Source organism: Plecotus auritus, assembly GCF_963455305.1.
Source record: "Plecotus auritus genome assembly, chromosome: 12".
NCBI lineage: Eukaryota > Metazoa > Chordata > Mammalia > Chiroptera > Vespertilionidae > Plecotus > Plecotus auritus.
This window is the reverse complement of record NC_137778.1, coordinates 39371797-39436520: the sequence shown is the minus strand read 5'-3', so window position 1 is coordinate 39436520 and position 64724 is coordinate 39371797. Positions and strand designations below refer to the sequence as shown.

The 64724-nt window shown below is 58.6% G+C and overlaps 6 protein-coding genes across 11 annotated transcripts; 3 read left to right on the top strand and 3 right to left on the bottom strand.

The window, feature by feature from the left end:
* Positions 1-4576: 4576 nt before the first annotated feature.
* On the top strand, positions 4577-18116 carry AMPD2 (adenosine monophosphate deaminase 2). 3 transcript variants are annotated; one of them, XM_080648156.1, is made up of 18 exons: positions 4577-5015; positions 9844-9974; positions 10152-10282; positions 11094-11162; positions 11255-11366; positions 11584-11770; positions 12002-12143; positions 12250-12339; positions 12544-12673; positions 12819-13013; positions 13094-13225; positions 13414-13577; positions 13844-13970; positions 14057-14220; positions 14454-14574; positions 14806-14979; positions 15142-15252; positions 15356-18116. In XM_080648156.1, exons 1-18 carry the CDS (start codon positions 5006-5008, stop codon positions 15563-15565), a joined length of 2400 nt encoding a protein of 799 aa, XP_080504282.1. In that variant the 5' UTR covers positions 4577-5005; the 3' UTR covers positions 15566-18116. The 3 variants fall into 3 exon arrangements, with proteins under 3 accessions (XP_080504282.1, XP_080504284.1, XP_080504283.1); XM_080648158.1 differs by lacking the exon at positions 4577-5015 and adding an exon at positions 5884-5989; XM_080648157.1 differs by lacking the exon at positions 4577-5015 and adding an exon at positions 8579-8663.
* Positions 18117-21739: 3623 nt separating this feature from the next.
* On the top strand, positions 21740-28709 carry LOC308237893 (glutathione S-transferase Mu 1). Of its 2 annotated transcripts, none has more exons than XM_080649215.1 (8): positions 21740-21854; positions 22170-22245; positions 22674-22738; positions 23472-23553; positions 23648-23748; positions 24531-24626; positions 24711-24821; positions 27806-28709. In XM_080649215.1, the coding sequence occupies exons 1-8, from the start codon at positions 21819-21821 to the stop codon at positions 27833-27835; spliced, it is 597 nt and encodes a 198-aa protein (XP_080505341.1). In that variant the 5' UTR covers positions 21740-21818; the 3' UTR covers positions 27836-28709. The 2 variants fall into 2 exon arrangements, with proteins under 2 accessions (XP_080505341.1, XP_080505340.1); XM_080649214.1 differs by having other exon boundaries at positions 27609-28705.
* LOC308237892 (glutathione S-transferase Mu 1-like) lies at positions 28700-42652 on the top strand. 3 transcript variants are annotated; one of them, XR_013959490.1, is made up of 9 exons: positions 28700-29580; positions 29847-29922; positions 30350-30414; positions 31142-31223; positions 31321-31421; positions 32707-32802; positions 32887-32997; positions 35236-36202; positions 42157-42652. XR_013959490.1 is itself a non-coding variant. In XM_080649213.1 (8 exons), the coding sequence occupies exons 1-8, from the start codon at positions 29545-29547 to the stop codon at positions 35323-35325; spliced, it is 657 nt and encodes a 218-aa protein (XP_080505339.1). In that variant the 5' UTR covers positions 28700-29544; the 3' UTR covers positions 35326-37059. The 3 variants fall into 3 exon arrangements, 1 of the variants encoding a protein (XP_080505339.1); XR_013959491.1 differs by lacking the exon at positions 42157-42652 and adding an exon at positions 38909-39627; XM_080649213.1 differs by lacking the exon at positions 42157-42652 and having other exon boundaries at positions 35236-37059.
* A 249-nt stretch (positions 42653-42901) lies between these two features.
* On the bottom strand, positions 42902-44200 carry LOC308237304 (cyclin-dependent kinase 11B-like; the record flags this gene model as incomplete). The annotated part of the gene is made up of 2 exons (XM_080647870.1): positions 42902-43806; positions 44176-44200. 2 exons carry the CDS (start codon positions 44198-44200, stop codon positions 42902-42904), a joined length of 930 nt encoding a protein of 309 aa, XP_080503996.1.
* Positions 44201-46181: 1981 nt separating this feature from the next.
* GSTM3 (glutathione S-transferase mu 3) lies at positions 46182-49625 on the bottom strand. The gene is made up of 8 exons (XM_080648326.1): positions 49507-49625; positions 49040-49115; positions 48698-48762; positions 47917-47998; positions 47725-47825; positions 47304-47399; positions 47105-47215; positions 46182-46832 (listed from the first exon to the last, which is right to left on the bottom strand). The coding sequence occupies exons 1-8, from the start codon at positions 49552-49554 to the stop codon at positions 46734-46736; spliced, it is 678 nt and encodes a 225-aa protein (XP_080504452.1). The 5' UTR covers positions 49555-49625; the 3' UTR covers positions 46182-46733.
* Positions 49626-52322: 2697 nt separating this feature from the next.
* On the bottom strand, positions 52323-62032 carry EPS8L3 (EPS8 signaling adaptor L3; the record flags this gene model as incomplete). Its single annotated transcript, XM_080648292.1, has 17 exons — positions 61971-62032; positions 61785-61849; positions 60149-60307; positions 59725-59874; positions 59543-59598; positions 59085-59224; positions 58879-58994; positions 58534-58657; positions 58387-58448; positions 58107-58181; positions 57631-57779; positions 54545-54626; positions 54277-54311; positions 53636-53729; positions 53348-53473; positions 52995-53068; positions 52323-52506 (listed from the first exon to the last, which is right to left on the bottom strand). The coding sequence occupies exons 1-17, from the start codon at positions 61999-62001 to the stop codon at positions 52323-52325; spliced, it is 1722 nt and encodes a 573-aa protein (XP_080504418.1). The 5' UTR covers positions 62002-62032.
* Between the last annotated feature and the right edge of the window lie 2692 nt (positions 62033-64724).

Genomic DNA, 64724 nt, shown 5'->3' with positions numbered 1-64724 from the left:
GAGAAATGTTCAGACAGATTTTATTAAGATCCTGCTCGAGCACAAGGGAGGCAGCACAGAGGGAAGGGAGCCCTCCCACCTGGCTCCGGGGCTGGGTCTTCGTGGCCAAACCTGACCACCTGTGCAGGTGGAACAGAGGTTTTCACATCGTCCGACCACGGTCTTCACTTGGCCTCCGGGCCGCTCGGTATTTCTCCATTCCCAGGCCAGTCCCTGTACCCCTCAATGTTAAGAAACCACTTAGCATCCGAATCAGCTGGCGCTCAGGTGTCCTAGTTCACAGCCCTTACAGCCAAATCCTTTTCCGTGAAAAAAAGCATCACCATTTCCGAGTGAATTTTTTTAAAATATATATATATTTTTAAATATATATATATTTATTTCAGAGAGGAAGAGAAAGGGAAAGAGGGATAGAAACATCAACGATGAGAGAGAATCACTGACTGGCTGCCTCCTGCACACCCCCCACTGGGGATCAAGCCCACAACCCAGGCATGTGCCATTGGCCGGAATCAAACCTGGGATCCCCTCAGTCCGCAGACCAACACTCTATCCACTGAGCCAAAGCAGCCAGGGCTTTCCGAATGAATTTGACCCTGTTTCCTGAGCCGAGGGGCGATCTCAGGATCTGTTTTACACCCCATGGTGTGGTGGGGACTTGAGCACCGCCTTGTCCCAGTTGGAGTGGGAAAGGGGGAGAGATGAAGAATGGGGAACTGCCTTCAGGACCTTCGGGTCCACAGGCAGAGGTGGGGTAAACTCACAGAGAAACAACTTGATTGCAGGAACACCGTGCAAGCGCTGGAGAATTCAGAGCTGTTGTAAGCTAGCCTCCACCCTGGGAGGGGGAAAGACAGCAATTCACACCGCTGACTGTCACACTGGTCCATGCTGCAGGAGAAAGGAGGGAGTGATTGTAAAGCGAACAGGCGTTCACCGGAGAAGCAGAACACAGTGGCAATGGGGGACAGGCATTTCCGGGAGAGGAGAGCGCGCGAGAAAAGGAAGGCATGAGGCACAGGGTGCACAGTGTGCTCAGAGGAGCCTGGGGAAGCCCTCGCCCGTCTGGCTCAGTGGGTAGTGTCGGCCTGCAGACTGAAGGGTCCCGGGTTCGGCTGATCCCTAGTCAGGGGCGTGCAGGAGGCAGCTGATCATCATTGATGTTTCTATCTCCCTCTCCCTTCCTCTCTGAAATCAATAAAAATAATTTATTTATTTTTTTAAAGAGCGCAGCCTAGGAGGTCTGATGTGACTGGGTGGAGGAAAAGAGTGAGGTACCCAGCGGGGAGGCTGGGAGCTTTGAACAGGAAAGGGAAATTGGGGCTAGCCAGTGAGGGCCTTGAAGGACAAAGTTTTTGGCTAAAACTCGTGGGAGGCTTATAAACAGGTACAAAAGGACACAGCTGTGTGGTGCCATAAACAAGGCTGGGTGCCTGGGATGGGGGTGGGTGGCTGCGGGGACAAGCCGGGAAATTGGAGCTGAATAGCTTGGTTCCAGAAGGATCTAGGCATAGAGTGTGGTCTGAGAGGTGGTCCTGGCCAAGGATCTTCTTGAGGCCGAAGGCGTTCTCTTCCGAGTCTCACATCTGCAGAGCGTGGTCTCCCCCAGATGGAAGGCTGACATCACACATGAGCTCAGGCCAGACGGAGCTCAGAGAAGCAGATCTTGGGAGAATGAAGGAGCACACCGTCAGGGGGGCCTGGGGTTCAGGAGGGCCATGTCGGGACCCATCTGGTAAACGGGCTAGGAGGGGAGGAAGCTGTGTTTAGAGCTGGGAGGAGATCCCAGAGGCGCCAAGACAACATTGATGCCCCAACATGAAAAAAAGCCCAGGCCATAGGGGATGGCTCACTCCTTCATTTCCCAAACTCTGTTCCACGCAGACACGGGAACCCCACGCAGATTCTTGCTGGTGTGTGTAGGTGGGGAGATTGATGCTGAGCTGTAATCAGGGCAGACTTCCTAGCAGAGACAGTGCGCCAGATGGCCTGAAAACGGGGAGGGTGACGGGGTGAAAGGTGTGTTGCTCGTGGGACTAGGGAGGAGCGTGAAGGGACTAGTGAACCGGTTTGCCGGGTAGGGTGGAGGCAGGGATTGCAAACTATGGGCTGGTTAGGGAGGTAAATAGGTCGGTAGGTCTGGATTAAGGGGGAATCCTAAAGAGACCTGGCCCAATGCAAGGTACCACCCCTTAAAACTATGTCAAAATTTACATTTTTATCAGAATATAGTGGGCATTCTACGGGGTTACCTGGTGCTTGGTTTTTACTTTTAAAATGTATTTTACTATCTATTGTTGGGAGCCCAACAGCCTTGAAATGCCCAAGGGCTCCAAGGCCAATTCAGTCTGGGGTGGAGACTCAGGAGCAGGGGTCCTCCAACTTTTTAAACAGGGGCCAGTGCACTGTCCCTCAGACCGTTGGAGGGCCGGACTATAGTTTAAAAGAAAACTATGAACAAATTCCTATGCGCACTGCGGGCCCGGGACGCGTCGGCTGCTAAGCAGGACAGGCAGCGGCACCCGGCGGGCCGGATACATGTCCTCGGCGGGCCGCATACATGTCCTCGGCGGGCCGCATATGGCCCGCGGGCTGTAGTTTGAAAACGCCTGCTCAGGAGCGTCAGCTGGGGGTGGGTGATGGAGGCTCTTAAAGATTGTTACAGACTTGGGTTTTTCCCCTTTCCCCTGATTATAAAAGTAATGAATATGCCTTGTCGATCATTTTTTAAATGCAGATAAGTACAAAGAAGAAAATAAATATAAGCCATAATTCTGCCACTCACAGGTAATCATTTGTGAACGCTTTGGTGTGTTCATTTCCTGTGTCACCCAATTAGGGCCATACCGTGTGCACCGATTTTAACATCCATTTTTCACCTCACTTTACATTGTAAACATTTCCACCTGGGTAAGAAATTCTCCGAGAATAATTTGTAATGGCTGCGTTTCACTGTATGTATGTGACCTATTTGAACATTTCCTTACTGCCCGCCTTTAAGTGGCCAGCCCTTCGTCTGATAGCCAGTGGAGTGGCTACCAACTTCATGCAGGCTTTTCCGGCAGCTCTTTCTATTTTTATTATTTTTAAAAAATATACTTTTATTAATTTCAGAGAGGGAGAGAGAGAGAAACATCAATGATGCCTTCTACTGGGGCATGTGCCCTGACTGGAAACCCCGACCTGCGGGTTCATAGGTCAACCCTCAACCACTGAGCCACACTGGCCAGCCACTGGCAGCTCTTGTTAGAAGCACCATTCCCTGGAAAAGGAGATTACTGGGTCAAACATGAATTTTTAAAAGGTTCTTGATCTTACATTACGAAATGGCTTTCAGAAGATTACGTCAATGTTTATGCCCCCAGCAGTGCACGTGTGTCTCCCAGCTCCCTAACTCCTCTTGCCTGCGTTAGGGCTTTCCCCTTAATCTCTGCTGATTCCATGGGTGAACGTGCTCTCTCCTGGTTCTCTTTTAGTTGTGTTGGTTCTTGGTGAGGTGAGCTTTCTCCCCCATGTTTCCGGAGGCCTTTTTTGTTTGTTTGTCCAGCGTGGGGAGCAGTAGGCAGGGGTCAGCGGAAGTGGCAGCAGATGCAGGTAGACTAGGGTTCAGGGTCCAGCCTGCAGCCTGCAGAGAGATGGGGGAGGCAGAGTTTGGGAAGGAATTTGGCTGTGGGGGTGGTGAGAACTGGGAGGAGCTGGACAAACAGCATTAGTACAACTGGGTGTGGGGGGCAAAGGGCTCCCACAAGGTGGAGAAATGAGGAAAAGACTAATGGCCTCTAATACACCTAATTATGCTCAGTGGCGTCCCGGGGACATTCCCCAGCAAGTCCCCTTTAGGTAGGACTCTGGCTACTTGGAAGTGAGGGTGCTGGTGGGGGGGGGAGGGGGGAGGCGGTGTCTGTAGTCCCCCAAACAGCCCAAGTCTCTACTTCTTTGTGGGCTGCAAGGTCAATCAACCCGTGGGAGTGTTAATAGGGAACCAACGCCGCGGCCAAAGCCATAAAACACAAATATTAACGGGGTAGGAACTCCAGGCCAGGCCCTGTGCTAAGCGCTTATACGAGCTCCTTTATCCTAACCACCAGCACGGAAAGCGGGGTCTCGTACACGCATTTTGCAGACGAAAATAGTTCAGCTAAGTTAAGTAACTTTCCCAAAGGCGGTCAGGAAGTAGGCGGAGGAGTCCGGAATTGAACCCCGGCATTCTGGCCACGGAGCCTAAGCTCGTAACCAACAAATATAGAACTAAACGTGGGAAGGGGAGCCAGAATGCAGGGCACACCCTGCCTGCCTCCGCCTGCCAGGAGAAAACAGACACCCCGGGTGAGAATGCCGGGGGCAGGGCTTCTGCTAAAAGTGAATCCCGGGACGGTGAGAACAGCCCTCTTTCCCTGGGTGTTGACTTGGTGCAATAGCGCCTTTGATGAGCTAGTGCGATTGCTCCATCCCGGTTCCCGGCGAGGAGGCTGACGCACAGAACTCGCACCGAGCCCCGCGGGGCAGACGGCGGAGCCGCAGCCCACGTGGTGCCAGGAAGAGAGACGATGGCGGGGGCGGGGCCGGCCGCGCGGGGGCGGGGCCTGGGCTGCGGGAACGCGGGGCCGCGCGGGCCAGGTTTCGGTGGGGTCGCACCTGTTGCGTAACTCCCCCACAGTCCCGCTGCGGGGGGCCGATCCCCGGACACCCAGAGGGAGTGCACAGAAGCCCAGGCGAGTCCCGCCCGGCTCAGCCGGGAGCACGTGGCCTGCCCGCCTCTGGTGCGGGGCCGGGGGTCTCCCAGGCCAGTGCAGCGGCCCAGGTCCGCAGGGGCCCGCCCCCTGCCAGCTGGCAATTTTTGAAAGACCAGCCTTACTTGCCCCATCTCAGTGCCAGGGCAGGGGCTCCTGGAGCGACTTGGCCGGGGTCTGGACTCCAGCTGCCGTCCCCCTCCCTCGCGACCCGGGCTTGCCGGCTGTGCAGACCCCGGCTGGCGGCCTCCCGGGTCTGCTCCGGGCTCGGCAGCATGGCCTCAGGTGAGTGTGTGTGTCTGTTTGGGGGAGGGTCTCTGGGATGGAGACGTGCAGTGTGGCCCGGGCGACGCGAGGATGGGGGTCTCAGCACAGCCTGCGGACCCGGGGAAGGCGGCCAGCGCCTCGGAGCGGGGACGGCCCGGGAGAGCTGAGCCTGGGTGTGCAAAGACGGAGGGAAAACGAGGGAAGATACCGCGTCCCTTCTTCCCAGACCGCAGGGAAGCCAGCCCCCGCCCCAGGCCGCCCCTCCTTCCGAGAAGGTAGCGTGGCTGGGCAGTGGAATTTCCCCAGGACGGGCCCCTCCCCACCGGACGGGGGTTCTGGGTTCTACCCCTTCCTCCCAGAGCTGGGCGGCCCTGGGGCTGGGGTTCAGAGAGAGAAGGAAAACCCGGGGACTCTGCCCCAGAGGGCTGGGGGTTCCCGGACTGCGCCTGCCCCGAGCCAAATGTGCGCTGAGCTCGGACTGGGTTCTTGTTTATTTTTATGTTTTTCTCTCCCAGGCGGGCTGCACCAGCTCGCCTGGACTTTGAGTCCTTGCCCCGGAGCCCTGGCAGGGGACGAGGGCTCCAGAGAGGGTTGGTGGCGTGCTGGGGGCCGGCCCTTCCCGATCGTGTTCTCACCTCCACACCCCAGGCCCCCGTCACTCCAGGGATGAGGAAGGGAGGGGAGGGGAGGGGAGGGATCGCGGGCAGGATGGCTGCCCCCCTCCGGGAGGTTGCCTAGACAACATCAGAAATCGTGGCCAGGGCCTCTTCCGCCGGCGGGGCCTCGGCTTCCTGCATCAGTCACTCCCGCTGGGGGCGGGGCGGAGGAAGGGGTTGGATGTGGCAGAGGCTGGCCCAGCTGGTGCGGCTCTGACTCCCCCGCCATCACCGCGGCCAGAGCCATGGCATCCTATCCATCCGGCCCAGGCAAACCCAAGGCCAGATATCCCTTTAAGAAGCGTGCCAACCCGCAGGCCGCCTCTGCGGTACCAGGTGAGTGTGTGCATCCTGGCCCAGGCGCTGGCTCCGCTCCACCACCTCTCGCCTGGCCACTGGCCCCCTCAGAGGGAGGAGGCCCCTTCTGCACCCTCTCTGCGGGGATGCTCCTTGTCCCCAGTCCCAGACAGCTGGCGTGGGAGGTGGTGTGGGGAGAGAGGTGGGGTGGAGGGCCACGGGTTTCTGTGCCAGGGACGCCATCCTCTGTAACAGAGTGGGCGTGGGTGTGGGTGCAGCAAGAGGTGTATTTGCACACGTGTCAGCATGCGGATGTGCTAGGACTGTTTGCATGTGGAGTGTGTGAGCCGAGTGGGGGGGGGGTGGGTGTGGACTGGCCACACTGCTGGTGGCTGGGCCTTTGCCAGGCAGGCTCAGGCTGTCTTCCTGAGGCTCGGCCCTCTTTCCAGGACCCCAGATCTCAGCCCCTCTCCCCGGGGGGTTAGGGGGTTGGCATTAGGACACACACATTGCTGCCGGAAGCCCCAGGGCTGGGGCTCAACTGTATGGATCGTTTGTCGTATGCTCATTCTTGGTCCGTCTTGTGAGCTTCCTCGGAAGTGTGGGGTGTCCTTGGGCTGGGCCGTGGGGGGCTCAGGCTGTGCGGTTGCCCAACCGCTGCACTCCTGCACCCTTTGGTTCGGCTCCCACTCTGGAAGGCATCTCTGCACCATTTGGAGCAGGCAGTGGTGCGGCTGTGCCAGCTCCCTGGGGCTCGGCTGCCTGGATTGTGCTTGCTGAGGGATATCTGCCTGCTCTTGGCTGTCCCCAGGCCCTGTGGCTAAGGAAAGACCACCCCCACTTTGTGACCAGGTCAAGCCAGCCCCCCTCCCACTCCACCTCCCCCCAACATCTGTCTGTACCTGTAGCCTGACCATCCACCTTCCGTGTTTTCTTAGACACGGAGGATGCTGGCCCAGTCTAAGCTGCCCTGAGGGTCTGTGTTCTGTGTGCTCAGGTCTCTGCAATCCGGAGGGTGACCCTGGGGCTAGGTCTCTATGCCTTGGGGTGGTCACACGCACGGTGGGGGGGGGGGGACCATCTGCTACTTGTGGGTCAAAGCCTGGGCACCTTTCTGCCTATGGAGGCAGTCCTAGCAGTGAGTGAGGGCCTATGTTAAGGATCTTGCAGTTGGTGGAGTGGCTGGCTTTTGGTTGACCCCCGGCCCCATGAGAGGGTATGTGACGTGTGGTGCTGTGGCTCAGATGCGGGGAGAAGGGACCAGCACGCGGCTGGGTCTTCCAGGCCTGGCCTCAGGGAGTGCGGAGGTCACTGTCTGTCACCTCCAGTGGACCCCGGCCGCCCTGTGCGGTGGCCTGGCAGGAACCGGTCCTGGTTACCCGCAGCATTTCTGTGGAGGCCTGGGCCACCCCGCTAGGAGAGGAGGGTGAGATTGGGGCCTGTGACTCAGCTCCTGCTGACCCCTCACAGACCACCCACGGGCCTGTGGTTGGCCTCCTGGAGGGGTTAGAAGTGGGGAGCTGTGTGGGGTCAGAGTTCGTGGGCAAGCAAGGACCTTAGGCTCTGTCTTACATCTTGGGGGCGGGACAGGTGCTGTCTTCCCTCCTCTTCCAAGTTAGAGATAGTGCCTCTCCCCCTCACCGCCCCCCGCCCCCCATCTCCACCCCTGGCAAGTGTGTCCCCTTGCTGTCATTCACTGCTCAGTTGCCTTGGCCTGTGCTAGGCCCAAGAACCCCCACCCTCCCCAGTGGGTGGGACTGCGTGTGGGATGTGTTTGGAGGGTCCCAGGAGTTCCTCATCGCAGATTAGGGGGCAGCGTATCTCTGCGAGCCTTATGGCAGCTGTGGCCAGACAGGACACGACCCGCTTATCACCCCAGTATAGACAGGACTCCAAGCCTGCGGGAGGTAGAGGCTTGTGAATAGGCGGGAACAGTCAGTCTCAAGTCCTCCAAATCCTGAGCCCCCTCTTCCAAACCTCTCTCCCATCCTGGGCAGTTTGTCCCCAACGGTAGGCTTGGCACAGGGGGTTGGAGGTCTCGGAGGTCCGCTGGGCATCGGGGAGGCGCAGCGACTTTCCTGCCTGGACTGAGCTGCTTCCCCGGCAGCTGCTCCTTTCCCAGGCGAGGCCTGTCTCTCCCGAGGGACCCCATAGCTGGGCCCCAGAGGACAGTGGTTAGGAAAACGGCCACTGAGCAGAGGAGGGTGGCCTGTGTGGCGATAAAGGCTGCTTGCCCCCTTTCTCTGCCAGGGGGGGGGAGGGGGGCCCCCTTCCTTGGGGCAGCCAGGTCCTACCCACTCACTGTGCCCCAGGGCAGTGCATTTTAAGGAGGCTTGGCCCCTCCCTGCCAGCCTCTCCTGCCCATATCAGCCCACCCTGCTCCTCCCCCTTGGGGGCCCCACTTGGGGGCTGGGCCCTGTGAAGGCCCTGTTTAGTTCTAGGGTTCCTCTTATCCCCAAACTTTGATGATGCTCCTTCCCTTGATTTTCGGGCTCCCCTGAGCTCCCCCAGCCCCTGCTCACCGGCATCCCAGGGTCTCCCCTGCCTGCAGCTGCACTTGGTACAGCCCGTGCCGGCCCCTGAGCCGTCCTGGGGGACTGGCTGCAGCTCCACTCAGCAAACAGGCCGGCAAGGGGCACAGGGCTGCTGGCCACTCAGCAGACAGGCCAGCACAGGGCGCAGGGCTGCTGCGTGCACGGCCCGAACTCTGCAGGTAGGACCCGGGCAGGCATGAGGGTGAGTGGGGGCTGGGTCCTGGATCTGGGGCTGGCACCTCCTCTTCCCTTTGTCCAGTCTTGGGACTCTGGGGCACCGGGGAGGGGCCTGGAGACTTGAAGGCACTCTACCTGGGCAGAGCCTCCAGTCTGTCCCTCAGCCACCGTGCGGTGGGGAGGGGAGCGCTGGAGAGGAGGACCCTGAGCTGGGGGAGCCCAGTGGGTGTGGAGAGCTTCCTGCTGGGAGGGTGGGGCTGGGAGCCCAGGAGGGTCCTCTGGGGTGGGCTGGGAGCTCGGGCAGCCCCTCTGGACCAGCGGCTCAAGGCCTTCCTTGTCAGCCTCCTCCTAGTGGTGCAGCTGCGTTCTGCCTCGGGAGAGACCCTGCTCTCTGGCTCTCTCTGCTCCGGCCCTTCCCGGGGCCTCCAGCCCAGATCTCGGGCCTCTGAGTGGTGCAGACTGTTTGTGGCAGCTCCCTTCAGAGGGGCAGCCAGCAGTGGGAGGGGCAGGCTGGGGCCAGGCCTTGTCTTGGCAGCCCTGGGGTCCTGGGGGAGAGGGCAGGCCTCCGGGGAGGCCGTAGGGTTCCTGCTGCAATCAGGTCCTCCCGCCTTCACCTCCTCTTCCCTTGAGGGCTGGTCCTGGTGGGTCGGAGCTGAGTGGCGGCCATGGCTTCCGGGCTCTTAGGTCCGGGACAGGGGGTGTGGGCCCTGCCCTCCGAGAGGACGTGCCGTCCAGAGGCATGTCTGATCCCGACCTCGGCCCTGGGAGCTGCGGGCTGGGGATCGCTGGTGTTGGCCCCCAGGTCCTTCTGAGCTGCTGGGGCGTGTGTGTGCACGTGTGCACGCGTGTGTGCATGTACGTGTGTGCAGACACATGTGTGCCTGTCTGTAGGAGGTACTTTCATGGCCCCTAGTCTAGGACTAGATTCTGATTCCTGGAGTGAATGAATCACTTGATCTAGGGGCAGACTTGGGACTCCCACCCCCACGCCTGGAGTGGGTGAGGGGCCCTGTGCTCTACTGAAGGTGAGGTCCTTTGGGTGCCTCACGCAGGCTCACCAGCTCCTCGGCCTCTGGCACGGGCCTCTCTCTGGGGCTGGCCCGGGACAGGCAGAGGCCCAGGGCTTCCAGTGCACCCCGGTACTGCCCCGCACCCTTTGACCCTGGTGTCCTGTCTCCACAGAGGCTCGGGGTGGGCTGGGGGCCCCTCCACTGCAGTCTGCCCGGTCCCTGCCAGGCCCCGCCCCCTGCCTCAAGCACTTCCCGCTGGACCTGCGCACGTCTATGGATGGCAAATGCAAGGAGATAGCCGAGGTATCGCCTGGCACCTCACCCTGTGTCCCCCACGCTGTCCCCACGCTTGGCTGTGCCTTGGCCCCTGGCCTCTTCCTGGTACCCCAGCTCCTGCCACCCTCACCTCCTCCCAGACTCTGCAAGGGAGGGCCCAAGGCTGAGGGCCAGGCCTCGCTGATCCGTCCTTCCCGCCGCCAGGAGCTGTTCAGTCGCTCCCTGGCTGAGAGCGAGCTCCGCAGCGCCCCGTACGAGTTCCCCGAGGAGAGCCCCATCGAGCAGCTGGAGGAACGGAGGCAGCGCCTGGAGCGGCAGATCAGCCAGGATGTCAAGTGAGCCCGGCCCAGCCCTGCAGGCGGCAGCCTCGGGTGGGGGAGGTACAGCCAGGCAGCTGTGTGTGTGTGTGTGTGTGTGTGTGTGTGTGTCGGGGGGCTCAGCCAGGCAGCTGTGTGTGTGTGTGTGTGTGTGTGTGTGTGTGTCGGGGGCTCAGCCAGGCAGCTATGTGTGTGTGTGTGTGTGTGTCGGGGGGCTCAGCCAGGCAGCTATGTGTGTGTGTGTGTGTGTGTCGGGGGGTGCATCCAGGCAGCTGTGTGTGTGTGTGTGTGTGTGTCGGGGGCTCAGCCAGGCAGCTGTGTATGTGTGTGTGTCGGGGGTGCAACCAGACAGCTGTGTGTGTGTGTGTGTGTGTGTGTGTGTGTGTGTGTGTGTGTGTCGGGGGCTCAGCCAGGCAGCTGTGTATGTGTGTGTGTCGGGGGGTGCAACCAGACAGCTGTGTGTGTGTGTGTGGGGGGGTGCATCCAGGCAGCTGTGTGTGTGTGTGTGTGTTTGCGGGGGGCATGCTTTCTGAGCTCCATCTCTGTCCCTCTCCCACTCCGTCCCCGTTGGGGGCCCTCGGGGAGGCAGCCCAGGGCAGTGGGTGAAGCACGGCCTTGGGGTCCGGCTGCTGGGTGTGGTCTGCCTTCCCCGTCAGCGTGGCCTGGAACGCGGTGCCTCACATCGGTGTGGCTGTGCCTTCTCCTCCCAACTGGGGCCGGAACAGCACGTGCAGTGCAGTGACAGCACATGCACAGCACCTCGCTGGGGGCAGGGACCTGGGAGCCAGAGCCGTCCCTCGTCACCTGACCTCTCACCCCTCACCTCCAGGCTGGAGCCAGACATCCTGCTTCGGGCCAAGCAAGATTTCCTGAAGACGGACAGTGAATCGGACCTCCAGTGAGGAGGGCAGAGGGCGGGCACACTGGGGCACGGGCTGGGCCTGTCCCACTGCTGGCTCCAACCCCTTCCTTGTGCCTCCCTCCCGGTAGGCTCTACAAGGAGCAGGCTGAGGGGCAGGGAGACTGGGGCCTGCGGGAGCGCGATGCGGTGCTGGAGCGGGAATTCCAGCGCGTCTCCATCTCCGGGGAGGAGAAGTGTGGGGTGAGTGGGCAGGGCTGGGGGCCGGGGGGCTCCCTCAGTTTGAGGAGCTGGGGGTGAGGCTAGAGAGGGTGCTTCTCTCCGGAAGCTGCAGGGGCGGAAGGTGTGGGAGGAGCAGAAAGGGCTAAGTGTTTCTGAGGTCAAGGCCTCCGGGAACAGGTGGAGTGAGGCTGGCCTGGGTCTGAGCCGGAGGGCATTGATCGCACGTCCTTGTCTGCAGGTGCCCTTCACCGACCTGCTGGACGCGGCCAAGAGCGTGGTGCGGGCGCTCTTCATCCGGGAGAAGTACATGGCACTGGCGCTGCAGAGCTTCTGCCCCACCACCCGCCGGCACCTGCAGCAGCTGGCGGAGAAGCCTCTGGAGACGCGGACCTACGAGCCGGGTCCCGACACCCCTGTGTCCGCCGGTGGGACCCCCAACCCTGCCCAGTGCCCTGGTGTCCCCAGCTCCCTGAGCTCAGAGCCCAGGAACCTCTGCCCCGCCTGCTCCTTCCCACACCCAGCCTCATGCCAGCCTCCTGGCGCGGGGGTGGAGGCAGGGGCGGGATCCATCCCGCTGGGGCCTTGCCATCTCTCCCCTCTGCGGGGCCCCTGGACTGGGCGGTGCGTGGTGGCCCTGACTCCATTCCCCCCTCCAGATGCCCCGGTGCACCCCCCGGCCCTGGAGCAGCACCCATATGAGCACTGTGAGCCGAGCACCATGCCCGGGGACCTGGGCCTGGGTCTGCGCATGGTGCGGGGCGTGGTGCACGTCTACACCCGCAGGGAGCCTGATGAACAGTAAGAGGGGGTGGGGAAACGGGGGGGAGGGGCCGCTGCATCGGCTGGGGGCGTTGGCAGGGCCTGCTTGGCTTGCTCTCCTCACCCAAGCCCCCCCACGTGCCAGTTGCTCAGAGGTGGAGCTACCGTACCCTGACCTGCAGGAGTTTGTGGCTGACGTCAATGTGCTGATGGCCCTGATTATCAACGGCCCCATGTGAGTCCCCGTGGGTCCCTCCCAGCCCGGACTCTGCTGCCCCAGCCCTGCCCAGACACCTGTCGCTAGTCTCCTTCAAAGTCACCGAGTTCTAGTCACCCGCCATGTGCTGCCCCCTTGGCAGCCTCCGCCCTGCACCCTCCCGGGTGCCTCCCCGCAGGCCCTGAGCCGCACCCCCTTCCACCCCTCCCCCGCATCCTGCAGAAAGTCCTTCTGCTACCGCCGGCTGCAGTACCTCAGCTCCAAGTTCCAGATGCACGTGCTGCTCAACGAGATGAAGGAGCTGGCCGCCCAGAAGAAGGTGCCGCACCGAGATTTCTACAACATCCGGAAGGTGGGTCCTCACCGGGGCCGGGCCCGCGCTCTGCCCAGCCTGACCCCCCCATCCAGTACCAGGTAGGAGAGGCCACTCCATCCCGCTGCCCAGGCCCTCGGCCCTCCTGGCCTCGCCAGACCCAGCAGCCCCCGTTCCACCCCAGGTGGACACGCACATCCACGCCTCGTCCTGCATGAACCAGAAGCACCTACTGCGCTTCATCAAGCGGGCGATGAAGCGGCACCTGGAGGAGATCGTCCATGTGGAGCAGGGCCGCGAGCAGACGCTGCGCGAGGTCTTCCAGAGCATGAACCTCACCGCCTACGACCTGAGCGTGGACACCCTCGACATGCACGCGGTCTGTCCCAGCGGCGGGGGCTGGGGGGCCGGGTCAGCATGCAGGCTAGGGGCCAGGGGTGACCTGCCCGTCTCCCCCAGGACAGGAATACCTTCCATCGCTTTGACAAGTTCAATGCCAAATACAACCCTATCGGGGAGTCTGTCCTCCGAGAGATCTTCATCAAGACGGACAACAGGGTTTCTGGGAAGTACTTCGCTCACATCATCAAGGTGAGGTGCTTGGCTGCCAGGGCCCGGGTATGGGGGCGGCCCTCCCCCGCCTGAGCGAGAGCCTGGGTGTCCGGGGCTTCCGCGGTGGGTCAGGGGCTCGAGGAGGCCTGCGTGAGCACGCGTGGGAGTGGGTGCAGACGGGGCAGCTGGAAGCCCGAGCGTGACAGCTGCCCCACGCGTGTCTCTAGGAGGTGATGTCGGACCTGGAGGAGAGCAAATACCAGAACGCGGAGCTGCGGCTCTCCATCTACGGCCGCTCGAGGGACGAGTGGGACAAGCTGGCACGCTGGGCCGTCACGCACCGCGTGCACTCCCCCAACGTGCGCTGGCTCGTGCAGGTGCCCCGTCTCTTGTGAGTGTCCTGGGGAGTGGGCGGGAAGATGGGGCAGAGATCAAAGGGCGAGGGCCTCCTGGGATGACTGACCGTCTCCGTCCCTGCTGAGTCCTCTCAGTAGAAGGCCCTTCCTGCGTCCGCTCACGGTCTGCCCAGCCCGGCCCACCCCGTATGGTCCCCATGTGCTTCTGTGGTCTCGGGCCGGGCTCCGATCCTTCCTGGCTGCTGGTGCCTTCCCCCTGACCTGCCCTGCCCGCGCCTGTGTGCCCCTGTCCCGCCTGCAGTGACGTGTACCGCACCAAGGGCCAGCTGGCCAACTTCCAGGAGATGCTGGAGAACATCTTCCTGCCGCTGTTCGAGGCCACCGTGCACCCCGCCAGCCACCCGGAGCTGCACCTCTTCTTGGAGCATGTGAGGGGGCACACAGCTGGGTGTTGGGGGAGATGGCCTGCCGCAGGACCGGGGAGCTCGGGCCTGACCCCAGGGTCCCGCGCCAGGTGGACGGCTTTGACAGCGTGGACGACGAGTCCAAGCCCGAGAACCACGTCTTCAACCTGGAGAGCCCCCTCCCCGAGGCTTGGGTGGAGGAGGACAACCCGCCCTACGCCTACTACCTGTACTACACCTTCGCCAACATGGCCACGCTGAACCACCTGCGCAGGTGCGACTCCGCCAGGACCTCTCCCTTCTCCCCTCTCCCCCAGCGGGCCTGCCCTGGGCTGGGCCCCCAAACACTGACCCACCTCTGGCCCCACACATGGACCTGCGGGCTGCTTCTCTGCCCTCGGGGCTCCATGGCTCTTGCCTGGCAGCAGGAATCTAGCCCCTTGTCCCAGGCCCACAGTCTCGGGTGGGGACTGGGGGCCCGGAGCTGACTCTGTCTTGTGCCCCCAGGCAGAGGGGCTTCCATACGTTCGTGCTGCGGCCTCACTGCGGGGAGGCCGGGCCCATCCACCACCTGGTGTCCGCCTTCATGCTGGCCGAGAACATCTCGCACGGGCTGCTTCTGCGCAAGGTCAGGGCTGCACCCCAGCCGCCCTCCCAGTGGGCCCCCTTCCTCCGACCCTTTGGACCCCCTCCGTAGCTGATCTTCCTCAGCAGCCTCCGCACTGAGGCCCCGGCCTGGATCCTGGCAGTAACTGACCCTCCACAGATCAGGCCCCGCCGGGATTCCCCCAACACGACTGCAGCCTGATGCTCCCCAGCCCCGAGGCACCTGACCGGCCTCCCTCCCTGTCGCCGCCAGGCCCCGGTCCTGCAGTACCTGTACTACCTGGCCCAGATCGGCATCGCCATGTCCCCGCTCAGCAACAACAGCCTCTTCCTCAGCTACCACCGGAACCCGCTGCCCGAGTACCTGTCCCGCGGCCTCATGGTCTCACTGTCCACCGACGACCCCCTGCAATTCCACTTCACCAAGGTCAGACCCCAGGGCCGCAGGCAGGGACACCCCAGCACTGGGCTCTCAGGGCTGGTGCTGCCCCCTGCTGGGGGGTGGGTGCAGCATGCCAGGGCGAGTCCCAGGGGAGGGCTGGCGCCGCAGGGCCTGGGGCCACCTGTCTGAGGGAGCCTGACTGTGCAGGAGCCGCTGATGGAGGAATACAGCATCGCCACGCAGGTGTGGAAGCTCAGCTCCTGCGACATGTGTGAGCTGGCCCGCAACAGCGTGCTGATGAGCGGCTTCTCCCACAAGGTACCACCCCTCTCCCTCCCCGCCTCTGCTGGGGAGTCCCAGGGTCCTGGGGCATGGCCCCCCAGAGCCGGCCGCAGCCTGCCGCTACCCCCTCCCCCTGCAGGTGAAGAGCCACTGGCTGGGACCCAACTACACCAAAGAGGGCCCCGAGGGCAACGACATCCGCCGCACCAACGTGCCAGACATCCGCGTGGGCTACCGCCACGAGACCCTGTGCCAGGAGCTGGCGCTCATCACGCAGGCCGTGCAGAGTGAGATGCTGGAGACCATCCCGGAGGAGCCGGGCCTCACCATGAGCCCGGGGCCTCAGTGAGCCTGGCCACGCGGTGCTCCCGTCTCAGCTCCTTGACCACGTGTTGTCCTCGGACCCCTCGCCCCCACCTGTCGTGGCCTCTGCATGTGTTCGTTCTCCTCTGTTGTCCTGCATGTCTCCGCCCTCTGTCTGTCTCCGTGCCCCCCCCCCCCCCAGAAGCAGGGCCTAGGATGCGCTCCGCCCTTTGTTGGCTCAGGTGGTACCCCGTGGCCCAAGTTTGAGGGCTGCCCTGTTGGTGGCCCTGTCCCAAGATCCTCCGAAGCCTGGTTAGGGCTGGTTGTGGGGGGCTGGCCCCTCCAGCCTTTGGAGTCCTGCCTGGGCAAATCTGAGCTTTGGCCAAGGGATTGAGTTGAGCCCCCGTCTTGTTTACGTGGCTGAAGTCCAAGGTGGGGCCTGTGCACATCTGCTGTGGGCATGGGGCTGCTGGCGGTCTGGGGGGCTCCGGCGGGGGTTAGAGCTGGGCTGAGGGCAGGCGGAGCCCTGGCATCCTGGACTTGGGCCTCGGAGGCATGGGACCACCACCTCTGCCCAGTCGGTGCCCGGCAGCCTTCTCCGTCCTTCCTCCGGGCCATGTGCTCTGCTCTCCGCTTCCTGTGCCATGTCGGGGGGCCACTGCCACTGGAGGCTCCTGGATCTGCCACCAGCCCTGGGGGTGGCATCTCCAATGTGATCCCTAGAGTTCTGACCAGACCTGAATCCTGGCTGGTCCCCTGTGCTGTTGTGCGGACCGAGGCCTTCGCTGTGAAATGCAGTGTTCCGTACAATTCCGTCCCTCCTAGTGCATGAGAAATAAAGAGTATTTAAGTAAAGAGGCAGGCGGGGTCTCTGTGGGGAGAGGGGCGGCCGGGTCAGGTGGCTGAGGTCAAGCCAGGAGCACTGTGGAGGGAAGGACGGGATTCTTAGGGGCGCGACGGGGCCTGGCCGATGTGTGTGCTTGTGCCCACGGAAGCTGTGGGAGGCAGAAGAGGCCCATGGGGGACCTGTCTGCCATCACAGGCCTCATCCAGCCTGTCCCCTCTGAAGGGGACACTGCCCATCGACTGCGGCCCCATGGCACCGCCCGGGAGGTGTGGGACTGTGCACTTACAAGCAGACCTAGGCCGTGGGCCTCACACTCTGTGACGCCCGCACGTTCGGGGAGCTTGTTCAAAATGCCATTTCCAGACCCCACCCCCCGGTCCCCATTCAGTGAGTGGAAGGTGCAGCGTGGAAATTGAACCAGCTCGGCTTCTGTCCCGCGTGTAACACAACATCTGGAGCACCAGCAGGGAGGGAAGTGAGTGTGCCCTGTCCTGTGCCGGGCAGGGTTCTGGGTTGGCACCGAGAAGCCTGTCACTGCTGCTGCTGAGTGGGGCGAAGGACAGGCTGGCTGTTGCGGAAGCAATTAGCCCTAGAACAGCGTGATCCGAGTAATTGAAGGCCTGGTGAAAGCTGGCTTCCTCCTCCCCTCTTGTCAGCTTGCTTGGCCCAGCTGCTGCGTCTGTGCCAGCCACCTCCTGGCATGACACTTGCCCAGTGTCCCCGGGCAGAAGCTCTCTTCGTGCCCTTGCCTCCGGAGGGCCCCTGGAGGGCCAGGCCTGCTCCTGGCCAAGACCCAGGGTCCTCCAGTCTGCAGAAGGCTTCTCTTGTCCGTTTCTTGTAGCCGACGACATTTCAGAGCCGCGTCCGGGCTGGCTGAGGAGCTAGAGGCTGTACAACTCTGGCTGATTTCTGTTGGGGAAACAGCAGGTGCAAGTGGCCTGTGGCAGAACCAGGCCTGGAAGCCAGGGAGCTCAGCATCCAGAGCTCAGCATCCAGGCTGCTCCACCCCACTCTGGGCCCCCTCTGCCTGAAGGACGCTGCTGTTCCAGGGTGAAGGGAACTCCTTTTCAAGGAGTTCCATACGTTTAATAATAAAAACGTGCTCTGTCTTCTCTTCGTTTGTAAAACAAGGGAGCAGCAGGATTAGAGGATCTTTCTAGAAGGTCCCTTGGAAGGAAGAATTGCCTGCTTCGTGTGCCAGCATCAGGACAGCAAGGACTCCATATTTGCTCACTGTGTTTGTCGTGTGATAGAACCCTCCATGCCATTTTCTCGTCCTTTGTACCGTCTTCTCGGTGTGTGCTGAGACCCAGCCCTGAGAACACTACCAATTCCAAGAGTTTCTTAGCAAGCTCCCCACTATTTTTTTTAAAAAACAATTTGCTTCTGGATTTTTTTTTTGTTTGTTTCTCTGAAATCTCTTTCAAACATTTATTAAGAATATTTTTAAAACAGTAAGGCCTTACTATTTTTTTCTCCCTGGGAAGAAGATAATTTTCATCCCAGAAATTTGGAAAATATACAAAAATTGGAACAACAACAACAGCAAAAAGCCCACTGGCTGACTAACAGCAACAAACATTTGCTGATCATCTGCATGCCTGCGATCTACGTTTTAAATATATTTATACATATCTTTCAGTTATTTTTAGAGAAGGTATTTCTGAGTTGAGATACATGTATAATTTTGTGGTTTTCAAATACGTTAACAGATCTTTCCGTATTTCATTAAAGTATTTATAAACATAAACCTTAATTCCTGTTCCCTGGCCCAGTGTTGTGACTTCACTCTGGAGCCACACACTGCTTTCTGGCTGTGTGAACTTGGGCAAGGTACTTTTCCTCTGTGCCTCCAGGGGGCTGGGGAGGATCCAAGTGCCCTGGCTTCTCTCCAGGGGGCAGGGCCTACGGCAAAGGCCTGGGAAATGGGGAAGACCTGAAAGAAAAACTTCGGGGGCTGCAGAATAGGAAACGGACACTCACAATTGACAGGTGTTTCAATGCCTTCTGAGCGCTGAGCTGCATGTCAACTTTAATCTTCGTTAAGTTTGGTATCCACAGAAATGTCATGGTTGAAAACAATTTGTAAATTGGGTTTTTGGCAAGCGTTCCAGACTATGCAGGATGATTGAAGAGAAATCATAAGACCAAAAAAGAAAAATAAACCCTAGCCAATAGTAAACTAAATGAGTTACTCATCGTCAAGTAATTTCAAAAGCAAATTCATAAAAGCCCTTGTACATTGAAAGCCAAGAAGAATTCTATTTAATGAGGGAATGCGGGTGCATTCTAACTCTGTTCCCAGGAGGGTGGGGCCGAGGGAACTCTGGGGCAGGGTCTGTGGAGGGCTGACAATGGCCGGGCCATCAGCTCCGCCTTTGGTCTAGCCGAACCCCTTTCTCCCGCCTGCCCCCCTAACCCCGCTGGGCAGGTTCAGAGCACCTAGTCAGAGGTCTGTGCAACCCTCGTGTGGCTGGAGGTTCTGGCTCCAGTTAGAAGAAGCTGGCCTGGATTTGAAACCTGAGTGTTTCCCGGGGCAACCCCCCCCCCCCCCCCCGCCAACTTCCCATGTTTGGGGTGCTGTGCAAAGGAGAGAGAGTACAGCCCACTTCCAGCCTGCATTCAGAGCTAGGATTCAAATCTAAGTCCACTGGACTCCAGATTCCAAGCAGAAGCACAGGCGTGCGTCTCTGGAGGACCAGCAAACCCCAGAATCTTGAAAGACCAAGCTGTCTGGGAGATCCAAATCCCATCATCCGAGACAGTGAGCGCCACCCGCTGAGATGACTGGCCTTTTGGTCTTGGCAAAGGGAAGAGGCCGATATCTGCAACAGGCTGCCCGTGCCGTCCTGGGTGGCCTGCAGGACCAGCAGCCTGCGTTTTCTTTTCTGCGGGGAGAGCAGGGCCGCCCTGTGTATAGCACCACCCACTGGTGAGGGGTAAACCTGAAGAACTTTCTAATAAAGTGAGGTGCACGCCCCTAGCGTCTCCATCCTCAGCAGACTGCTCCCTGTCCCCGCCCACCCCCGGGCTTCTGCCCCGTCTCCCACATCGTCCCCACGGGTCTCTCCTTCAAGGCCAGTTCTAGGTTGTTCTCTGGTATTTCAGAGGCCTGTCAACTGCTCCTGTTTCAGGAAAATTTCTTGCCTCCGCATGGGTTGCCCCTCACTCCTTGCTGTCTCCATCTCCCCCCTCCCCCACCCCCTTGGGGGCCGATGCCTGCTGCTGCTCTGCTCACAGCCCAGAGTCAGGGAGGATTTGGGGACAGAGGCCTGTGCAGGGCAGAGGTGGGGGAGAGGAGAGGAGGGGGGAGCTCCTTTGCGGTTCTCCCTGGGCCTCGGTGGGTAAATGGATTGGCAGAGGTCAAGCTGCAGATGGAGACAGTGCTCAAGGGCTGCTGGGAGGATCCTCCATCTGTCACCGCAGCCAGCGATGACCCCGCAGTGAAACTGACCCCCTCTGACCCACTCCCAGGAGATGCTACCTACAAGCCTACCGCAGGGAATCAAAACTCCAAGCACAGGTTTTCCCAAAGGCCCCAGCAGTGGCTTGGGAGTGGGGAGTTGGAACAAGTGCCCTAACCCTAACCCTGACCCTAGCCCTGAACACACCTCTGTCCCTATCCCTAACCCTGATCTTGTGCCTTTACCCTAGCCCTAACCCTAACCCTAGCCCTGAACACACCTCTGTCCCTATCCCTAACCCTGATCTTGTGCCTTTACCCTAGCCCTAACCCTAACCCTAGGGCAGACGCAGCCTCGTGCTGGGGAGCACAGCGTGGCAAGCAGCGTTCAGGCTTGTTTGGTCCCTGATCATCTGGAGGCTGTCAGTGCACCCCTGCCTCATGCAGGTGATGGCCTGGCCCGGGGCCCCCGGGCACCTGCAGCTGAAGGGTGCAGGTGCCGCTGCGTTATCACTGATGTACTGGCTCTTGCGTCTGGGAGGTCTTGGCGGCACCCTACAGGCCACCCTACAGGCCCATACACACCAGGTCAAGCCACAGTCGCCCCTGCTCCATTCCTGGCCTGTCCACTGAACAAGGATTCATGCCCACAGAGCTGCCTGGCCGCCTCAGTGCTGTTGGGAGTGGTGGGGTAGGTATTCATGCCTAGGCATCCCGTCTGTCTTGGGTGCTGGAGCCCCCACTGTGAAGCATCCAGATGTGTGGCCTTCTCCTTCCCCCCTCTGCCACATCCTGTCTTTGTGCACAGGTACCTGGCCGGGCTGTGTGGGCACCAGGGTCATGTATAAGCCAGGACTGATGCTCATCGGCATGCCGCCTTTATGTGAGTTAGGAAAAGGCGGGCCCTCAGCGCAGACACAGCCCTGTTAACTCACGGAACCGATGACATCGTTGGGGAGAGGAAAGTGTGTCCCTCCCTCCAGGTGGCTGCCGCTGTGGGAGATCAAGTTCCTGGGTGTAGGCTGGATTTCAGCTTCCACTTGCCCCTTGACTGGTAGCCTTTTGCAGTTCCCAACTTGTCCATAGGGTGGCGGTACTGAGACCTTAGACTTCTGCCTCAGCTCCTGGCTGGGCTGATGGGGTACCCTCTCCAGGCACCCATGCTCACCTTCTTTCATCCAGTCCCCTCCTCCTCTCTCCCCTCTGACCTCTGTCAGTCTGTTCCATGTTTCAATAACTTGAATTGTCTTATTTCACCAGGCCTATACCATAAACATAGTTTAATGTTAGCTTTAAAAAATACGTTTTCTCAGTGGACTCCAGGAATGTTTCTGTTCCAAGCTCAAGATGTGTAAAACTCAGAATGGCAAGTCCTAATGTATTGTGACAAATATTAGAGGGCTATTTAGAAGGCCAGCACTTGTGTGTGTGTGCATGGCCAACATGGAGTCAGGATTCTAAAGTCTCGGAGGAGCTTTCAGACTGGCTGGGCTACCAGGGACAGGCGCCCATTGAAACTCGATTTGCGGGGCGCCACTCTGGGTGTAACTAGCAGTCTGAGCCTCCCTGAGCCCTGGGGACTCTGCAGCCCAGAGGGGAGGCTGAGCGATGCCTGGAGGGGAAGGAAGGAAGGAAAAGGGAGAGGAGCCTCTTTTTTTTTTTTTTTTTTTTTTTGCGATTCAGATTTGTTTCCCGAGCGCACTGTCCACTCCCTCGGACCTGCGGAGGTCTGAACACGGACGGGGAGCCAGGCGAGCCCGGCCAGGCGTTCCGCGTCCTGGCGCCCAGACCTCGGCACTGCAGTCCCCGCAGCTCCGGCGGAGATGCCCTGTGCCAGTCGCTCGCCAGCCGCCCGAACGCCGCGCTTCAGAGCCTCCCGGGGCCGCGTCATCAGGAGAACGCGGGGATTGGGTCATTGGTAGGGCGGGGGCGGGGCGCAGAGGGCGAAGGGGCGGAGCTTCCATCAAGCCCCACCCCCGACCCAGGCCCTGGACTAACTTTCAGCCCGGCTCTGCTTGAGGGCCCGCCCTGCAGGCGGGAACGCTGACCATGGCCATGACTTTGGGTTACTGGGACATCCGAGGGGTGAGCGAGGGGCCCCCCGGCGGGTGGGGTGGAGCCGGCGGCCGGCGGGCGGGGGGGGAGGTGCTGAGTAGCGGCAGTCGGTTCCATCTGAAGGTTCCCCACGGCTGCCTGGAGCCCAGCCCCCACCCCCCCATCACCACCTGTCCTGAGGGGGGCCAGGGCCAGGGCCAGGGCCAGGGCCAGGGCGAGGGCGAGGGCGCCGGCGCGGGCCCAGGGTGTCTGTGTGTTGCGGGGAGAGGATGGGGTTGCAGTTGGAGCAGGGCGAGCCCCGAGTCGGGCCCTGGGTCTCTGACCTCTGTGCCGCCGTCCCTCCAGCTGGCTCACGCCATCCGCCTGCTCCTGGAGTACACAGACTCCACCTACGAGGAGAAGAAGTACACGATGGGGGACGGTAATGGCATCCCTGTCGCGTTCCGACTTCGGCCCAACTCCTGCTGATTTGGTCCTGAGCACCCGGGCCCGGCCACCTGTGGCTCCCCTCTGCCGCCCTCCACTGGCCGGAGCAGGCCCTGCCCCTTCCTTCACCCTCTGAGGCTGGACCTTGGCCTCAGGCAGGGCGGGGGGTTGGGGGGGGGGCGGCTGGGCCCCCGTGTCAGTAACTGCGGTGGCTCCCCTGGGTTTGCCCACACTCATGGAAGCCTGGTCCATGTGGCTGCCTGGGACTTCTCAGCGTTCTTTCCCCCAAACCCGGGGGAGAGACTCAGTGCTCAGATTCCAGACTCCCCTGCTCAGGGGTGGGGCCCCTGACTCCTTGGTGGGTCCCCAGGAGAGAGGGCTGGCCTGGGGGATGGTCCCTTCACTCCATCTTCTCCACCACAGCTCCCGACTATGACAGAAGCCAGTGGCTGAGTGAAAAATTCAAGCTGGGCCTGGACTTCCCCAATGTAGGTGCAGGGAGTGGGGGGCAGTGGGCGTAGGGAACCTGCCTCTACTCTGAGGCCTCCTGCCAGGGCCAGCCTGACAGGTTGAACCCGGCTGAGGTAGGGAAGTGGGAATTGAGAAAAGAAAGAAAGACAGGAGAGCGGGATCGGGAGGACTACAGGTCATCGAGAGACTGCAGCAAGTTTATTAACTGCGTAATGCCTTTTATACACAAAACACTGAATAGGAGGTCTGTCAAGAGGAATGTATTCTTTGTTCCTCTTAATCTCTAAGGGAGAGACAGAGCAGAAGGACAAATTCTCAGTACAACAAATCTCAGTAAATAGTTACAGACTTCTTGGTAAGCTATGAAAGGTTGCTCTCATTCTACTGATAACCGCCATCCAGACAAGCCTGGGAAAGCTGTGTGGGTAGGGGACCCAGCCTTGCTAGTCCCTTTAGGTGCAAGGACCGTGTCAGCTTACACCCGGTCTCCAACTGCCTCCTTTCCCGGCTTAGACAGAGGCTTTGGGATCCAGGGCCTCTGCTCACCCCAGCTCCCTGGTTCTTGTCGCTGCTTCCCCACATCGCTGTGTGCAGCTCATTCCTTCCTGTGACAGTTCATCTGCTGAGGGGGCCACACACCGAGCCCAGGTTTCATCTCTGCCCCGATGCAGGGAGGGGCTTCGGGGCGGCCTGTGGCCTCCTGACCTGCCTCTGTCCCTCCCCCATACTCTCCCTCCCACCCCCCCGCAGCTGCCCTACTTGATTGACGGGACTCACAGGCTCACCCAGAGCAACGCCATCCTTCGCTACCTTGCACGCAAGCACAACCTCTGTGAGTGGGGCTGGGCAGGTGCAGGGGATCGGGCGGGCCTGGCCCTGGGCTGGTGGGGTGGGAGGCTGAGGGGGAGCCCCTGTTGTGTCAATAGGTGGGGAGACAGAAGAGGAGAAGATCCGCGTGGACATGTTGGAGAACGAGGCTATGGACACGGCCAATCAGCTGGCAAGGGTCTGCTACAGCCCTGACTTTGTGAGTTGCCTCCTGCTGATCTGGATGGGCAGGCTTTGATAGGAGCTTAGACACTTGGTCACATCTGCACTGGTTCTACCTGCCATTGAACTCCTCGGAGCTTCTGATCCTCCAGGCTGGTCCCTGTCCTGTCAGCAGAGTGACCCTCAGAACCCCTAGAGCCTCACATGAAATCTCTCTCTCAGTTCCCCTCAATCTTCGCATAGAGCGCAGACTCCCGCGGCCTAAGCTTAGTTCCTAACAGTGTGTGCAGCTTGTTAGCCCAGCCCTGCCTCCTTGACATCTTTGGGGGTCAGCACACTTTCCCAGGGGGCAGCGTCGGGCACCCACAGGGCCTCCGTGCCCCCCACTCCTTCCTTTCAGCCTCTCAGGTTCTCCCTGTCTGTCCAGAAAGTGCTCACGTGTCCTTCTGTCACCCACCAGCTGGGATGCCCTTCCCCGGGCCATTTTAGCTCTTTGCACCTTTCACTCTGCCCAGCCTCTGGGTCCAGGCTCTGCAGGTTCTCCCGGCTCCTGGGTCTGGCCTGTGCAGGGTGTGGAGATGCGTGGAGACAGGGTCAGGCACAGGCTGGTGTCCCTCTGTGCTTCCCATCTGCCTGTCCCAGCTGGGAGGTGGTACCCAGGAGGAGTCTAGTGACCACAGGTTGGATTAAATGATCACCTGGGCACTGACCCAGGTGCGGCTGGGGACATGGCTGCCCACCATGGCAGCGGGGCACAGCCCTGGGAGGCCTGCCCAGGGAGTCCCTGGCGCGGGTGGTGACAGCCGTTTTGTGCCTCAGGAGAAACAGAAGCCCGAGTTTCTGAAGGTGCTCCCTGAAAAGATGAAGCTCTTCTCCCAGTTCCTGGGGAAGAAGCCTTGGTTTGCAGGGGACAAGGTACGGGGAAGGCTTTGGGGTGGGGGAGTGGACATGCTCCCCGTTTCAGAGTTTGGCGCCCATTCACCCTGTGCCTGCCCGCAGCTCACCTACGTGGACTTCCTGGCCTATGACGTTCTAGACCTGCACCGCATCTTTGAGCCCAAGTGCCTGGATGCGTTCCCGAACCTGAAAGACTTCATCGCCCGCATAGAGGTGACCCCACTGATCCTCTTACTATGTTATCTCTTTAGTCTCCTCTTATTCTTTTTTAAAAATACACTTTTATTGATTTCAGAGAGGAAGGGAGAGGGAGAGAGAGAGAGAAACATCAATGATGAGAGAGAATCATTAATCACCTGCCTCCTGCACACCCCACACTGGGGATCGAGTCTGCAACCCAGGCATGTGCGCCGAGGGGGAATTGAACCGTGACCTCCTGGTTCAACCACTGAGCCACGCCAGCCCAGCTCCCCCTTATTCTTTTTTTTTTTTTTTTAAATATATTTTATTGATATTTCACAGAGAGGAAGGGAGAGGGATAGAGAGCTAGAAACATCGATGAGAGAGAAACATCGATTAGCTGCCTCCTGCACACCTCCCACTGGGGATGTGCCCGCAACCAAGTTACATGCCCTTGACCGGAATCGAACCTGGGACCCCTCAGTCCGCAGGCTGACGCTCTATCCACTGAGCCAAACTGGTTATGGCTCCCCCTTATTCTTGATGCTTCTCTAGTCCTGGAGCTAAAATGAAGCATAACTAGCATTCATTGAGGACTTGCTTTATGCCAGGATCTGTCCTCAGCGTGTTACATATATTGAGTTTAATTGAACCTTTAGAACATCCTATGTGGTAGAAGATTTATTACCTCCCTTTAAGAGATAATGAACTGAGGCTGAAAGGGTAAGTCATTTGCTCAAGGTCACAGAGCCAGGCCACTGGGTCACAGCCCCGGCACTGGTGTGGGGCCCCCAGTTGGCGTTGGCTTCCATGGGCAGCAGGCAGAGGCCCCCCTTTCCTGTGCCAGGAAGGCGAGCTCATGCCCTCCTCCAGCCTGCATGTCACAGCTCCGGACTTTGTGGAGGAAACAGAGCGTCCCAGAGTTTGTGTGTAGGAAATTAGTAGAGTTGGGATGCGGTAGGAATGATATTAAGTCCCAAAGACACAGACAGCGTTTCCTCCCTGTCTGCAGACGGCTCTGCAGCTTGGGGTGCCCTCTGGGCGGTGCTGAGATCTCCGGGCTGTGGTGCTGGGATCTGCAGTGTGGTTGCCGCTGCAGAAGGATGTTACCTTGACATCTTCTGTGGTGGGCACTTTCCTTCCCTGCCCCTCTCCCCTTCTTCTCTGCAGTCACACAAGGCACTGTCTCAGAGGTGAGGTGGCACATCTGTTCTCGGTTGTATTCACTGACATGCCCCCCTCTTCTGTATGAGGCGCTGTGACAGGCACAGCGAGGATGCAGAGGTGACCCAGCCCTGGCACCCGCCTCCTGGGTCTCAGTGAGGAAGTGCAGGAGTCCCTGCTGTGTGGTCCTGCAGTCCCATGTGGGTGGTGGAGGTGCACGGCCTGAACCTCATCTCACAGCTCATCATCGGTGACCTTAGTCAACGCACAGATGATCAATAAAGTCTGCTTTGCCTGGCGGCGTGGCTCAGTGGTTGAGCATCAACCTATGAACCTGGAGGTCACGGTTTGATTTCCACTCAGGACACATGCCCGGGTTGTGGGCTCAGTCCCTGGTGGGCAGTGTGCGGGAGGCAGCCCATCAGTGATTCTCTCTCATCATTGATGTTTCTATCTCTCCCTCTCCCTTCCTCTCTGAAATCAATACAAATATATTAAAAACAAATAAAGTGGGCTTGATCCCAGATTTGGAAATTTGAGGCATCCTTAGGCCCAGACTTTCCAGCTTACAGTCTGTTTCCCTTTCCTCTCCCCATCAAGAGGTCTGCTCTGCCATCCGGTTCCCATCGGCTCTGGTTCGGGTCCAGGGCCATCAGCCTGGGATATTATGCAAGAGCTGGCGGACTGACTGGCTGGGAGGGATGGGGCACAGCTGTGGGCTGCAGCCTGCGGCCTGTGGGGGCCAGGCCTTGGTTACAGGCCGTCCCAGGCCCTCGAATCCTGTAGAAGTTACTGGACACTCTCTGTCTTGGGAACATGGTGCTCACACACACCGTGGGTCCAAGGCCTGGTTGGCTGCAGCTGCACAGGATGAGGCAGGTCGGGGCCCAGTGAGATTGGGCTCAGGAACCAGGCCACGCAGCTGGACTTTCTCCTTTAAGGGGACCCTTAGGGCCCGGCTCTGCTGCTCCACATCCTCCTATCAGCTTTCACCCCCGTTTTGCTGAGTCATGGGCGAGACCTGGCCTGCTCTGCAAGCTGAGCCCTGTGGGCACAGTCTGAGCCCTTTGTTCTGCCTGGGTCCCCCCTGGGCAGCCCCTGGGAAGCAGGAGCCTCCCTGTGAGAAAGGACACCCCTGTGTGGGCGGGAGGAAGGGCGTGCAGCTGAGCACAGGGTGGGGGGAGCCAGGCTGCCTTCCAGCCCTGCCCACCTACAGCTGTGTGAGCATGGAAGGGCTTCAGCTCTGTGTGCCTCAGTTTCCCTTCTAATAAACGGGGATAGCAGAACCTAGCCTTCAGGCCAAGCATGTCAAACTCGCAGCCCGCGGGCTGCCTGCCATGTTTATTTGGCCCGTGTTAGCCTTCGAGTTTGACATGCTTGCTGTAGGCAGTTGTGTGGAATGTTGTAAACCTGTTTCACAATCTCTAATGTTTATAAGGCCCCTAGCACAGTGTGGGAACTGTGACTAAGATATCACACCAGTTACAGAAAATTGTAGGAGTTAACTCAGCAGAACTGGGGACCCCAGGAAGACTCTTATGCCAGGATCCTGAACTTGGAGTGTCTGGAGTGGGGCTGTGTGAGCCCCGGGGGGGGGGGGGTAGCAGAGCCTGAGGTCTGGCCTCTCCCCCCTCTCCCTCCACCCACCCCCCGCAGGGCCTGGAGAAGATCGCCGCCTACATGAAGTCCAGCCGCTTCCTGCCAGCACCTATTTACACAAAGATCGCCGTGTGGGGCAACAAGTAGTGCCCAGAAGTGCAGGGCAGGGCATGGGAGAGCAGCTGGTCCTCCCTGAACCCACGGAACCAGCTGTCTTGTTCTTTTCTCCTTTTCTTCCCTTCACCCCCACTCAGGACCCCCAATCCCAGTTCACCAGGACTTGAGAGCTCTCCAGCACCCCTTGTTCCGCGAAGGCTCCCCCTGACATTGTCCTTCCTGCACAAAGCCAATCGGACTGCCCGTCCTTTCGGTGATTGCTCTGTTTTGAGGAGCCCGACTGGACCCCTGGCCTGTGGAGCTCAGCCCTGAGCTCCCACCTCTGCTCTGCAGACCAGGAGGGCCCGGTGAGCAGGCCCTGCTCCCCCAGTGGCCCCTGCCCCGCTGCCTGAGCCCCAGTGACGCCTGATCACACCCGCTGCGTCCTGTCTTACTCCCTCCTGGCCACCGAGCTCACTCTCCTGCAGGCCCTGCTGCGCCCCAGGGTCTGCCTGGTGAAGCTGGCAGTGGGGGTCCTTGGGGATCCTGGGTGAGACGTCTTGTTCCCATTTCTGACACCTTTGGAGCAGGACACGTCATGGGGCTCTAGAACATACTCCTACAGGCCACAGATCACAGAGGGACTCCAAAAGCCGCCTGAGCCACTCATACCCCAAAGCACACGTGTGTCAGCATCCAGGGTTGGGGCTGGAATCCGTGGGCCCGGACAGCTGAGGGTCTGCAAGGCCCACACTGCGGTCCTGCGGGGTGTCCCCAGGCTCCTGACGGAGCGCCCCACCCCCGCTTCTGATGCCTCTGCAGCAGCACAGGCGGCTGGTCCCTCAGAGGCCACCTCTTCCCGCTGCACTCACGCCCCTGCACTCCCTCACAGGCCCTGTGTGACCACCATGCTCCCGGTTCTGTTCCGGTCAGCATGGGGACACCTAGCAGGCGGGCAGGACATTTCTGGGGCTGTGCTCAATACCCTGCCTCTTTGCAGGGGCTGGTTCTGGATTTTAATCAACAATTGCAACTATAAAGCCAACTGATTAATTTTCATTTGATTCTTGTCCAGTTTTTTAAATTTCAGAGGGAGGAAGGGAGAGGGAGAGAGAGAAACATCAGTGATGGGAGGGAATCATTGATCGGCTGCCTCCTGCATGACCCCCACTGGGGAATGAGCCTGAAACCCAGGCATGTGCCCTGATGGGGAATCGAACCATAACCTCCTGGTTCATAGGTCGCTGCTCAACCACTGAGCCACACCAGCTGGGCTTCATTGGATTATTGCTCTTAGACACATGACTTAAGAGCTGGGTCCTCCAAAGTCCAGGACAGGGAGCACAGAGACCCCATCTCCTTTCCTGTGTCCTTGTCCTGGGTGTCTCCCCACCCCCAATGAATGAGGGCGCCTGGGATTCCAAGGTCTGGGAGGCGCTTTCAGACTGGCTGGTCTGCCAGGTGCTGTTGAAACTGACTTGAGGGGCCACGCTGGGTGTAACTGGCAGCTAGGGGACTCTGCAGCCCAGGGGGGAGGCGCGCGGTGCCTGGAGGGGAAGGAGCGGGGAGCCTTGTGTTTTTGTGATTCAGATTTGTCTCCCGAGCGCACGGCCCACTCCCGCAGGCCCGGCCGGCCGAGGTCTGGACATGGGCGGGGAGCCCTTCGGCGTCCTGGCGTCCAGACTGTTCCCCAACTTGCTTGGCTGGGTGGCGGGCACGTTCCGTTTCACTGCATCTCTGGGATGGGGTGGTGTGGGCGGGGTTTGGGGGGCGGGGACCAGGGACGGAAACGAGGGGGCTGTGCGCACGGCAGGCCCCGCCCCTCCTCTCGGACTGAGCTTAATACCGGAGTCCCGCTCCCCAAAGCCCCTCCGCTCAGAGCGCGAAGACCTGCACCATGGCCATGACTCTGGGTTACTGGGACATCCGAGGGGTGAGCGAGGGGTCCCTGGGGGCTGGGGGGTGGGATGGAGCCGGCGGGCGGGCGGGCGGGCGGGGAGGTGCTGAGCAGCCGGGCCCCGTTCAACCTGAAGGTCCCCAGGGCCGCTTGGTGCCCAGTCCCCTCCCGCCGCCTGTCCCCAGGTGGGCGCGGGCCCGGGGTGTCTGTGTGTTGCGGGGAGAGGATGGGGTTGCAGTTGGAGCAGGGCGAGCCCCGAGTCGGGCCCTGGGTCTCTGACCTCTGTGCCGCCGTCCCTCCAGCTGGCTCACGCCATCCGCCTGCTCCTGGAGTACACAGACTCCACCTACGAGGAGAAGAAGTACACGATGGGGGACGGTAATGGCATCCCTGTCGCGTTCCGACTTCGGCCCAACTCCTGCTGATTTGGTCCTGAGAACCCGGGCCGGCCACCTGTGGCTCCCCTCTGCCGCCCTCCACTGGCCGGAGCAGGCCCTGCCCCTTCCTTCACCCTCTGAGGGTGGACCTTGGCCTCAGGCAGGGCGGGGGGTGGAGCGGGGGGCGGCTGGGCCCCTGTGTCAGTAACTGCGGTGGCTCCCCTGGGTTTGCCCACACTCATGGAAGCCTGGTCCATGTGGCTGCCTGGGACTTCTCAGCGTTCTTTCCCCCAAACCCGGGGGAGAGACTCAGTGCTCAGATTCCACACTCCCCTGCTCAGGGGCGGGGCCCCTGACTCCTTGGTGGGTCCCCGGGAGAGAGGGCTGGCCTGGGGGATGGTCCCTTCACTCCATCTTCTCCACCACAGCTCCCGACTATGACAGAAGCCAGTGGCTGAGTGAAAAATTCAAGCTGGGCCTGGACTTCCCCAATGTAGGTGCAGGGAGTGGGGGGCACTGGGCGTAGGGAACCTGCCTCTGCTCTGAGGCCTCCTGCCAGGGCCAGCCTGACAGGTTGAACCCGGCTGAGGTAGGGAGGTGGGAATTGAGAAAAGAAAGACAGGAGAGCGGGATAGGGAGGACTACAGGTCATCGAGAGACTGCAGCAAGTTTATTAACTGCGTAACGCCTTTTATACACAAAACACTGAATAGGAGGTCTGTCAAGAGGAATGTATCCTTTGTTCCTCTTAATCTCTAAGGGAGAGACAGAGCAGAAGGACAAATTCTCAGTACAGCAAATCTCAGTAAATAGTTACAGACTTCTTGGTAAGCTATGAAAGGTTGCTCTCATTCTACTGATAACCGCCATCCAAACAAGCCTGGGAAAGCTGTGTGGGTAGGGGACCCAGCCTTGCTAGTCCCTTCAGGTGCAAGGACCGTGTCAGCTTACACCCGGTCTCCAACTGCCTCCTTTCCCGGCTTAGACAGAGGCTTTGGGATCCAGGGCCTCTGCTCACCCCCAGCTCCCTGGTTCTTGTCGCTGCTTCCCCACATCGCTGTGTGCAGCTCATTCCTTCCTGTGACAGTACACCTGCTGAGGGGGCCACACACCGAGTCCAGGTTTCATCTCTGCCCCGATGCAGGGAGGGGCTTCGGGGCGGCCTGTGGCCTCCTGACCTGCCTCTGTCCCTCCCCCACCCACTCCCCTCCTCTCTGCAGCTGCCCTACTTGATTGACGGGGCTCACAGGCTCACCCAGAGCAACGCCATCCTTCGCTACCTTGCACGCAAGCACAACCTCTGTGAGTGGGGCTGGGGCGGGTGCAGGGGGTCGGGCGGGCCTGGCCCTGGGCTGGTGGAGTGGGAGGCTGAGGGGGAGCCTCTCTGTTGTGTCAATAGGTGGGGAGACGGAAGAGGAGAAGATCCGCATGGACATGTTGGAGAACGAGGTGATGGACCTCCGGATGTACAACATCAGGACCTGCTACAGCCCTGACTTTGTGAGTCCCCTCCCGGAGGGCTGGGCTGTGTAGGTGTTGGAGACTGGACTATTACGTCCCATCCGAGCTCGTCCTGTTTGCCATTGAACTCCTCGGAGCTTCTGATCCTCCAGGCTGGTCCCTGTCCTGTCAGCAGAGTGACCCTCAGAAGCCCTAGAGCCTCACATGAAATCTCTCACTCAGTTCCCCTCAATCTTCGCATAGAGCGCAGACTCCTGCGGTCTAAGCTTAGTTCCTAACAGTGTGTGCAGCTTGTTAGCCCAGCCCCGCCTCCTTGACATCTTTGGGGGTCAGCACACTTTCCCAGGGGGCAGCGTGGGGCACCCACAGGGCCTCCCTGCCCCCCACTCCTTCCTTTCAGCCTCTCAGGTTCTCCCTGTCTGTCCAGAAAGTGCTCACGTGTCCTTCTGTCACCCACCAGCTGGCACTTACTTTCATTTATTTTTTTAAAATATATTTTATTGATTTTTTACAGAGAGGAAGGGAGAGGGATAGAGAGTCAGAAACATCAATGAGAGAGAAACATCAATCAGCTGCCTTCTGCACACCCCCTACTGGGGATGTGCCCGCAACCAAGGTACATGCCCTTGACCGGAATCGAACCTGGGACCTTTCAGTTCGCAGGCCGATGCTCTATCCACTGAGCCAAACCGGTTAGGGCTATTTCTTCATTTCTTTATCCTCACCCAAGGATATTTTTCCATTGATTTTCAGAGAGAGTGGAAGGGAGAGGGAGAGACAGAGAGAAACACAGATCTGAGAGAGGCCCATCCATTGGTTGCCTCCTGCATGCCCCGACCAGGGCCGGCAGCCTGCAACCGAGGTACGTGCTTTTGACCGGAATTGAACCCAGGACCCTTCAGGCCCCAGGCTGGTGCTCTATCCACTGAGCCAAACCGGTTAGGGTAGCAGTTGGAACTTATCATTTTTGCCGTTGGGCCATTTTAGCTCTTTGCACCTTTCACTCTGCCCAGCCTCTGGGTCCAGGCTCTGCAGGTTCTCCCAGCTCCTGGGTCTGGCCCGTGCAGGGTGTGGAGATGCGTGGAGACAGGGTCACGCACAGGCTGGTGTCTCTCTGTGCTTCCCAACTGCCTGTCCCAGCTGGGAGGTGGTACCCAGGAGGAGCCTAGTGACCACAGGTTGGATTAAATGATCACCTGGGCACTGACCCAGGTGCGGCTGGGGACATGGCTGCCCACTGTGGCAGCGGGGCACAGCCCTGGGAGGCCTGCCCTCTGCCCAGGGAGTCGCTGGCGCGGGTGGTGACAGCCGTTTTGTGCCTCAGGAGAAACAGAAGCCCGAGTTTCTGAAGGTGCTCCCTGAAAAGATGAAGCTCTTCTCCCAGTTCCTGGGGAAGAAGGCTTGGTTTGCAGGGGACAAGGTACGGGGAAGGCTTTGGGGTGGGGGAGTGGACATGCTCCCCGTTTCAGAGTTTGGCGCCCGTTCACCCTGTGCCTGCCCGCAGCTCACCTACGTGGACTTCCTGGCCTACGACCTGCTGGACGTGCTGCGCATGTTTGAGCCCAAGTGCCTGGATGCGTTCCCGAACCTGAAAGACTTCTTGGGCCGCTTTGAGGTGACCCCACTGATCCTCCTACTGTTTTGTGTCTTTTGTCTCCATCTCCCTGATGCTTCTCTCGTCCTGGAGCTCAAAGGAGGCTTAGCTAGCATTCACGGAGGACTTGCTTAACGCCAGGATCTGTGCTCAGCGTGATGCGTGCACTGGGTGAAATGTAGTCTTTAGGACATTCCTACACGGGGACATTTTTCATGTCCATTTTAGGAAATGGGACTGAAAGGGGGGGTCGTTTGCTCAAGATCACAGAGCCAGGCCACTGGGTCACAGCCCCGGCACTGGTGTGGGGCCCCCAGTTGGCGTTGGCTTCCATGGGCAGCAGGCAGAGGCCCCCCTTTCCTGTGCCAGGAAGGCGAGCTCAGGCCCTCCTCCAGCCTGCATGTCACAGCTCCGGACTTTGTGGAGGAAGCAGAGCGTCCCAGAGTTTGTGTGTGGGAAATTAGTAGAGTTGGGATGCGGTAGGAATGATATTAAGTCCCAAAGACGCAGACAGTGTTTCCTCCCTGTCTGCAGACGGCTCTGCAGCTTGGGGTGCCCTCTGGGCGGTGCTGAGATCTCCGGGGCTGGGATCTGAGTACACATGTGGGGGCCCCTGCAGAAGCAGGTTTTTGTTGTTAACCCTCACCCTAGGATAGTTTTCCCATTGACTTTTAGAGAGGGTGGAAGGGAAGATGGGAAGGAGAGAGAGAGAGACATTCATGTGAGAGAGACCCATTGATTGGTTGCCTCCGGCATGCACCCTGACCGGGCTGGGGATCAAGCCTGCAACCCAGGTACATGCCCTTGACTGGGAATCTAATCTGAGAGCCTTCAGGACGCGGGCTGACGCTCTAACCGCTGAGCACACCAGCCAGGCAGACGGATTTTATCCTCGCGTCTTCTGTGGGCCCTTCCCTTTCTGCACTGTCTCCTTTCCTTCTTTCCAGTTATCCAGGGTGCTGCCTCGGAGATGAGGTGGCACATTTATTTCCAGTCGTATTCACGGATGTGCCCCTCTCCTGTGTGTGAGGCACAGGGAGGAGGCAGAGGTGGCCCAGCCCTGAGGTCCCCCTCCCCCACTGGGTCTCTGTGAGGAAGTGCAGGAGTCCCCGCTGTGTGGTCCTGAGGTTCCACGTGGGTGGTAGGGGTGCAGGGCCTGAACCTCACCTCACAGCTCATCATCGGTTACCTTAGCCAACTCACAGATGAACAGGATCGGCTTGATCCCAGATTTGGGAATTTGAGGCATCCTTAGGCCCAGACTTTCCAGCTTACAGTCTGTTTCCCTTTCCCCTCCCCATCAAGAGGTCTGCTCTGCCAGCCGGTTCCCATCGGCTCTGGTTCGGGTCCAGGGCCATCAGCCTGGGATATTATGCAAGAGCTGGCAGACTGACTGGCCGGGAGGGATGGGGCACAGCTGTGGGCTGCAGCCTGCGGCCTGTGGGGGCCAGGCCTTGGTTACAGGCCGTCCTAGGCCCTTCGAATCCTGTAGAAGTTACTGGACACTCTCTGTCTTGGGAACATGGTGCTCACACACACCGTGGGTCCAAGGCCTGGTTGGCTGCAGCTGCACAGGATGAGGCAGGTCGGGGCCCAGTGAGACTGGGCTCAGGAACCAGGCCACGCAGCTGGACTTTCTCCTTTAAGGGGACTCTTAGGGCCCGGCTCTGCTGCTCCACATCCTCCTATCAGCTTTCACCCCCGTTTTGCTGAGTCATGGGCGAGACCTGGCCTGCTCTGCAAGCTGAGCCCTGTGGGCACAGTCTGAGCCCTTTGTTCTGCCTGGGTCCCCCCTGGGCAGCCCCTGGGAAGCAGGAGCCTCCCTGTGAGAAAGGACACTCCTGTGTGCATGGGAGGAAGGGCGTGCAGCTGAGCACAGGGTGGGGGGAGCCAGGCTGCCTTCCAGCCCTGCCCACCTACAGCTGTGTGAGCATGGAAGGGCTTCAGCGCTGTGTGCCTCGGTTTCCCTTCTGGTAAACGGGGATAGCAGAACCTAGCCTGCAGGCAGTTGTGTGGAAGTTGTAAACTGGTTTCATAATCTAATGGCTACAAGGCCCCTAGCACAGTGGTAACTGTGACTAAGACAAAACACCGTTTCAAGCATTAACTTAGCAGAACTGGGACCCCAGGGTTTGACTGCCAAGGAAGCCTTCCCAGGATCTTGAACTTGGAGTGTCTGCAGGGGGGCTGGGTGAGCCCCGGGGGCTGGGGGGGGGGGCAGCAGACCCTGAGCTCTGGCCTTCTCTCCCCCGCCCCCAGGGCCTGGAGAAGATCGCTGCCTACAGGAAGACCCGCCGCTTCCTCCCCACCCCCGTGTACTCCAAGGCTGCCCTGTGGGGCAACAAGTAGTGCCTGTAAGTGCAGGACACGGGGGCGAGGAGCACCGGGGCCCGGAGAGCCGCTGGGCGTTCTGCATTCTTTCTGCTCCCCCCACACACATGCCCCTGACCCTGGTCTGCTCCCAACTGTGTGGTCCCACCTGCCTGCCTGAGCCCCAGCAAAGCCTGGTCACACCTACTTGTCTTGTCCCTCCCTCCTGGCCACTGGACTCAGGACAGACTGGGCTGATGTTTGGGGTGTCCATTTCCCCTTCGTTGTCCGCAATGGCTGGGCTGTGGGGCTGTACGTGTGGGGTGATGGCAGGTAGGGTCGTAAGGTTTCTTGCTCATTTCTGTCTTCATGGTCCATGGGCCTCAGCCTGGGGTCTCTAAGAAGAGGGGGACCCTGGGCCTGGGGCCTCCTTCATTTCTGCATTTGTGGAATGGCTCCTGTAAGCCTGCAGGACTCTGTGTCACGGTTCGGGGTTCCTTGGGTGGGGAAGGGGGTTGAGCCATCCGCTGCTGGTGTGGGATCCTAGTGGCCTCCCTTCTGTCACCTTTCCCAGAAGTGTTCCTTGCCCTGTACCCTTCCTCTGTGCTCTTACAATACATCTCAAGAAAACACACTTTACTGCATTGTAATGGTCGTTTCACTTGCTTTCCAACTCGATCGCAAATTCATTGAGGAGAGAATCCATGTCTTATTGGATTTTTTACCTCTGACATCGATCACACTCAACGAAATTTGGAAATTTGAATTATCTCTAATAAGACCTTGGCAAACCCTACAACCATTCTTGGGATGAGAGCTCTGGATACAGTTCATCTCAGCTGCCAGAGGCACAGAATGAGGAACAGAAGACTTTACATGTACGGGCCTGGGAGAAGGAGCCTGAGCTCTTCCTAATGTAAGCACTTCATGGACTTTAGCTGCTCTTTGAATAACCTGACGTCTGACCTGGGCCCCATGTGCTGGGCCAGAGGCCAGCAGGCCTGCGTGGTCAGGCGGAGGTATGGGCTTTGACGTTAGGACCACCAGCACAGGTGTAGGGCTTAGGGGGTCGCTGTGGGGTCAGCACGCCCCTCCAGCAGTGCCTGGTGAGTGGAGCTGGGCCTTATTAAGGCACAGCCTCGAGACAACTCGTAACGGGGAGCTCTGAAGAAGAGTCTCGTTGGGCATCCGTCCCGGGGATCTCTGCCTGTTAGTAACTTCTGGCAGTTAGTAAAGAAGAAGGGAGCCATGGGAATCAGATCATGAAGAAATCAATGATTAACCTAAAAAGATGAAACTGGTAAAAGCCAACAAAAGTTTACCAAGTGGGTAAGATCAAAGTTAACCAAAAGCTTGTTAAACTTCAACTTAAGCAGGGAGGGGTACGGATAAAAAAGAGAAAGAGCCCTAACCGGTTTGGCTCAGTGGATAGAGTGTCGGCCTGCGGACTGAAGGGTCCCAGGTTCGATTCCAGTCAAGGGCATGTACCTTGGTTGCAGGCACATCCCCAGTAGGGAGTGTGCAAGAGGCAGCTGAATCGATGTTTCTCTCTCATCGATGTTTCTAACTCTCTATCTCTCTCCTTTCCTCTCTGTAAAAAATCAATAAAATATATTTTAAAAAAAAGAAATGGAAATTAGGAGTGACACTGCGATAAAAGATAAGCAGAGAGAATAAAAATGTTAAATCCGAGTAAAACAGATGTAGGTCAGAACAGGGGCTGGCCATGTTCTCAGGAGAGGCCCAGATAGTAAATGTTTTTGGCTTTCTGGCTCATGTGGTCTCTATCAATCACTCAGCATTGCAGTGTGAAAGCCGACACAGCCGATACAGAAGTGAATGGGTGGGCCCAGGTTCCAACACAGGTGGCCTGCTTGCCAACTCCCGATCTGGAAGTGCCGCTGAAAAGGAATGCCTATTTTAAAGCCTACATATTAGCTCTGAAATGCAACAGAACAAAAGAACTCAATCCTTAACCAAGCGGGAAGGGCCCTGGCCGGTGTGGCTTGACCGAGCACCCTCCCACGCACTGAGGTCGAAGGTGGATTCCTGGTCAGGGCACATGCCCAGGTTGCAGGCTCGATCCTTAGGTGGGGGCATGCAAGAGGCAGCAAATCCAAGTTTCACTCTCTCCCTCTCCCGTCCTCTCTAAAAATCAATTTTAAAATCTTAAAAAAAAAAAAAAAGAGGGAAGATGTGGTAAGGAAGGAAACAGTCACAAATGAAAACCATTTGCTAAACATTGTGGTCAAAATGACAAAAGCTAAGTATTTTATTTTTTTAAAATATATTGATTTTTTACAGAGAGGAAGGGAGAGGGCTAGAGAGTTAGAAACATCGATGAGAGAGAAACATCGATCAGCTGCCTCCTGCACACCCCCTCCTGGGGATGTGCCTGCAACCAAGGTACATGCCCTTGACCGCAATCAAACCTGGGACCCTTCAGTCTGAAGGCCGACGCTCTAGCCACTGAGCCAAACCGGTTAGGGCAAAAGCTAGGTATTTTAAAGTGTGGGGCAGAAATAGCAGAATGTATGGACTTCACACTGTTGGGGCGGCGGGCATGGCACCAGGTGTTAGACCGTGGGGTGGGGGTGGGGTGGGGGGAGGGAGGTGTCAGACCAGATCTGGGTGCAGCAACCTTGGTACTTGAGTTCTGGCTAGGAAGTCACTCAGAACCAAGACTCAAACTACAAGAGAATATTTGTTTATGAAATCACAGAGGTGGAAGCAGTACTTCATAGAAGAAATGGGCTTAGGAAACAAGTAACAGAGGCAAAGGAAAGGCCTCTGGGGCTTATAAGTGGGGAAGGTGAAGGTGAAGGTGCTTGCCTGGAGGAAGGGGAGGGGAGAGGCCCTGGGGTGCTCCTGGGAGAGTGTGCTGGGTCCTAAGGTTTTTGGGGTGGAAATGTTAGGAGAGGTCCCAGGGGAAGATCTCAATAGAATATTCCGCAGCTTCCCAGGTGGGTCCTTTCAGGGTCTAAGTCTCCACTGCAGGATTGGTCCACGCCCTGGCAGGGGTCATTATCCAATGCAGCTGGTCCTGAGGTCAGCCCTGGGGTCACTGGTCTGATTTTACTGCTTTTCTGGGGCTGGAGCTGAAATGTAACTGAGGCCTAGAGGTTATCTCTCAGGAAAGGTCAGGGGGTCCAAACCGCATGACCCACGATGTGCTAGGGGAGCAAAGGTCGCCCCGGGGGCGAGGTCCCACCTACAACGGTCCATTGCTAGGCATCCAGGGCTTCCCCCTGGTGACCTGTACCTGGTCCATCGTCCTTGCTCCGCTCACGTCTACCCCAAAACTGAGGCAACCGAAAAGGTGATCTGATTGTGGCTGGATCCGGCAGAGGTCTCAAGACTTGGGATTCTTTGGTGCCTCGTGACAGTGCTCAGATGTCGTTCAGGGTGTATGTCCCCTTCTGGAATGGGGACACAGGCCACGCTGAGAAGGTGGCACTGGTGCCCCCCGCATGGGTCTGTAATCTCCTGTGTCCATGACAAGCTCCCCTGCCTAGGGTCCCCGCTGTTACTGTCGTAGCAGAGAAAGGCAAAGCTGAAGGAGACCTCAAGGCAGCAGCGTCTAGAAAATGAAGTTTATTCTTCTTTCATGTTCCACGGCAAGGAGTCCGAGGGTCATAGGCGGTTAGACAGACACGAGCAGAGCAAGGAGAGAAACTCACTCACCAGGTACAGAACTCACCAGGGCCGAAGGCCCCAGCTGCCCAGCAGGGGGCCAAACTGGAAAAACAAGACTCACACCCCTGAGCTGACCTTTCCTCCCCTGGCCACCCCGACTCCCGCTCGGACACCCTGACTTTTTCCTCCCTGGAGGTAACGTCTGGGCCTCAGGTGTATTTCAGCTCCAGGCCCAGAAAAGCAGCAAAACCAAGTAAATGGCTGCCTCAGGCCCAGCTGCAGTGACTAATGACCCCTGCCCTGCACCGACCAATCAGAGACCAGGACCCCGAAAGAGCACACCTGCAAAGCTGGTGACTCTTCTATTAGACCCTCCCCTAGGCCTCCCCGAAGGGGTCCACCCGCAGGAAAGAGATAAATACGCTCAGGAGGAAGGGCCCAGCGCTCGCTCTCCCTCAAGGAGTACGCCCCTGCCATTCCCCCACAGGCGTGTATCCCCTAACCTCTAAGGGACCCCACGAGACCTGCAACCAGGGGAGCAGTGGGCGGCAGCAGCTCGTCCTGGGCAAACCCCCTGAGCCTGTCTCCAAGGCCCCCTTTTCTCCGACTTTCCAGCGAGCCAAAGCGGCCCGCCTCGGCTCTCCTGTTGCTTCTTCTAAGCCCGTCCTCTGTCACTGTCCTCAGTATAAATTCTTACTTTCCTACACTTTGTCTCTTGATTGAAATCTTTCCTTCAAAAAGACAAAGCCCTACCTGGTTTGGCTCAGAGATAGAACGTCGGCCTATGGGCTGAAGGGTTCTGGGTTTGAGTCCAGTCAAGGGCACTTGCCCGGGTTGCGGGCTTGATTCCCAGTAGGGGGCTGCAGGAGGCAGCCGATCAATGATTCTCTCTTCTCTCTCATCGATGATGTTTCTCTCTCCCTCTCCTTCTCTCTTCCTCTCTGAAATCAGTAAAAATATATATATTAAAAAAAAAAAAAAAAAAGGACAAGAACCACCCCAGCCAGCTTGGCTCAGAGGCTAGAGTGTTGGGCCATGGGCTGAAGAGTCCCGGGTTCGAGTCCTGTCAAAGGCTTGTACTTTGGTTGCAGGCTTGACCCCCGGCCCTGGTTGGGTCGTGCAAAAGGCAACCAATCGAAGTGTCTCTCTCATATCAATATTTCTCTGTCTCTCCCCCTCCCTTCTGCTCTCCCTAAAAAAAATTAATGGGGAAAATATCCTCAGGTGAGGATTAAAAAGAGAGAAAGACAGAGAGAGACAAGAACTAAGGTCTCATAGTCTCCCCGGCAACAAAGGCTGTCGGGCAGCCCTGGTCCCTGACGTTACACGGGACGAGGCCCCTTCCTTCCTTCTTGTGGCTCCTGTGACTCGCAGGGTGTTTCCCGGCTCTGGTGGAAGCTGTGTCGTGAGCCTGGGAAGAAAAGTAGAGAAAAGCCCACGGAAACAATGCCCCTTTGCAAGTGAGGCCAGAGTTGCATAAGTCACCGTTGTTCACAGTCTGTTTGTGAGGTTCCCACGTGTGGCTCTACCTGGACACAGGGGTAGACCTACGTTTCAAAAGAAGGCATTTAGGTGGCCAACTGCAGTCCCCCCCACACCCAGAGATGGGGGTATAAAAGTTAAGCCCCAGGTTCGAGGAGACCTTGGGGTTAAGCCAGCGGTTTAAGCATGTAGGATAGAGGCTAAGGTATTCAAGATAAGATCTTATGCTCAGATACACCCCAGGGGAGCGGCATATCGCTTCCTTGTTGCTGAAACAGGAAAAGCAGAGTCCCTGGGAGGCCAGGGGGCTGGCCAGGGAGGCTGGGCAGCCAGGTGGCGGGCCTACCTGCTTGTTGGGAACAGATACCCACCGGAGGTCCTCCCTGGACACGGGGCATGGGGTGCGAGTGCCTCACCACTGCTGCCTCTGAAATCCTGACCCTCACCAGAAAACCAATTCCCAGGGCCTGCTCCTTTAAGACCGAAGTGCAGCAACCCCTGTGTGCAATTCAGAAATTCAGAGCCGCAGGCCTGTGCCTGAGCCACGGGGAGGGGAGGCAGCGCAGGTGAATTTAGGTGAATTAGCGAGGATTACGTTCTGCTGGGTACAGGTGCGGCTGAGTAATAACAGACGCCTAGGTAGGATAGACGCTGACTTCTCTTGTAAAGACAGATCTGAAGGTGGACAGTTAGGCACCGGTAATGCGGGCTTCATGAGAGCCTTAAGGACTTGGCTTCTGAACTGCCTGCTCCCTCGGGGGAACATTCGGGTCGGGATTTTGAAAACGACAGGCTAAAAGCCTAATGTCCATGACCCCCAATTCGTCCGATAGAAGATGCTAAGGGAAGGGGAGTGGAAAAAAGGAAAAGAAGGTGAGCTCTGTGATGTCGTAGGAAGCAGCCTGAGTGCAGACTTGCAGAGAAACTGCCTTGCCTTTATTTGCAAAGCTCATGGGGTGCCCTCCTTTGGTGAGATGATTCAGAAGAGATGTTGGGAAATAAGACTTTTTTTTTTTAAAATATATTTTATTGATTTTTTACAGAGAGGAAGGAAGAGGGATAGAGAGTTAGAAACATCGATGAGAGAAACATTGATCAGCTGCCTCCTGCACACCTCCTACTGGGGATGTGCCCACAACCAAGTTACGTGCCCTTGACCAGAATCGAACCTGGGACCTTTCAGTCCGCAGGCCGACGCTCTATCCACTGAGCCAAACCGGTTTTGGCAAGACTCTTTTTTATTTAAAGTATATTTTTATTGATTTCAGAGAGGAAGGGAGAGGGAGAGAGAGATAGAAATATCAATGATGAGAATCATTGATTGGGTGCCTCCTGCACGCCCCCCACTGGGGATTGAGCCTGCAAAGCAGGCATGTACCCTTGACCAGAATCGAACCTGGGACCCCTCAGTTCGCAGGCTGATGCTCTATCCACTGAGCCAAGGTGGCTAGGGCAGTGGTCGGCAAACCGCGGCTCCCGAGCCACATGCGGCTCTTTGGCCCCTTGAGTGTGGCTCTTCCACAAAATTAGGAGTACCCTAATTAAGTTAATAACAATGTACCTACCTATATAATTTAAGTTTTAAAAATTTGGCTCTCTAAAGAAATTTCAGTCGTTGTACTGTTGATATTTGTCTCTGTTGACTAATGAGTTTGCCGACCACTGGGATAGGGCAAGACTCCTATTTTTATTGACATCAGCCAATCTCTGGATTGGCTCTTGTCTCCGTCCCTCTGGTGACCGCACTTTCAGGTTGACTGGCACCACTCCTGCAGCCTGATGGAGAGACCTTTACTGATGACAGACACAGAGACACCTGCCGGCTGCCACCCGGTAACTCAGGACTTGGAAGCAGAGAACAGGAGGGGCGGGTCCTGATGGATCCAATTCCTTCTGTAAATGCCAATGGTCATACTCCTCCTTTAGCAGACCCGGCTGCTCCCACTTTGTGGGGTAGCCCCAACAGCCCCTCGATAAAGCAGAGTCCTGTCCGAAAGGCCCAACTTCCGTGGCTCGTCCCTTTTGAAACAAACTTTGGAAATGTTATCCCGCAGAAGATAAAATACAGACCTATTCTCATGTCCTCAGACGTCTACCATGACACACACGTGGTCCTGTGGATGCATTTCCATCCCTCCGCACCCTGGGGACTCGCCCTTCTAATGGCCTCCGCTTGGCCCTCTGTCTCCTCGTGGGGCCACACAGCAGTGCCTGTTCACTTGACATTCAATTACACACACATTCATTTAATCTCTTGTTCTGGATTTATTTTTTTTATTATTTTTTTTCCACAAGGAAATATGATTTAATTCTACAAATTTACAGCCAAGACAAAATAGAAAGGAAATGTGGAAAACGAGGCCAGCAGTTCGACTCGAGGCCACGTCACCGCAGCCTGGGCCGCAGCAGCCCGTCATCCAGGCAGGACCGGGTCTGACCCACAGGCTGCCTCTGCTCCTGCCCCTGGTCCCGCTGTTTCTGGGGTCCACTCTCAACTTCAGAACTTGAGGCTGAAGCCAGGGCCTGCGGCCGAGGCCCCCTGGTTGGTGGCGGTGAGGTGGAAGCCGGTCTCCTTCAGGTCATCGTCACCCAGCTGGCTGTAGCCGAGGCCTCCCTCGGGGGGTCTCGGGCTGGTGCCACGCTTCACCCTTTGCTGTTCGCTCTTGGCGGGCCATGTGGGGAACATCGAGGGGTCGATGGGGAGGGGGGTCTGGCGGAAATACGCGTGCTTGAGACCGTCCTCTGCGCTGACCCTCCGCCCAGGAAAGTAGGTCAGGAACTTGTTCATGAGGTCGTAGCCCTGGTCGGAGAGCAGCGCCCCGAAGCGCTTGCGCAGGTTGTTGTAGGGGTACTCGGTGAAGGTCATCTTCTTCACGGCAGGCAGCTCGCTGTAGCCGGGCCAGATCTTCTCACTGGGCGTCCCCAGGTCCTTAAACACTTTGTTGATCTGATCAATCTCCGACTTCCCGCGGAACAGTGGCTTCTGCGTCAGCAGCTCCCCGAAGATGCAGCCCACAGACCACATGTCCACGGCCGTGGAGTACTCCTGGGCCCCCAGCAGCAGCTCTGGGGCGCGGTACCACAAGGTCACGACGATGGGGGTGTAGGCCTTCAGAGGGGACCCATACTCCCGCGCCAGCCCAAAGTCCCCCACCTTGAGGATGCTGGCGTGGCTCAGCAGCAGGATGATGACGTCAGGGAGGGCCGAAGCCGCAGGTTCGGGCTGGAGAATAGGGCCCTTGTGCTTCACTTCCGGCTTCAGCGAGGTCTGATGACACGCGCAGTGGAGCCAGTCGGGGTGCCCCGCCCTGTCGCCCCTCGGGGCCTGGTCGCCATCTGGGCCGGGGCACTGGTCGCTGGCGCCGCCCTGGCGGCTCTTCCCCTGCACCTGCTGCCCAAGGCCTGGCTTCAACAGAGCAAGGCCGCCCCAGGGGCGTGCAGGAGGCAGCCAGTGGTTCACTCCCACATCAGTTTCTCTCCCTTCCTCTCTTCAAAAATCAATTTAAAAATTGTGGGGGTGGGGGGGCAGCCCTAGCTGGTTTGACTCAGTGGATAGAGCATCAGCTTGTGGACCAAAGGGTCCCAGGTTTAATTTCGGTCAAGGGCACAAATGGGGTTGCTGGCTCAAACCCCAGTGTAGGGTGTGCAGGAGGCAGCCCATCTTTGATGTTTCTCTCTCTCCTTCTCCCTTCCTCTCCTGAGACACGCCCCTCGCAAGACATGGTTTCGGACCTGCTCCCAATGCAGCCCGGAGCTCCTAGGCCGGGGCACCTTCCAGGGCCTGGGGCGGTGCCATCACCTGGAAAGCTCGCCTGCCCAAGGCCCGCCCCCAGCGCGGGAGGAGGAGGCTCTGCTGCGGGATCCGGGGGCCCTGCCACCCACTAGCAGAAGGTGCGTGGGGCCTCCGCCTGCGGGGATCGCTGTTGCACACAGGGAGCCCGCCCTGGCCCGAGGACCCTCGCACCTCGCAGCGGGGCCGGGAGGTGCGTCCTCTTGTTCTGGATTTAAATCTCACATGTGACTCACCTGTAATTATTTTCACTGAAAATCCCCAAAGAGCCCATCCTGTTGGTTTTCAGAGGAGTTTTGTTTCAGTTTGGCCTAAGCATGGAGCAAGCCCCACCACGGACTCACGCGACCCACTCTCCAGCCTCGGATGTCTTGGCTGGTGCTCGGGGCCTCCCTGAACCTGACCTCGGTCCAGATCCCGGCACTTGGACCTGAACGCTCTCCACCTGTGTTAAGGTCAGGGCATTCCTTCTTTCTGTGTTCTGTCGCCCAACCAGAACAGAGGGGAATTTTAAAAAGTGCCTTGAGAGTATTTAGCACTTGTTGAAGCACACTCTTCCTTCATCCCCCACCTCACGAGAACAAAGGGAAGCGGTGCACTGTGCGTCCTGCTGTGTGGGCCCTACACAAGCACGCACACAGATTCACGTAAGAGGCAGGACCCGCTCTCAGGCAGCTTATGGTTTAGTGGTGGAGACAGGCATTTAAACGAGCAATTAAGACTTCAGTGTGGCCCGGCTTGTGTGGCTCAATGGTTGAGCATGGACCTATGAACCAGGAGGTCACGGTTTGATTCCCGGTCAGGGCACTTACCCGGGTTGCAGGTTTGATCCCAGTGTGTGTTGGGGGTGTGTGTGTGTTGTGTGCAGAAGGCAGCCAATCAATGATTCTCTCTCATCATTGATGTTTTTCTCTCTCCCGCTTCCTCTCTAAAATCAATCTATATATATCTATATATATATCTATATATATATCTATATATATATCTATATATATATATATATCTATATATATATATATATCTATATCTATATATATATATATATATATATATATATATATATATAATCTTGGCTTGGGGAGCCAGGGGCATGTTGGTCAGGATCAAACAAATCTCAGTGGCTTAATACACGGGTTTTAGGAACTCAAGCTTCAGGTCCCATGTGGTCAACAGGGACTCTGCTGTCAGGTGTGTGGGAGACCTAGACTGACGGAGGCCTCAGTCAGGCATCTGTGAGCTGAGTCATCACATCTGTTGGAAGCTGATGCGGCGGTGCTTTTGGGTAACTTGTTTATAAGTTTACATAACACAGGTCTGTTTCAGGCGCTCTAGGCAGAGTGGCTTACTTCTCATGACAACCGGGAAGGGAGGGTTCATTGGTCAGAGAAGGCACGAGGTCCGGGGGCCAGCCTATCGTGGCAGAGCCAGGATGTCCAGCCCCCTGCAGGCCCTGGGGAATTCAGAAAGGCTGGAACCTGTGTCCCGGGCAGGGGCAGGTGGCACCCCCAAGAGGGGTAGCTGGACAGGAAGTAGAGCGATTTGAAGGACTTTGTAAACTGGAGGAGACGGCATCCTTCCCCAGAGGATTAAGAATCCTTTGTACTGAAGCAGGAGAGTGACATGAGCAAATGTGCAGGTTGGAAAAACCACTGGCTAAACCCCAATGCTCTCCTGCTCCCCCACATCCCTCCGAACCCCCAAACCCATTTATCAGCAAGGCTCATTGCTCAACCTAGTCCTGCTGCAGAAGGATAAGGGATGTGCAATTTCTCCCTTGAGGCCAGGATCCGGGATGCTGAGCCCTAAGCTGGCTTGAGAGGCAGACCCATGTCCACACACGTCAGTGATCCCCACTCCACCCATCCTGTCAATGACATAACGCTACAGCTCGTCTTTCTGAGTCACATAAGCTATTGCCTTCTGAACTGGAAATGCCTTAATCCAGTTGCTCAACCTTCAGCAATGAAAACAAATGAGCATCTCTAATGCTTTTTGGGATATGGCTCCTTATGCAATTTTTTTTTCTTTTAATCCTCACCCAAGGATATTTTTCCATTGATTTTTTTTAGGGAGAGTGGAAGAGGGAAACACAGAGAGAAACATCAATGTGAGAGAAACACATCAACTGGTTGCCTCCTGCATGCGCCCCAACCAGGGCCTGGGCCGGGGAGGAGCCTGCAACCGAGGTACGTGCCCTTGGCCAGAATCGAACCCGGGATCATTTGGTCTGCAGGCCAACGCTCTAGCCACTGAGCCAAACCAGCCAGGGCTCACCTTTCTTTCTAGGCTTGGGCAAGACCCTCTATAGTAGCCACTGAACGCAATTGGGGGGGTGGGGATGTCAGTGTTGCAGGGACTGAGCCACGTCTTGGTAATAATTCTCCGGCATCCTCACTCTGCTCCGGCCGTTCCTCCCTAGAGAAACCCAGTGGGACACCAGTAGCCTAAGGGCTATTTATTGAGAAGAGCAGAGAAGAAAGCACACAGGTCCCCCGGGGGCAGGAGGGGACAGAAGAGGCGGTGCGAGGCAGCCTCCTGCTCAGCATATTCTCTTGCAGCCCCACAGGGCCATCTTGTTGTTGACGGGCATCTTGAAGAAGCGGTCGGACTGCATGTAGGCCGCAATCTTCTCCAAAGCCTGCAGGGGAAGCACGCCACGCCTCAGAGAGACCAGCACAGCCTCCTGACAGCCCGTTTCTAAGCAGCGGCACTCACAGCTGCCTGGCCCCACCCCCCTTTGGGGTACAGAAGCCGGACCCTTCCCAAGACGGAAAGGTCTGGAGGTGCCCAACCGTGGATCCCTTGAGGCAAAAGCTGGTGTTGGCCAAGACCCACCACAGTGGGGTGCCTGGGGCCCCGGGGAGCCTGTGAGTGTTTCTGTAAGGGAAAGGTGTTGGGAGCATCCTTCACCTCAAAACGGCACATGAAAGCCTTCAGGTTTGGAAACTCATCCAGGCACTTGGGCTCAAACATCCGGTTCTGATCTAAGACATCGTAGGTGAGGAAATCCACAAAGGTGAGCTAGAGACACAGTAAGACGGTGAGGTCAGGAGAGTTCATGAGCATCTGCAGCGACAGAGAGCAATCCTCTCCCTTCCCCTCCTCCTACCTTCTCCCCTGCAAACCACGAGAATTTCCCCAGGAACAGGGAGAACTGTTTCAGTTGTCCAGGGAGCTGTTCCAAGTACTGGGGCTTCAGCTTTTCCTGGGAGAGAGAGAGAGAGAGAGAATAGCTGTCATCATGTTCACAGCTGACTGGGGTTGGGGCCAGGGATGGACGTTCAGGGCCCCTTTCCCCAGCACCTTCCTCTCCAGGTGCCTCAGGTTGGGATGGCAGGATGCACAGGAGGGGTTTGGAACGGAGAGGGCCACCACCACCGTTTATGACAAGCAAACTGCCACCAAGTCAGAGTTCTGCTTCCTATTCCGACAGCTTGGGTTGGTGGGAAGGGGGCAGGAGCATGGAGACTTAACCTCGGGTTCCTAAGGCTCCTTTCCCTCATGCCTGCCTGGCTGCCGGGGAAACTCACATGGTCCGAGTTGTAGCAGATTCGAACCAGTTGCATGCGGAAATCCATGATCTGGTTCTCCATGATGTCCACGCGGATCTTTTCTTCTTCAGTATCCCCACCTGTAGGCCAGACGACAAGCGGTCACCCTGGCATATCCACCCCCCAGAGAGTGGCCAGCCTTGGCCCCCTCCCCAGCCCTACCCCACTCACACATGTTGTGCTTGCGCGCGATGTAGCGCAAGATGGCGTTGCTCTGGGTGATCTTGTTCTTGCCGTCCATGAGGTAGGGCAGCTGGAAGGAAAAGGTGAAATGAACCACCTGCCTGTCTCCTGGGGCAGGTGAGACTTGCAGGGACGTGAACAGTAGAGAGAGAGAAGTTAGGAGGGAGAAGCACATAAGTAGAAGGTAGTGATTGGGCCCCCACGTGAATTTAGACAGGTGTATGTGTGTGTGTGTGTGTGTGTGTACGCCATGAACCCTTCTTGCAGAAGTTTTTTAAAGGCATAAAGCAAATTACACATATTTACACCATTTATAAAAACATTAAGAAAACAAAATTGTAACAGTAATATGTGCCTATTAGTGAATCAAATAACAAGCAGGGGTAATAATTACCACAATGTCCAAGTAGGATGGATGTACATATTTATTTACAATACCTTCCACACATCCAACAGAATATGAAAATGCCCGATTTCTAGTGACAAAGCCACAGACGTGGCTCATAACCAGCGTCACTTATTGCTCATATGCACAATAAAGGGACTGGTAACTTCAGTTAGTGCTTCGTGGGAGTGAAAATAATTCTTTTCTCCGAGTTCTTGAAGTCTGTTTATTCTACAAAATAATTCTTTTCTCCAAGTTCATGAAGTCTGTTTATTCTATCCAGGTGAAGAGCCCTGTTGTAGATGCCCCCCAGGCCAGAGAGGGAAGAAGTGAGGGTCCAGGGGACCGCCTTCCCTCTGGCTCCCCTCCTCCTAAACCACCTACGTTTGGAAAGTCCAGGTCCAGCTTGAATTTCACATCCAGCCATTGGCTTTTATCGAAGTCAGGAGCTGCAAGAGAGAGAATGGAATGGGACCCAACTTCAATTTCCCGAGGGCAGTAGGGAGATCTAGGGAAATAGCCTAGTCCCAGGAGCGCACATCCCCAGGCCCCACTGCTTAACCATTTCATCGCCGGGGCCTCCTTGGTTAAGCGTTAGGACGGGGTTGGGCCGAGGGAGAACCCCAGCTCCAGGTGAGCGCTTCCAGGTGGGGGCCCTCGTCGCACTGGACTTGGGAGTGATGCCACCTTCGGGGCACAGGAAGGCAGGGGCGGAGCGCGCCTTACCTCCCCCGCAGATGTACCGTTTCTCCTCGTAGCAGGTACCGGTGAACTCCAGGAGCAGGCGAATGGCGTGCGCCAGCTGGGGGGGGACAACCCGGGTCGGCGCCTGCGCAGCCCCCTCTCCTCACCCCACCCTCCCCCACCCCACCCCCACTCCCACTCCAGCCGCCAACGTCCCCCTCCCGGGCTGCCGAGCCCCGCGTCCCGCCCAGTGGTCGTTAAGCCGCCCCCCGCCCCCCATCGGCCCAGCGGCTGGCCGTCCCCGGCCTCTCTCCGCGGCCCGGGTCCCAGGGGCGGGGCCGGGGTCGCCTCCGCGGCGGGGACTCGACAGGGACTCGGCGGGGCTGGGGTCGCGGGAGGGCGGCTGGGCTCCGAGGGGAACCCTTCCGTGGGGGGCCGTTGGCCTGAGCCCCGCCGCCCCTGCGTCCGTCTCCCTGACCCAGCGGCTCGGCCGTCGAGAGCACACTCACCCCGCGGATATCCCAGTACCCCAGAACCATGGACTTGGACGACGACATGGTGGTGTCCTTTCCGTGCCTTTGGGAGGGAGGCGAGCGCGGACCGGGCGGCACTTTATACCCGATGTGGTGGGCGGGGCCGACGCGAGAGCCTGACTCCGCCCCCCGCCGGGTTCCCTCCTAACGTGTCCCCTGGGCCACGCGCGGCTCGGCTTCTGCAGCCCCCGAGGCTCAGGGAGGGGTGCAGCGCGCGTGCTGGGGCGCTGGGGGCCTGGGGTTGGGACTCTGCGCTCCCCAAGGGTGGGAGCCGCACTCCGTTAATGGTGCCCACAGCCCGAGCAGTGAGGGCTCTGGTTACCCCGGCAGAGTGAGATATTTACCTAGGTGGGAGGGAGGGGGAAAGGTGGGCAAGGCTGTGGCTCTGATCACCCGGGAACCCCACCCTTGTGTGCATGTTGGGAGGTGGCAGGAGTCCGGAGCTATTCCAAGGTTCCTGGCCCCAGGGTCTACCCAGCCCGGCCACTTAGGACCCAAAACCCTTTCCCGCCTCGCCGGGATGTGGGAAATCCTATTTCTCCCTTAGTCTGGCTGAAGCAAGGTTGGGACTTTTTAAAAGGACATTTCACTAAAAAGAAGAAAGAAAAAAAAAAGTGCCACACATAGGGACAGATACAGTCATAATGGCTGAATCTCTCCTCCCAAGGCAACAAACGGCCAGTCACAAATTCCCCTGAGGTGTAAGACTAACATTCCCTCACTACCAGTCATCTAGGTACTTCATATATGTTAAGCTTCACAACTTTGCGAAGTAGATTTGATGCCCATTTCACAGAAGGGGATAAAGGAGGCCTGGAGGGGTTGGGTGAGTTGCCATTCTAAGCTCTCAAATTCTCAAGGGCGGCGGCCTAGGTCTGTGTAACAGCACAGCTCATGTTAGTTTCACTGAACTGGACATCCGAGCAGCCCCTCACCTGATCTCAATCTTTGTTGGGAAATCTGGGGGGCGCGGGGCTAAAACACTTTTTTCCTGGTCCTGGAGTGTCTCCCTTTTTCTAGGGCGCCTGCAGGTCCCCCAAGCCCAGAGGACAATGGGTTAATATCTCCTCCCCATCCCAAGACATTAACTTTCTGATGAACTTTTGCCCTTGACAGTCAGACCCTGAGGGACTTGACATCATGGGCTCAGGGACTTGTTCTCTCTTTTGTGAGGGAAAAGAGATGATATTCTGAGGCTGGAATGACTAGGCTGTCTACACCTCGGGGGGTCTGGGCCCTCGGCAATGTTAAGGTCCTGGACAAATCCGGCTAAGAGATACTTACGGAAACATATTAAGAACCCCAGGGTGCCTCTAGCCGGGTTGGCTCAGTGGTTGGAGCATCAGCCTGAGAACTGAAGGGTCCCGAGTTCAATTTCGGTCAAGGGCACGTGCCTTGGTTGCAGGCTCAATCCCCGGCCCCGGTCGGAGTGTGTGCAGGAGGCAACCAAATGATGTGTCTCTCTCACATCGATGTTTCTCTCTCTCTGTCTTTCCCCCTTCCTTCCACTCAATCTCAATAAAAATCAATGGGAAAAATATCCTCGGGTGAGGAGTAACAAAAAAAGAAAAGAAAAGAACTCTAGGGGGTCCTTGATCCACAGTACATCAAGCCTTATGTGTAGACTGAGTCAGTAGAAGCGCCTCTGCTCTGGGAGGGGAGTCCATGACACTTAGGAGCTTAAAGACCGCTGTGTACCCTAAATCCCAGAAGCCACATTAGTGCCGAAACGCCTCATAAACCTTTGAGAAAATAGGGCCCAGAGCGCGAGATGCCTTGCCAGCCAGTTGGTGGACTTTGAACTTCCAGTCCAACGTTCCCTACGCTCTGTCACTGGAGACAAGCTGGGGAGGAAGCTCAAGGTCGGCTCACCCACCAGGAGGGGACAAAAATTGTATCAAAGGAGGAAGCTGCCAAGCAGACCAGCAGCCAGCGCGGCTGATCAAAACCTCCCCCCGCCCGCAGCCCGGCCCTCTCTGCTCCTGTGGAGTGCCGTGCCCTGGGCGCTGCTGGGCGCCTTGGATAGATATACCGGAGAAATGTGCGCAGAAGGGCAACGATGGTGAGCATCGTTGGGCGTTTGTTTAGAAAGAGGGTAAGCAGAGCCTGGGCCATAATCCTCAAAGGCTGGCTCCGCGTTCCAGGTGGCCGTGGGACTCCCACCCCGGCTCAGTCTGGTCCAGTGATGGATGCCGGGCTGCTGCTGGGTCCTGCCCAGTGCCCCAGCTCCTCCTGCCTCCCTGCCTCTGGCCCCCATCAGGCCCAGAAGAAGCTGAGAGGGAGGCGCAGGCCAGGCTTGAAGACGCTTTTATTGGGGAGGAGAGGACTAAGTGGCATCCTGACAAAGCTAGGCACGTGTGCTCCGGGCCTAGGACAGACACAATAAATAGATGGTTGCTGGAGAGGGCTCCCCACGCAGCGAGAGGGCACCATCCGCCCAACCTCTGGGCTTGCTGTGTGAGCTGGGTGCGGGGTTCGCTGCAAACTGGGGACCTGCAAGAGGACTGCTGGGGGCTCTAAAGAGAATCAGATCCTCCGTCTGGCTGTGAGAAGGCCTTGGTCTTGGAGATGTCTGAGTTGGTGCCTACGGGCTTATCTGAGGAAAGAAGGATGGAGATGAGGCTGGTGCCAGGGAAGGGACCGCCCCCCCCCCCCCCCAGAGCTCCTGCGGACACTCTGCTCGGACCTCCAGGCCTGCCTGAGCCCATGATGTCAAGTCCCTGTGGGAATAGCCCGGCCCAGTACCCGGCACGCTCAGTTCCACCCTAGGGCAGGCCTGCTGGCTCTCACTGTCACCCAAGGAGCACCCCACATTTCCACTGGGGTTCCCAGGGTGTTCTCACCCCCAGCATCCTTCTGGTGGCCTCCAGCCGGGCCACGACCCGGGGGGCATCCTGTGGACACATCATCTGGAGCTCCCCCGGGCTCAGGTAAAGCAGCTGCGACCCCGACAGGGCCCCGAGGGTGTTCACGGTGCTGGGGACAGACAGAGGCCGTCAGTGTGGGCAGAGGACTTGGGCCTGAGTCTGGTAGAGAGGAGCTGTTTGGGCTCGGAGGCTGGGGTTGCGGGATAATTCATGGAACAGGGCGTGTGGAGGTGAAGGAGTAACGTATGCATTTTGGCTTAAACCAATTGCAGACTCCTGGTCTGGAGGGAGGCGTGCAGGAAAGAAAATCTTGTGGGGGCAGGTGGGGGGTAGGTGGGTGGGGGGTAGCAGCCGAGGTTCCTCCTGTGTCCCCCCAATCCTACTGCCTTCCCCATGGCAAGGGCTCCCCACTTAGGCATGAACACAGCCCCTCTTCTGCTGTGACAGGGCAACACGTGTGGGATTGTCGTGTACCATGTAAGTACAGTGTAGGTAGCGTGTAGGTCAGGAGGCAGGTCCTGGGGTTCTGGGTCTCCTTGCTTACTGTCTGAACCCTCCACCAAGGCCCCCCACGCACCCCAGGGGCGAGGTGCTCACCCAGGGGCGAAGTTCTCTGCCTGCAGCCAGGCTCTGACCTCCTCGGGCCTGGAGCTAAGTCGCAGCATCGGGGCCTAGAATTGGGGGCACTTGGAGTCAGAGACCATCTCCTCCCAGAGCCCCCCAGGGCCCCCATCGCCTGGGCCTTGCTCTGGGCTGCCGGCGGGTTACTTGCCCCGCGGCTTGCGTGCCCGGCAAGGCCCAGGCTTAGCCTCGGCTCCGGCTCCTGATAAGCGTGGCCATGTGAGCACGTGATGACATTAAATCAACCAGGACAGCCTTCTCCACTGTCCTGAGGCCCCCGCCCCACCCTCCCCGGCCCCAGAGCTGAGGCTGGTTGAGCCCAGGAGTACCCGAAGGGCCGGGCTCTGGCTCCTGGGGCCCCCCGACTGCAGGGGCTCCAGGATGTTGCTGGGAATGTAGCCGCTCTCTCCCCTCTGGTCCTTCACCAGCCACCACCGCTTGCTGTGGTCCAGAACCTGCCGGGAGTCACCCTCAGTCACACGAGCCTCTTCCTCCCCGACAAGGCTTTCTCCTTCCCAGCCCTCCCCACGTTCCCGCTCCCTCTAGGCCACCCACCCCAGCAGCCCCACCCGCACCCCCACCCCAGGCTGCCTGCAGCGCCCGCCCAGCCCGCTCACCTCCAGCACTTCTCCGGGGGCCACTGTCAGCTCCTTTGGGTTCCTAGCTTTAAACTCATGTATGACTTGCATTCTCAGAGCTGGCTGGACTGGCCTTGGGGTGAAGGGTACAAGGTTAGGGTCCCCGCACGCACGGAGGGCCATGGTGTGTGTCTCCTCTTGAGCCAAGTGGGAGGCGCTCCCTGACCTGACATGCCCCCTCCCCCCAGGGTGCTGGAGCCGGGCCTGGGGAACGGAGCCCCAGCTGTCTCCCACCCGAGTCTGGAGGCGACTATTGGGTGTCCACAGGGTTGAATGACGGGGCAGTGTTAGTGGGGCTTAGGGGGCGTTGTCTGCAGGCAGCAGGGTCTGGGATGTGGTTGATCTCTGAGGACTCAGTTGGGGACTTCTCTCCCTCTGAGCTCTGCCCTTATTCCCGCGCTCTGGGAAGTCAGAGGCAGGCGCTAGAAGAGGGGTTGCAGCCCGGAAGGTGAAAACCTGCGTTCTCACCCAAGGGGGAGGGACGTGCCTGTGCACGGATGCGTCTGGCTGAAAGAGACCCAGAGGGTGTCTGAGATGTAGCACCCACAGGTCCACAGGGTCAGCCCCTTCTCACCCTCCCCTTCACCGTAGGGCCCTGACTAAGGCCCGGGCTGGCTCACCGGAGGGAAGCAGAGTCCTGGTATCCTGAGGGTGCCTGTGGGGGCGGGACAGAGTGAGCGAGGGCAGAGTGAGGGAGGGCAGCGTGGAGGCAGGGAGCTGGCCACAGAGCCACTCCCACACAGCTGCCTCACGTCCCCTCCCCTGCCTGCCTGCCTGGCCCCTACATATGGGTTCTCAGTTGCCATGTGACCATGGCGTGGACTGAGAAGGCAGAAACGAGCCGGAGGTCAGGGCTTGGAGTAGGGCTCCGTGCTAAGCTCCCCTTACCTGGTTGGAAGGTTCTGAAGGCTGCCAGCCATCATAGAACGTAGGTTGGTAGGGTGGGGGCTCCTGGCCTGTCCAGTTGTCCCTGGGGAGAGAACCAAGCTGAGCCCACTGTGCTCCAGGCCGTGGGACAGCAGAGCAGACGGAACCTAGCCTCGGGGTCTCCTAGGGCAGGAGCAGGGAACCTGCTTTCTGCCAAGGGCCGTTTGGATACTTACAGCATCATTCGCGGGCCACACACAATTATCAACTTAAAAATTAGCCTGCTGTATCTGGCCAGACATTTAATTAACTCGCCCCCTAATGCCTTGGCAGGGCCAGACGAAATGATTTCGTGCACCTTAGATGGCCCGAGGGCTGGACGTTCCCCGCCCCCGATCTAGGTAACGGAGGGCGTGCCCACGCACACAGATGAAAGGCCCCAGAACACCCAGGAAGGGGCCAAGCGCTGGGCGTGAGCGGATCCCGCAGGGCAGGGACCTGTGGCCAGCTTCACCTCTGCCCACGGAGTTCAGCTATGTCAACTCCACGAGAACACGCCGGGCACGCGATCACACCCACTGGGGGTTGGACTTAAGGTGGGGGCTGGGCAGAGGTGGGTGTTTCCTCCCGCTCGGCACTGAACGTGGCCGCCTGGGTTGCCGCTTCTCTCACAGGTGCTGCACGTGACGCCCACCTGTCCCCGGGAGCTGCTGTCCCCCGTGCAGTGGAGGGTACGTAGGCGGCAGCTGAGAACGTGTGTTCAATGGGAACAAATACATTGTTTATTTTCTGAATCTTTTTAAACGGTCCCTTCTCTTGGCCTTAAAAACATGCTCAGGTCTTCCCGTGACTGTGCCACTACTGCTTTTAATCTGTCCTTCTATTCCCTTCTCTGTACCAACTTTTTTGAGAATGTTGTCTATTCGCCCTTCCTACATTTCATTATTCCTTGCAACCCGATTCTTACCTCCGCCATTACTCTGTCGATACCAGTTTTTCTAAAGTCCCCATAATCTCCCGATTGCCAAGTCCGCTGGCTTCGTATGGCCCATGTCCTTCCAAACCACAGCATGTAGCATTGTTTACAGCTTTGGGTCAATTTGCCTAAAATCAAGCCACCTAAATATAACTTGTCTGAAACTCAACTCTTTTGAGTGTTTTCACACCCTCTTTAGACTATTTTCTGTATGTTTGATGTTCAACTCATTCATTCACTAACTTCTTGTTATTGTAAGAAATCAGAAAACATTCCAGGGCATATCTGACCTAATTTTGTATTTAAAATGATACACAGAGCCAGAAAGGAGGAGGAGCTCCCCGGGGCTGGGGAGAGGGAGGCATGGTACAGAGTTTTGTTACTTGCTGAATGGTTACAGAGTTTCTGTTTGGGACCAGGAAAAAGTTCTGGAAATGGATAGTGGTGATGGTTGCCCAACATTGTTAAGTATTTAGTGCCACTGAATTATACTCTTAAAAACATTAAAATGGTAAATTGCATCTTATGTACATCCTATCACCACTAAATAGACAGACTGCATTGAATTATACTTTATGTCGCTGGGTGGGTTGGACAACAACCCCTTTAATGGGGCTGAGTTGAAAAGAACTCACTAGGCAAGATGCTAGAGCAAGAGGCTCACTCACTTCCTGGGTGGTTTCTCTTTCTAAAACCCTCTTCTCTCTTGTTTTTTATGCCTCTGCTCTTTTGTTTCTTCTTTTAACTCTCGGGAATTTCTCTTTGCCTCCTTAATCCTCTTTCCTTTCTCCACTTACATGTAGAAGTTTCCCTTCTCTCTCTCCGGGACAGAGCGACCTTGCTCATTAAGGTGAGTTCCAGGGCTGCCTGCGGAGGGCTCACCTCTAGGTGGCGCTAACCATCATTTCTGTACTGACTGTTCTCAAACCCTCATAGCCAGGTCGGACCTCTCCCCTGAGGGCCAGGGCCCCCCCTGTCTCTGTGGAATGTTCCCTGATACCCCAGCCCAGCACATCCAAGCTGGGTTTATCCCCCGCTCCCTACGGCTCTCATCGCTTTGGCCTTGTTGTCCATCTGCCCATCTCGGGGTTACGCGGATGTGGCATCTCACTTTTGATCTTAACTCCTCGGCCAGTTGGTTGCCAGGTCTTACAGATGTTACATTTGCAGCAACTCTTATGTCAGTAATTCTTAAGTTCTGGGCCCGATTGAGACAAGTTTTCACTTTGTTCTTGACAAAAGTGAGAAAATATTTTGGTAGAAGGTTGCCAACTCTACATTCTTGGGAGAATTGTTCTTTTTTTCTGAGATAAAGCCTTTCCTTCTGAGGCAGGTGATGGCAAGCGATGGTTTTAAAAAGAAATGTCCCAGCCCTGGCGGTGTGGCTCAGTGGTTGAGCATTGACCCATGAACCAGGAGGTCACAGTTCAATTCCTGGCGAGGGCACATGCCTGGGTTGTGGGCTCAATCCTCAGTAGGGGGCACTCAGGAGGCAGCTGATCAATGATTCTCTCTCATTGTTGATGTTTCAATCCCTCTCTCCCTCTCTGAAATTAAATATATATATATATATATATATATATATATATATATCCTATCTAATAAAGAGGGGATATGCTAATTGACCCTCACACCATCGCAAAGATGACGGCACCCACAGCCAATAAGGAGGGAATATGCTAATTGACTGCCCTGCCCTCAAAGATGGCGACGCCCACAGCCACAAGATGGTGGCGCCCAGTCCCCTCAGCCCCCCAGCCGCCCAGGGCTGCCCGAGGCTCAGGTAACCAGGGCCGGCCAAGGCTTGCGCAGCCAACAGTGGCAGCAGCAGAGGTGTGATGGGGCGTCACCTTCCCCTGATCTCCGGGTCGCCTCCTGCCCCTGAGGGCTCCCGGACTGGGAGGGGAGCAGGCCGGGCTGAGGGACCCCCACTCCAGTGCATGAATTTTCATGCACCGGGCCTCTAGTATCTATATAAAAATCGTTCGTACTTGGTGTAACATAGAGTTAGGAGCTCCCTGTGGAGCCCAGCGGTTTGTTTTGAGATGTTTCTGGTCGGTGATGGTGTAGAGCTCGCCGCACCCAATGTCCTGCCCTATGCCCCCACGCGCCCAGCCTCGTCCTCCCTCACCGGCTGGTGGTCCAGGCCAGGCCCAGACTCTTCCAGAGTTTACTGTCAGGCGGGCTTAGGTAGAACTTGAGCATGTTGACGGCTTCGGGGGTGAGGAGGGGTGAGATCACTTGGCCTGCGAGATTCTGCTCAGGGCACTGCGTCAGGACCTAGAGGGAGGAGGGCGGTGTCCCCCAGGCCCAGCTGGAGTGGGAAGGGCCCGGAGTCTCGTGCAGCTTCTGCCCTGCCCTTGGCCTCAGGCCTGCTGCTCCTCCCGGCCTCAGAGCCCCACTATCCTTGGCTCCACCCCCAGCCCCTCTAGTTTGCCGAGGGCGCTGTACCCAGCGGGATGGTGTGTTGGGGTCGAGGAGGATGTGTGGGGGTGAATGAGGGGCAGACCCCACAGCCTCCCTCTACCCTCTGCCCGCCACCCTGGCCTCTGCTTGGTCTACGCTTCAGCTTGTACCTCTTCGCCACCCTGACCTCCCCCCACTCACGAAGTGCAGAGTCTGGAAGAGCATGTGCAGCAGCTCGGGGGCACTGGGATCCTTCAGGTGGATGGCCAGCCTCCCCTGGGGACATGGGGTACCGTCACCACCCTCCATCCACCCCACCTGCACCGGGGCCCCAGGGCCTCAGGGCCCATCAGTGTCGGGGCCTTGGTTGGGAGCCTGGCACTCTCCAAGGTCCTGAGAGGGGGGAGGGGAGGTTCCAGGGGAGAAGCCTGGGATGCCTATAGTGGTGTGAGGGAGGCTGGGACTTGTGGGAGCCACATACCAGGAGGTTGAAGCTGTACTTGAACTTCTGGAAGCAATCGATGTACTGCGCCTGTGTCCTCCCTATGGGGGATGGGGATGGGGAGAAGGCGGTGGGTCACAGATTATCCCAAGGCACCACCCCTCTCCCCTGGCCCTCAGCACTCACCCCCCTGACCCGTGTTCTTTTTCTTCCCCTGTTTCTTCGTCTTCTTCGCACTGCCGTTCGCCTGGGCCTTCCTCAGCGGCTGCACGAACACCTCGATGTCCCTCAGGATGCGGTTCAGCACCTCCTGGACACAAAGGGCTTGGGCCTCAGGCGGGCAATCAGGCCCCCCTGGAACTCCCAACCTGCCCCAGCCCCAGCCCCTGCCTCTGCCCCAGCCCCCCCCCTACCCCCTCCTCAGCCCAAGGCCTGCCTTGGCCACCCTGGGGCCTGGTTTCTGGGGGGAAGGGTTGGTGTCCCCCTTCGCCAGGCTCGGGAGCTCGGCAGGCCCAGACAGTCTGTGGTTACCTCGTCCCTCACTGGGTCCTCGGGGGTCAGGGGGCGCCTTGGAGGAGGCAGAGCGAAGGCACTGGGTTCTCGGACACTGGAGTGTCGTGACAGGGGCCGTGGGGATGGTGGCATGCCTACAATGTAAGAGGACATGGCCTCTGATCTTTAATCTAAACCTTCTCCTTCCCCATCCCCACACCCCACACCCCACACCCCACACTTACTGTGCTCTGGGGCCATCCAGTGGGGCTGTTCTGGAGGGGGCCCCCACTCCAGGGGGGCTGCCTGCTCCCTAGGGAGTGGCCTTTCCAGAGGAGCCCCCCTCCATCTGTCCTGGCCGGGGTGAGGGACTCCAAATCGGGGTCTGCTGAGCACACGATGCAGACACAGGCTTGACAGTGTTTTGGGGACAGAGGCTCTGCCCACACTTCTCTCTAGGCCTCCACCTGGAACTTTCCTGCCTCCCCCCTGCCTCCCCCCTGCCTCATGTGCCCACCTCTGAGCTTTCTCAGGTCCCTTGTCAGGCTCTAGGGACAGTCTCCAGTGTCCCCTGGGCCAGACCCCAGCCCATCTAGCCTTGGCCCCAGCTTGGCCCCTCCCAGCTCCAGGCCCCGGTTCCTTGGGCTGCAAGCTCCCGGGCTCTCACCTGGGCTGGATGGTGGGCGGGGCAGAGGCTGCCTACCTGAGCTCCAGCTCCTCCTTCAGGGCCTTCTGCAGGCTGGTCCTCAGCCGCTCTGCCTGGAGGAGGCAGCAGGTAGGCAGGTGTGTGTGTGTGTGTGTGTGTGTGTGTGTGTGTGTTTGGGGAGAGTGATGGTTGTTGGGCCCCACACCCACTCTCTTCTTGACCCCACCCGGGCCACTCACCCCCACTTCCGGGCACTGGAAGAGCAGAGTGCTGCTGCCTGGCGGGCCCGCCCCCTGCACGGTGATGGACAGCACGGACTTGTAGGAGCAGGAGTTGAGCACCGCGTCCATGGCCTGGATGCTGTCCAGGCGGTAGGAGTCCAGCTCCTCCTGGGCCAGGTGGAGAGGTGGCTGTGAGGTCACTGAGAGCCTGGGTGGCTCGTGGGGGCTCCTGATCAGGGTCACCCCAGCCCGGCAGAGGCCTGGGGCTGGAGTGTCCACTCCCCTGCCCCCTGGCCACTGTGCCCGGTCTCTTCCTAGGCCTGTGCACTGCCCACGGGAGGGCGGCTGCTGTTTGGGGCAGGGAGGGGTGGAGCCGACGCCCGGTGCTTGCTCTCCCACAGCTGGGTTAGCGATGACCCGTGCAGGTGTGCGGAGGGCTGACCTTGGTCTCGATGTCCAGCAGCTGGAGCCAGCCGTCTCTGACCTGCAGCAACAGGTTCTGGCTCCACACTCGGCCCTGAGCGTCCAGCTCCTGCAGCCGCTGCACGGCGTCCTTGGGCTCCCGGAGCCCCTGCATGCCCAGCTTACACGTCATCAGGTGCTGAGGGGCGAGGAGGCCAGGAATGGAGCAGGTTTGGAGAGGGGGGCAGAGAGGGCGTGCGGGGTGGCGGAAGGGCAGCAGAGGGGGAAGCAGGGCCTTCCCATAAAGCAGCCTTCGAGGGCTGGTGAGGCCGGAAGCTGGCTGGGACGGGCCCCAGGGGGCTGAGGGGCTGCACGAGGGGGTTTAGGACTCTGGAGGGAGGACGTGGCCTTGAGCAGTCCAGGGGGCTGAGGAGGCTGGATGGTGGTCAGTGTGGGCTTCAACCACCCAACAAATAAAGCGCGAACTCCTCTGGGGGGGAGGCAGGGCCCTCAAATTCCGTCCCTGGCTTCCTTTGCTTCTTTGGGAATCCACTATCCCAGCCTGGGCCTTCTCTCTGACCTGCATTCCTGTCTCCATGCCCTCGCTCATGCTGGTCCCCACCCCTTCCCACTGCCATCCAGCTCCTCCTAGCATCTTGGGAGGAAACCCAGGCCCCGCCTCCTCCCGATTCCTGCCCCTTGGGGTGCGCAGTGATCATATCTCCATGCAGGCCCTTCCCTCCGCTGGTCTGATCATCCCCCAGGTTTCTGCTGTTACTCTCCCTCCCCGCGGAGACCCCTCCTCCTCCAGTCCAAACGCAGCCTTCACAGGTCACAGTCTTGCCTTCTGTCCCCTCCAGGCCCTTGTCGGGGGCGTGTCGTCCGCCTCCTCCCTGGTCCCACTGCCCTGCTCTCTGCCCAGGCCCCAGCGCCTCTCCCGGGGGAGCCGCCTGCATGCCCAGGGCCCTGACGCTGTGAGCAAACACCCTGGCATCCTGGGCGTGCCTCCTCTTGCTCTTAACCGCTGGGCCCAAGAGAAGCCAGTTCCCAGCCCTGGCCCCGCCATGAAGCCCAGGATCCTGGTCCCAGCCTCTGTGGCCCCGTGGAGCCTCCCGACCATCGCCCATGTCCCTCCCTCCTCCTTCCCGGGACAGCCCCGCTCTGCTGTGCCCCGGGTTTGCTCTCCCCACCACGCCCTTCCGGACTGTGCTGTGTGGGTTGTGCCCACAGCCCTTCAGGCAACTGGGTGCCACGGGGCCAGTGTCCTCCTCCCAGGCCAGAGCCTCCAAGCAGCTCTACCCGGCCACCCTGGGAGCCCAGGCCCAGACACTGCCCTTGGGGCCTGCTGACCTCACACATTCCTCCTTGTACCGGGGCCAGACGCAGGGCAAAGAGCAGTCCCCCGGGGCCAGGTGCGGCAGGGATGGGTCTGGAGACAGGTGCGGGTGGGAGTGGCTGCACGTGCCTCCTCTGCTGTCCTGGCGTCCTTCAACCCTCCACCCGGCCTCCCTCCCGCCGGCTGCCTGGGCCTCCCAGGCCTGAGCCCTCCTGACCTGGCTGGGCCGGGCTGCTGGCTCCGTGGCAGGACTTGTCTGGGTGTCTGATTTGAGGCAGGGCCATGGGCACCAGGAAAACGGGGTGGCATCAGGAAACTGTCTGGGGCCCGGGTTACTCACCTCCACCTGGTGCTGCAGGCAGGCGGGCTCTGAGACCAGGTTGTGCAAGTACTCCTTCCGGTGCACTGCGGGGGACAGCGTGGGGGGGGGGGGGGCGAGGGCGGGCAGAAGGCCCAGGTGAGACCCAGGCAGTGCGGGGTGGGCGGCATGCAGAGGGCCAGGGGAGGAGATGGAGGGAGAACTTACTGTAGATGGCTTTGCTGCTGGGCCGGGACATGGTGACGCGGCTGAATGAGTCCCTAGAACCTAAACTGAATCAAAGGGACAGCCGTCAGCCGCGGAGAGAAACCCCAGGGCGGAGGGGGCGGGTTGTGGATCCTGTGTCTGGTCCCTGACCTGCCTGAGGCCTGGACCAGGCTCCCACCCGGGGCCTCTGAGACCAGACCCAAAGCCTTGGCCCCAGGGACCTCTCCGAGCCATCTCCAGCCATGCCTCCTCCACCAAGGAGCCCTCCATCCGGGCCGGGCCTGGGGGCCCCAAGGCAGGCTCCCAGCCTCCCGTTATTTGGCCAATAAAGCCCATTTCCATGGGCCCTGGACAGCTGGGTGGCTGGGGACCTGGGCCCAGATCCCGTCCCGGGCCCGAGTGTGAAAGATGCTGAGAGTGGGCTGCACCCAGCTTCCCGCTGCCAAAGACAGCCTCTGTCCGGCCGGTTCAGTTCTGTGCGTTGGGAGGTCAGTGTTGGTTCTTAAGCTGGGAACCGCTCACGAGGGTGTGGGGCACGGTGCGCACGTGCGTGCACATTCCTGGGGCCCTGCCTCAGTGATCTGTGCTCCCCCGAGTGCCTTCCCAAGTCTCCTGTCACTTGTCTTTCTTTCCATACTCTGAACCCTCTGCCAGGTCCCTCTCACTCAACCCTACATTTCAGCTCCAGGATCACCTCCTTGGTGAAGCCCTCCGTGAGCACCCCACCCCCCTGCCCAGAGCGCCCTCCTCACGCGACAACAGCCACCCGGTTAGTGCCGAGAGCCCGGGCGGAGGCCCCGAGGACCACGGCACCATGGACTCTCATCGCCACCACATGTCCTTCCTTACGCCCGGCCTGCTCTGCGGACTTCACCTTCGTCGGATGTTTAAGCCTCAAAACGTCCTCGCCCGGGGGCACTGCTATTATGCCCCTTACCAGGCGAGGACAGGGAGGGTCACAGGCCCGAGGTCACAAGTGGGTGTTTCGCAGAGAACAGACAAGCCCCGTTGGCTGCCACTCGGTGCCGGAGTGTTTGTGTGTGTGCCTGTCCCTGTGGGCACAGAGGGGCCTGATGACGGGGATGGTGGCATGGGTGAAAGTGCGTGCGTGCGTGCGTGTGTGTGTGTGTGTGTGTGTGTGTGTGTGTGTGTATGTGTGTTCGTGCAGGGCGGGGCCTGATTGAGGGTGTAGGTCAAGCATGTCAAACTCAAAGGCTCACACGGGCCACATGAACAAGGTTTAAGTTTACGTGGGCCGCAAAAAAAGCAAAAGCTTCCATTTTCATAGAAAAGTAGGTTTATTTCGAAAAGTATAGTAAAAACAAACAAACAAGAGCAATGATAAGATTAATGTTTTCTTCCCGGCACTTGGCAGCTCTGCTACTCTCTCTCCCACTTCGGGGGGAAAGCTTGTTCGCAGTAATTACTTTCAAAACTGCCCCAAGGTGAATGTCGGCAATTCTGGATCTGACAGGAGACTTATTTCCTTTCCTAAATGTAATAACTGCTCACGCCGTTATATTGGCTGGGCCGCAAAAATATTCCTTGTGGGCCGCCTGCGGCCCGCGGGCTGCGAGTTTGACATGCTTGGTGTAGGTCAAAGGTATGTGCTGTTTGAATGAGGCGGCTGAGCATCATGAGCGTGTCCCCGTTTTGTGGGTGTGTCCTTGCATCTGTGAGGAAGCCCTGGAGAATCTGGGCAAAGGGTAAGACAGCCCACACCCTGGTTATTGGGCCTGGTATGAAAATAGTCTCTGACGGTGACGCAGTGGGGAAGGAGTGGCCAGTAAACAGTTGAGGTGCTGTGGGGGAGGCGCAGGTCTGTGTGTCTTGTTGGGGGGGGACCCCTTTCCTCTCCAAGGTAAGGGGTGCTGGCATCTGCTCCCCTCCCCCCTCCCGCGCTCGCCTCCCCCCCCCCCGCCCTCCCTCCTGCAACATTTTCTGCTCCTAGATATGGAAGAGAACCTATGCGTGGTCAACACCTCTTCCTGCTCCCCCCATGCCAGGCTGGCCCTGGGGGTCCCCGTGGGTCCCTGTGGGTCCCCGTGGGTCCCCCTGCAGCTTTTGCTGCTCAGATCCCGATGCAGGAGAGGGGAGGAGGCTGGCTTTGGCCTGTCTGACTGGGGAAGGGTGGCTGTGGCAGCCCAGTTCCCTCCACTTACCCCTGAGTTAGGGGCTTGGAGTAGGGAAGAGGTGTCTACATCACGGCCGCTGGGAGAAACGCCTGGAGCAGGCTGCCTTGCCTTCTTCCCAGCCGGCCAGCCCACGGCTGAGTCCCTCGCCCTGCGTGGGGCTGCTCCTCCTGGCTGCCCTGGGCTGAGGCCCTGGCCTGGGAAGCTCTGAGCTGCCCCCACCACCCTGGGGTCCCCGGCAGCCTCCTGGGCCCTGACCTTCCAGAGGGCTGGGCCTTACCTGGATGGACCCCCGAGGGGGTGCTGTTGGCGGTGACCCGGCGCCGGTGGTGGGAGCTGCGTCTCCTCCGCTAGTGCCAGGCAGAGGCCCTGCGATGAGATGGCCCTGGCCCAGCAGGCGGCCGAGCCGATGAGGCCAGGAGGCGGCCACACCTGTGCTCTTTGGACTCTGGTGGGCGGGGAGGCCTCTAGGCCATCTGCCTGTACCGCAGCCTGGACCGGAGGCACTGTGTGCGCCCACAGGTGCCCAAGCTCAGCCAGGGACCCTGCCCCCCGTCAGCATCAGGCACCAGGCCTGGGACGGAAGGAGAGGGCACCCCGGGCCTCTGTGGTCAGGGGGCAG

What these genes read in the sequence shown, in the direction of transcription:
- GSTM3 (XM_080648326.1), bottom strand. Translation starts at nt 49,554, where the DNA reads ATGTCGTCGTCCAAGTCCATGGTTCTGGGGTACTGGGATATCCGCGGG. An exon ending in TGGACCTGGACTTTCCAAAC is followed by an intron (nt 47,999 to 48,697) that starts GTAGGTGGTTTA and finishes TTTTCCTTCCAG; the next exon opens with CTGCCCTACCTCATGGACGG. An exon ending in CGCGCGCAAGCACAACATGT is followed by an intron (nt 47,826 to 47,916) that starts GTGAGTGGGGTA and finishes TCTGGCCTACAG; the next exon opens with GTGGGGATACTGAAGAAGAA.
- LOC308237893 (XM_080649214.1), top strand. Translation starts at nt 21,819, where the DNA reads ATGGCCATGACTTTGGGTTACTGGGACATCCGAGGG. An exon ending in CTTGGTTTGCAGGGGACAAG is followed by an intron (nt 24,627 to 24,710) that starts GTACGGGGAAGG and finishes GCCTGCCCGCAG; the next exon opens with CTCACCTACGTGGACTTCCT. An exon ending in ACTTCATCGCCCGCATAGAG is followed by an intron (nt 24,822 to 27,608) that starts GTGACCCCACTG and finishes CACCCCCCGCAG; the next exon opens with GGCCTGGAGAAGATCGCCGC.
- LOC308237892 (XM_080649213.1), top strand. Translation starts at nt 29,545, where the DNA reads ATGGCCATGACTCTGGGTTACTGGGACATCCGAGGG. An exon ending in CCTGCTACAGCCCTGACTTT is followed by an intron (nt 31,422 to 32,706) that starts GTGAGTCCCCTC and finishes TTTGTGCCTCAG; the next exon opens with GAGAAACAGAAGCCCGAGTT. An exon ending in CTTGGTTTGCAGGGGACAAG is followed by an intron (nt 32,803 to 32,886) that starts GTACGGGGAAGG and finishes GCCTGCCCGCAG; the next exon opens with CTCACCTACGTGGACTTCCT.
- AMPD2 (XM_080648158.1), top strand. Translation starts at nt 5,899, where the DNA reads ATGGCATCCTATCCATCCGGCCCAGGCAAACCCAAGGCCAGATATCCC. An exon ending in GGCCGCCTCTGCGGTACCAG is followed by an intron (nt 5,990 to 9,843) that starts GTGAGTGTGTGC and finishes CTGTCTCCACAG; the next exon opens with AGGCTCGGGGTGGGCTGGGG. An exon ending in ACTTCGCTCACATCATCAAG is followed by an intron (nt 13,226 to 13,413) that starts GTGAGGTGCTTG and finishes GCGTGTCTCTAG; the next exon opens with GAGGTGATGTCGGACCTGGA.